The 72,089-nt window shown below is 39.9% G+C and overlaps 1 protein-coding gene and 1 pseudogene across 1 annotated transcript; one reads left to right on the top strand and one right to left on the bottom strand.

Annotated features, from left to right (window-relative positions):
- Positions 1–21,203: 21,203 nt before the first annotated feature.
- On the top strand, positions 21,204–66,730 carry LOC133778002 (pentatricopeptide repeat-containing protein At2g44880-like; annotated as a pseudogene).
- Positions 66,731–66,826: 96 nt separating this feature from the next.
- LOC133778003 (expansin-like B1) lies at positions 66,827–68,443 on the bottom strand. The gene is made up of 5 exons (XM_062217801.1): positions 68,237–68,443; positions 68,024–68,130; positions 67,691–67,872; positions 67,450–67,582; positions 66,827–67,246 (listed from the first exon to the last, which is right to left on the bottom strand). Exons 1-5 carry the CDS (start codon positions 68,379–68,381, stop codon positions 67,046–67,048), a joined length of 768 nt encoding a protein of 255 aa, XP_062073785.1. The 5' UTR covers positions 68,382–68,443; the 3' UTR covers positions 66,827–67,045.
- Positions 68,444–72,089: the final 3,646 nt, after the last annotated feature.

Below are 72,089 nucleotides of genomic sequence, written 5' to 3'. Positions count from 1 at the left end.
TACCTGACTCGGGGTAAGTCGAGGGGTATTTTGGGCGTTAGGCGTTTTATGGGGTCATTGGGTTATGGAAATAAATATTTGGAGATATATTTGGAGTTAGAATGTTTAGAAGGTAATATTGGGAAAATTTACCATTTTGCCCTCGGGGACGTTTTTGGTACCTCGAGCCTTTGAGATAACCTTAGAAACTTAAGTTAAATAAAAACAAAATTGGAGAAGTGTTTAGAAGCTAAGGAAACCGACCCTCTCTCTTCCTTTCTCTTTTAAAGTGTTTCTCTCTTTGGAAACTTGGAGCGTTTTGGTGGAAACTAACCAAGGATTAAGTATTGTGAGCTGGGATTTTGGGAGCTAGAAGCTTGGAGCTTAGGGAACTAATCCAGGGGTTCAACTCAGCTCAAGGTAAGCTCTTAACTTAGTGAATTTTATTGAATTGCTACTGGTATTTTAGAGGTTGCATGTGAGCTAAGATAAGAATTGTTTTTGACCATATGGGTGAGTTTTGGGGATAGTTTCTATTGGGTTTTGCTGCTAGGATTACTTTGGAAATGTTGTGATGATTGAGTGGTATTGTTAGGTTGATTTTGGGGTAAATTGGTTGGGTTTTTGTGGTAAAAATGGAGGATTTTTTTGGGTTCAAAGGGTCGGGCCGCGGCATTGTTCTTGCTGAGCCGCAGCCCTCTAGAACAGATTGGAGGCCAGGAAGAGGGGCGGGCCGCGGCGCGCCTTCCCTGTTCTGGGGTTCGAGGTCTCTGGTTGGGGGCAGGGCGCTTAGTGCATTTTTTGGGCTTTAAAGAGGTTTTAGGCTTGGGAATCCAAAAGTTAAGGCTCGGGATGGATTTTATCACCCGGATTGATAGAATTCAAGGTCCCGGCGACTAGAATTATGACCCAAAGTTATTGAATGGATTAGAACTTGATGGATGGATATTGTTGGTGCGTTGTGACTAGGGTTTCAATGAGGCTCGGACTAGGGACTGTGCTCGGGACATCGGTGCTTGGAAGGCTCGAGACACAGGTAAGAAAACTCCTGTACCTGTAGAGCTTGTGTTGCAGGACACGACCCTATATGATTGTGTTGCAGGGCACGACCCTATATGATTGTGTTACAGGGTGTAGCCCTTTGATTGAGTTTATACGTGTTTAAGTATCTGCTTAATTATGTTATGTGCGCATATATGTGAGTGAATGGCAAGAGCCAGGAATGGCGAGGGCCGGGAACGGCGAACGCCGAGAACAGCAAGGGGCTGGGAGCAGCGTTTAGCACGCGGAGTACGAGTTGTCAGGGTGAGACCCTAAAGAATACCTGGGATGTCCTCACGGTGTGGACCACGAACCCAGGGCCTGGTAAAGCACCTGGGACGGCATGGCCATGCATGTTTAGCCTAATGATGGCTTGATTATATGTTGAATGTGAAATATGCTTATGTTAACTGCTTGTGAGGGTTTTCTTGTTCGGCTTCGGCTCACGGGTGCTCTGTGGTGCAGGTAAGGGCAAGGGGAAAGTCGACCAACCATGAGTACGGGGAGCGTGAAGCGACGCGTACATGTTTGGCCTGCCTGGCTGCCACAACCAGGGGTATTTTTGGGAGATGATTGTACTAAACCTAAATTTTGTCGTTTAGCCGACTCTGGTTATATTTTTGAGTTGTAAATATTTCTAAACAGTATTTTGAGATCCCAAATGTTAAATTCTTTAAGATTTTCAGTAAATGGAATTATTTTCAAAGTATAAGACTCTGTTTATGGTTTTACTACACTTTTGTCTTAAAACCTCAATTAGCGAGTTAATTGCACATTTTAAAATCACTTAGTAACGACTCTAAGGTAGTAGGGCATTACAACTTGGTATTAGAGCGAGCCAAGGTTTATGGTTTCTAAAGATTGACCGAACATGTACGCTCGCTGTCAGTGACAAGTTCGACTCAGGGTTGGTTGGTAATGATTGACTTATATGCTTGAATATGTGCTTTACCAGTAAAGGTAGATGGTAGGGAGTTGTCTGTTGATCTGTTTGAGCTTGCGATGGATGACTTCGATATGATCCTAGGGATGGATTGGTTATCGAAGTATGGGGCAATGATTGATTACAAGCGCATGATGGTAACTTTTGAACCAGAAAGGGAGGTACCATTTGTATTTGTGGGGACAGTTAATGGAACGTGGGTACCTATGATTTTGGCAATGAAGGCTAGAGACCTGATGCAGGAAGGTTGCATAGGATTCCTAGCGAATGTTGTGGATACCTCCAAGGTTGTGTCGGTTGGATCGGGAGAGACCATATTAGTGTGTGAATTTCCAGATTTATTTCCGGCAGATCTGCCACGGTTGCCGCCGTAGAGGGAGATTGATTTTTTCATTGAGTTAGTGTCAGGGGCGGAGCCAGTATCTAGGACACCTTATAGAATGGCTCCATCTGAGCTGAAGGGGTTGAAGATTCTGATGTAGGAGTTATTGGATTTAGGGTTCATTAGACCGAGTTTCTCTCCATGGGGTGCTCCAGTGTTGTTCGTCAAGAAGAAGGATGGATCTCTTAGGATGTGTATTGACTACAGGGAGCTGAACAAGTTGACCATTAAGAACAAGTATCCACTGCCTAGGATCGACGATTTATTTGACCAGCTTCAGGGAAGAACAGTTTTTTCCAAAAATTGATCTCTAATCAAGTTACCACCAGTTAAGGATTAAAGAAGAGGACATACCAAAGATCGCTTTCCGAACGAGGTATGGACATTACAAATTCCTAGTCATGTCCTTTGGATTAACCAATGCCCCAGCAGCTTTTATGGATATGATGAATAGGGTTTTCAAGGACTATCTGGATAAATTTGTGATTGTGTTCATCGATGAAATTTTGGTGTATTGTCAATCAGAGACAGAGCATGAGCAGCATCTACGTTTGGTATTGCAGCGGTTAAGGGAGCATAGATTATATGCTAAGTTCAGCAAGTGCGAGTTCTGGTTACCACAAGTTACATTTCTGGGCCATATAGTCAATAAGGAGGGGATTCTTGTTGACCTAAGTAAGATTGAGGCAGTGAGAGATTAGCCTAGACCGAGCAACGTTCCTGAAGTGAGGAGTTTTCTAGGATTGGCAGGATATTATCAGCAGTTTGTTGAGGGGTTCTCCAGGATAGCTACGCCGTTGACAGAATTGACAAAGAAGAAGACTAAGTATGTTTGGATGGACAGATGTGAGAACAGTTTCAAGGAGTTGAAGCGGCGACTGATCACTGCACCAGTGTTAAGTTTGCCGACAGATAATGAGAAGTTTGTGGTTTATTGTGATGCTTCCAGACAGGGTTTAGGGTGTGTGCCGATGCAAGCTGGTAAGGTGATAGCCTACGCATCGAGACACCTAAAGGAGTATGAGCAGAGATATCCCACGCATGATCTGGTGTTGGCAGCAGTGGTATTCGCACTTAAGATTTGGAGACATTATCTATCTGGTGAGAAGTGCGAGATTTACACCGACCATAAGAGTTTGTAGTACTTCTTTACTCAGAAGGATCTGAATATGCGCCAGAGGCGGTGGCTAGAGTTGGTTAAGGATTATGATTGTGATATCCTATACCATCCCGGGAAGGCTAATGTGGTGGCTGATGCATTGAGTCAGAAAGGCCCAGGACAGTTGTTTAGTTCGAGACAGATATCTGATAAGCTAGCGGAGGAGATGACTAGAGCGGGTATAGAGCTGATGGTTGGCCGGTTAGCCAACATCACTCTTCAGTCTACGCTCCTTGAGAGGATCAAGGAGGTGCAGGGGAAGGATTCCCAATAGAGAGGTCACAGGTAGAACATCTTAGTCGGAGCGGCTAAGGACTTTTCTATCTCGGTGATGGGGTTACTAAAGTACAAGGGTTGGATCTGTGTTCCGATGGATTCTGATCTCCGGCGGGAGATCTTGGATGAATCGCATACCACTCCCTATTCCTTACATCCAGGTACAACGAAGATGTACCAAATCTGAGAGCTTTGTACTGGTGGTCGGGCATGAAAAGAGATGTGGTGGATTATGTGGCCAAGTGCTTAACTTGTCAGCAAGTCAAGGTTGAACATCAGAGGCCAGCAGGGCTGTTGCAGCCTCTAGGGATTCCAGAGTGGAAGTGGGAAGATATCACCATGGACTTCGTCGTTGGTTTGTCGAAGACCGTGGGACAACATGACTCGGTGTGGGTGATTGTGGATAGGTATACCAAGTCCGCCCACTTTTTACCTGTTAGGATGACTTATACTGTGGAGCAGTATGCCGAGTTATATGTGAAGGAAATTGTTTGACTTCATGGGGCTCCGAGGTCGATAGTATCCGACAGGGACCCCACCTTCACCTCTAAGTTTTGGGAGAGTCTCCAGAAGGCTATGGGCACGCAGTTACAGTTTAGTACCGCTTATCATCCTCAGACAGATGGATTGTCTGAGAGGATGATTCAGATATTGGAGGACATGTTATAAGCCTGTGTGCTAGATTTTGGGGGATCTTGGAGTAAGTATCTCCCTTTGATTGAGTTCTCGTACAATAACAGTTATCAAGCGACTATCGGAATGGCTCCGTATGAGATGCTTTATGGGAGGAAGTGCAGGTCACATATCCATTGGGATTAGACGGGTGAGAGGAGATACTTGGGCCTTGAGATGGTTCAGAGGACCAATTGGGCGATTGAGAAGATTAGAGCTCGAATGCTCGCCTCCCAGAGTCGCCAAAAGAGTTACTCGGACTTGAGACGCAGAAGCATAGAGTTTCAGGTCGGTGACCATGTGTTTCTTAGGGTTTCACCTTTGAGGGGAGTGAAACGGTTTGGTGTTGGGGGCAAGCTGAGCCCTAGGTTTTTTGGCCCCTTCGAGATTCTGGAGTGGGTTGGAGAGGTAGCTTACAGACTGGCGATGCCTCCAGCCTTATCAGGGGTTCATAATGTTTTTCACATATCCATGCTCCGGAAGTATGTATCAAATTCGACGCAAGTTCTGAGTTATGAGAATTTGGAGATGGACCAGGATTTGTCTTATAAGGAGAAGTCGGTTCAGATTCTTGACCGGAAGGATAAAGTCTTGCGGAGCAAGACCATCGCCTTGGTGAAAGTGCTATGGAGGAACAGCAAAGTTGAGGAGGTGACATGGGAACTTGAATCAGAGATGCAGGAGCGGTATCCCGAGTTGTTCAGGTAATTTCAAGGACAAAATTTATGTAAGGAGGGGATAGTTGTAGCATCCCAAATTTGCTAATTAGGCTTACGACCTCGATTAGTGTGCCTAGAGGGCAATAAGTGATTTAATATTATAACATGTGAATTTTTATGAGTATGTGATTAGAGATTGCATGTTTAGGTGAATTAAATATGCATGTGGGCCCCGTTTGGTTATTAGGGGCATGTTTGTAATTTTAGCCCGTTGAGGGCATAAATGTGATAATTGTAATAATTGTGATATACTTGTGATATATCTAAGTTGCACGATCCGAGACAGTCCTAGGGAGCGACTTAGCTAGAAAATCACAACAGGTTCGAATACCTGACTCGGGGCAAGTCGAGGGGTATTTCGGGCGTTAGGCATTTTATGGGGTCATTGGGTTATGGAAATAAATATTTGGAGATATTTTGGAATTAGAATGTTTAGGAGGGAATATTGGGAAAATTTACCATTTTGCCCTCGGGGACGTTTTTGGTACCCCGAGCCTTTGAGATAACCTTAGAAACTTAAGTTAAATAAAAACAAAATTGGAGAAGTGTTTAGAAGCTAAGGAAACTGACCCTCTCTCTTCCTCTCTCTCTCTTGAAGTTTTTCTCTCTTTGGAAACTTGGAGCATTTTGGTGGAAACTAACCAAGGATTAAGGATTGTGAGCTGGGATTTTGGAAGCTAGAAGCTTGGAGCTTAGGGAACTAATTCAGGGGTTCAACTCAGCTCAAGGTAAGCTCTTAACTTAGTGAATTTTATTGAATTGCTGCTGGTATTTTAGAGGTTGCATGTTAGCTAAGATAAGAATTGTTTTTGATCATATGGGTGAGTTTTGGGGTTAGTTTCTGTTGGGTTTTGCTGCTAGGATTACTCTGGAAATGTTGTGATGATTGAGTGGGATTGTTAGGTTGATTTTGGGGTAAATTGGTTGGGTTTTTGTGGTAAAAATGGAGGATTTTTCTGGGTTCGAAGGGTTGGGCCGCGGCATTGTTCTTACTGAGCTGCGACCCTCTAGAACAGATTGGAGGCCAGGAAGAAGGGCGGGCCGCGGCATGCCCTAGCTAGGGCCGCGATGCGCCTGCCCTGTTCTGGGGTACAAGGTCTCTGGTTGGGGGCGGGCTGCGGCATGGCCTAATGGGACTGCGGCGCTTAGTGCATTTTTGGGCTTTAAAGAGGTTTTAGCCTTGGGAATCCAAAAGTTAAGTCTCGGGATGGATTTTATCACCCGGATAGATAGAATTCAAGGTTCTGGAGACTAGAATTATGACCCAAAGTTATTGAATGGATTAGAACTTGATGGATGGATATTGTTGGTGCGTTGTGACTAGGGTTTCAACGAGGCTCGGACTAGGGGACTGTGCTCGGGACATCGGTGCTTGGGAGGCTCTGGACACAGGTAAGAAAACTGTTGTACCCGTAGAGCTTGTGTTGCAGGGCATGGCCTTATATGATTGTGTTGCAGGGCGTAGCCCTTTGATTGAGTTTATACGTGTTTAAGTATCTGCTTAATTATGTTATGTGCGCATATATGTGAGTGAATGGCAAGAGTCGGGAACAACGAAGGCTGGGAACGGCGAACGCCGAGAACGGCATGGGGCCGGGAGCAGCGTTTAGCACGCGGAGTGCGAGTTGCTAGGGCGAGACCCTAAAGGATACTTGGGATATCCTAATGGTGTGGACCGCGAACCCAAGGCCTGGTAAAGTGCCTAGGATGGCATGGTCGTACGTGTTTAGCCTGATGATGGCTTGATTATATGTTGAATGTGAAATATGCTTATGTTAACTGCTTGTGAGGGTTTTCTTGCTGGGCTTTAGCTCATGTGTGTTCTATGGTGCAGGTAAGGGCAAGGGGAAAGTCGACCAACCATGAGTACGGAGAGTATGAAGCGGCGCGTACATGTTTGGCCTGCCTGGCTGCCACGGCTAGGGGTATTTTTGGGAGATGATTGTACTAAACCTAGATTTTTTCGTTTAGCCGACTCTGGTTATATTTTTGAGTTGTAAATATTTCTAAACAGTATTTTGAGATCCCAAATGTTAAATTCTTTAAGATTTTCAGTAAATGGAATTATTTTCAAAGTATAAGACTCTGTTTATGGTTTTACTACACTTGTGTCTTGAAACCTCGATTAGCGAGTTAATTGCACGTTTTAAACTCACTTAGTAACGGCTCTAAGGTAGTAGGGCATTACAATTCTGGTGCAAGTTGGATATTAAGTGTGGGAGATAATCTCTCCACAGCAGGTTAAGTGTTTATGCTCAGAGAAGGAGCAGTTTCTTGGGGTTCCAAAAAACAAGCATGTATTTCACACTCAACCATGGAGGCCGAGTTTATAGCTCTAGTGAAAACCGGCAAAGAGGCCGAGTGGCTTAGGGATCTCATGTTGGATATCCCAATTTCCACAGATGAGGTATCGACGATCTCGATACATTATGATAGTCAAGCCACATTTTCTAGAGCCTATAATGGCATATATAATGGGAAGTCTAAGACATGAGTATGTGAGATAATTGATTCAAGATGGAATCATATCAATCTAATATGTTAAGACAAGTGAAAACTTGGTGGATCCATTTATAAAACCTCTTACAAAGAGGTTAGTAAGTTCCACTTCAAAAAGGATGGGACTGAAACTCCTAGAATAAATAAATTCACCAATGATGGCAACCCAACTCCAAACTTGTGAACATCAAGGGCAAGAGTTCAATGGGTAAGAACAAGTCATTGATAAGTGAATAGTTTCAACACTAACATAATCGTGAGTTCTATCCAAGGATGGTTAGTGTTGGTTGCTACCGATTGAGGGTTAAGCCTAGAGCTTTTAATGAAGTTCAGTTGTGTGCAACAAGCATCTCTAAAGGTAGCAAAGATGATGTAAGAACTTCACCTATGTGAACTTAGAGGTGGTGTCGCCTCTCATGGGAGTTGGAGTTTCTCCCCAGAAAGTTCATGAAATGGATGAGCACATGACCATGAGTGCTAAGCGAGAAAATTGGGAAATTGAATTGTCAAGTGGAGGTGTGTGAGGTTTTACCGGTATTATCACTAAGGAGTACTTGATTCAATCTTTAAGACAACAATGACTTCGATAAATCTTTGTAATACTTTCACTAAGGTAAAGTTCAAATCGAAAGATACTTTATTTTATGCACCAATACTATAAGAGCTAAGAAGAGAGGATTATATTTAACCAAGTGGGGGAATATTGAGATTGATTAAATATAATGGTTAAGTTGTTTACACAATGAGGTGAAAAATACTTAACGGTTGTCACTTAAGTTGAAGTGAGAATATGAGATTGTGTAGTAGGCATCTATAATTGACTCTTATAGGTCTAAAGTGATACAATGAAGTATCTAAGTATGCCCAAAAAGTTGAAGGCATTTGGGGACATTTTGGGGTCTTGCTCGGGACGTTATTACAGAGGCATCTGCATTGCGTCTTCTATGGGAGGCGATGCAACGCCGAAAAGTTCCTAGGAAACCCCCAGCAGGTGATGCATCGCTTGCTAGGTGTCGATGCATCACCTATAAGCAGGCGACAAATCGCATGTGCAGTCCATACAGGACTGTACAGTTACGTGACTTAGCTCCAAATGATGTGTTTAAAAGTTCTAATCATGTTGTTTGGACTTAATGATGGTGCCTACACTATAAATAAGGGTTATTAGAGTTGAAAAGCATTGATCACACTTTTCAACTATCTCTAACCTCTCTCTCTCTGGCTCTCAAAGATCATAAGTTTTCTCTAAGAAACTCAACAAGTATTACTTGAATTGTTGAGTTTTAAATGCTTGTTCATTCACAAATCTCATTCTATTTGGGTGAAGCTTTAAACAACAATTGGAAGGCTTGGAATAGAGATTTTGGAGCAATTCTAATTCGTGTATAAGCTTTAAATGTTCCCCGAATTGAAGATTCAATTACTCAAATCAAAGGTTGTATCTCTCTAAAACATAACTTTGCAATTGTGTTATACTATTGTGATTCACTTCTTTAATTATGTTCATTATTGTTAGTATTGATGATTAAATATTTCTAAATTCATGTTGTAATCATTTAATCACTTGATCTTTGATTATCAAGATTTGCATTCATACTTTGAATAAGGTTCTTGATTAGCATCTGGGGTTTGTAATATTGAACTTTTCTAATTATTCATTGTTGATTTAGAAAGTATAAAGCCATAAATTCTCATCAGCGAGCTCAAATTGGTGTGATGAAAAAGGTTGTTGGTGGAGTGGGAGATACATTTGACACGTGGCATCTCCGAATTGGCTTCGGCAAAAGGGACGGGGGACAGTTGGGACACGTGGCGAGTGCTGAAGGCTACTGCAGATAGTGGCAAGTGACAACAGCGACAAGTATCGCATGTGCAGTAGCTTCGGCAAAAAGTGTTGGGGCATGGCGGACAAGCTGCAGACACATGTCGGGCTCTGGAGGTTGCGGCAGAGGAGAGCGACAAATGTGTGGGACAAGTGTTGTGCACTAGAGACTCAGTCAGAAGTGGCAGGCAGCTTGGCTCAGCAAATCGAAAGCTACCACGTGGCAACTTGGCTTGTTGGGCTCCAAAATGGCTTAGGCCGCCTTCTCTCTAGGTTTGGGCTTTTCAATTAGGCTTGTCATATTTTCCTTTACACTTTCTCTTTTATTAATTTTTTTTCTAAATGTGAAAAGTTAACACAAAAATTAGATTAATTTAAATATTTCCACCTTAATTAATTTTGCATTTAACTCATGAAATAAATAACTTAATTCTAATTTATTAACCCAATTAATACCTATAATTATAAAATTTTCACGTGCTACTCAATGAGTCTTCATTCTTTTTCTACAATTCATCACATAATATTATAATGTTTTTCGATGATATTTGAAAAAAAAATATAAATAATTGGTATTAATTAAATTAAAAAATTATATAAAAAATAAAAATTAAGTTTAAAATCTAGAAATTCGACACCATGTGTGAAAATTCAACGCACTGTGTGAAAATTCAACGCACTGTGTGAAAATTCGACACCCTATCTGAAAATTTGACAAGTGGTCGAAAATATATGGTATGATGTCTGAAATTTAAATTACTTGTCTAAATTCAAACAAGTGGTCTAAAATTTAGACAGATGGTCAAAAATATACAAGACTAGTCTAAAATCTAGACAATTGGTCTAAAATATCAACCAATCTATCAAAAAGTTAGGCAAGGCGTCAAAATATTCAGGGTTTCTCTCTCCCTAAAATTGGTGGAACCCACTATTACTTTTTTAAGATTTTCAAGCTTTAAGCTCCAAAAAAAATACTCCAGAAATAAACCTAATTCCTTACTAATACTTTTAGTCTACTAAAATAATCACATTACACTTTTAATATATAAAAACAACATCAAATTTCATTTACAACTAAAACCTATATAAACTTAAGGGTTGATACTTTTATGAACCCTGTATTTTGTCCTATTACCTGTTTGGGTTCTGTATTTTGACAAATTACTTTTTAGACCTTGTGTGTTTGTAAAATGGTTCACATAAACCCCTAGACCCGATTTTGATGAATACAAAATTGAATATATAACAACACAATTTTTAATCAGAATGGTTGTGCTTTTGTTCTAATTTGTTAGTTTGGTATATTATTTGTGATTTTAGTTCAAAAAAATTTGATCAAAATTTGGTTTAGGTGTCTATGTGAATCATTTTACAAAATTCAGGGTCCAAAAAATAATTTATAAAAAATGCAGGGTCCAAAAAGGTATAAAACCATTTGAAATAGATGTTTGCAATCCTTGAGTGCTGGTGTTGTGCAATCCTTGAGTGTTGGGTGGCTGGTGGTGGTCGACGGTCGATAGCGGTCATCGCTGGCGGTGGCAGGCGAAATTGGTGTGGATGAGTGTGGTGGGCGGGTGAGAGGAACTGAGGAAGAAGATGATATTTTATGGATTTTGTTTTAATTGTTTGGCTCACTTGATTTCACGGGTAAAATGGGTATAATGCAAAGAATCCATTAATAAAAGAGGTCATTTAGCCAAAATATTTTTGAAACTAGGCTATTGTGCAAAATGCACCATAAAAAGATGTCATTATCACCAATTTATCTTTAAAAAATGTGTTTGAAAGGCTCCATTGAAAAAATGACCTACTTTTTTAGAGATATTATAGTAAATGACCTAAAAGAATGACATCAATAAGTTAATGTCCTTATTTTAAAAAATATAAAGAAATGACCATTTTACATTGTTGTGATTACCTAAATTGCTATTGTCATATAAGTCTCTCATTTGCATCTCATTAAAGTGATACTCATAACAAATGACATTTCCTTTTTTAGGATGATAATTAATAAGTTTCTTTTATTCTTAAGTTAGAGAAAAATAGTATTTTATTTTTAATTTTATTATATATTTATTTTTCCAATTTTCAATTTTCCATGAATTTAATATAGTGGTATATGTATATTAGTTTTGTTCAATTACTTTTTATTTTAAAGTTGTATTGAATTTTTTATGGGTTATTGGTATATTATTTTCCAACTAGTGTATATGTTTTTTACGGTATGGTATATCATTTTTTTTTCGATGATATTTAGTTTCTATCTTGTTATACATAATGGTAGTATATAATTTTATAGCATGGTATACCTTTTAATGGTAGTATATAATTTTTTTTAGCATAGTTTATACATTTTTTAGTAATAATTTTGTAAGTTTTGTTGGTATATTATTTTTCAACGCAATATATGTATTTTGTGGTATGATATATCACTATTTTTTTAGATAATATTTAGGTTCTATCATGTTATACGTAATTGTGATATATAATTTTGTTAGCATGATATATACATTTTAATTGTAGTATATAATTCTGTTATCATGGTATATATATTTGTTTAGTAACAATTTTTCAAGTGTTGTTGGTATATTATTTTCCACCTTAGTATATATTTTTTTTATGATATGGTATATCACTTTTTTGTAGATGATATTTAGTTTTTATTTTTTTTATATATATATAATGGTGATATATAATTTTATTAGCATTGTATATATAATTTAATAGTGATATATAATTTTGTTAGTATTATATATATATATTGTATAAAATTTTGTTATATATATTTGAGTAGTATTTTTTTTTTCCTTTTTTAAGTGTTGGTATATTGTTTTTCAACTCAGTATATATATATTTTTTTTTGGTATGATATATTATTTTTTTTAGATGATATTTATTTTATATCTTGTTATATATTATTTTATTAGTATAATATATTCATTTTAATTGTGGTATATAATTTTGTTAGCATGATATATATAATTTTTTAGTAATAATATACCAATTTTATTTTTGTTAAAAAAGATTTAAAGTGTGTAGTTTTATTATCATGGTATATTGATTTTTTTTTCTTATGATATATAAAATACTATAGTACATATGGTATATATATTTAATAGCATGATATATCTATTTGTTGTATTATGATATATCAAATTAATTTACAATGCTAGTAAACATATATATCATAGACTTAAAAAAACAAAATCAATTGATATGAAATAACAATAACAAAATTTGATGTATCATAGCATAAATAATACATATAATGTGTTAACAATAGTTTAAAAAATATATGTAATCTTTATATAATATTAATCATACAACTTTGACATACCAGTCCACAAAAAATATATACTCTAGTTGAAAAGTGATATACCAACAATCCATAAAAAACAAAAACAAAAATCAAAATATTTAGAGTGAACAATATCAATATAATTTGCTAAATGACATATTTGATAATATGTAATATTAAGAAGTTGGTTAGGTTATTTTAATACAAAATTGAAAGCATGTACATTTACTTACTTTCACACATTATTAAGGGTCATTTTGAATCAAACTCTTTTTTTTAAGTCATTTTATAATTTAACCTAGTTTTGATAATTTTTTGCAAAATATCATCTAGCAATTCAAAGTGTTGGTTTAAAATTTTAGATAGCTAGTCGAAAATTTTATACATAAGTTTTTTTTGTAAAAAAAAAAACATCAAAAGTATGTTGGAGTACAAAATAACTTAAAATACCAATTTTTTTTTTTTGAAAAATACAAAAAATAACTTTTCAATTTTCTATTTTTGTAACTTATTTTTTAAAAATTGTTCTATGCAAACATTGCTAAATATATTCACTTGTTTTCAAAGAATAAGGAGTGACATTCTTTTCAGATTATAGAAAAGTAAAAACGGTCTTTTTATATCAATGCCAACAGACTTTCTTTTTCTTGAGCATTTTCTGAGTTTGATTATTTTAAGTTTAATTTTACACTAAGCATCTACTATACACTAAGAGATACACGATAAATTTGCAAAAAGAAAAAATAAATAGGCATATATTCTTTGGATAATAATAATAATTTCACTAAAGAATTCAATCAATTTGTCTATATACCTTTTTCCCATCTTTTCTTTTCCCTCACAACCTGCCATGTCTCTAGAATCATCTTTAAACTGTTTTTGTATTTTGTTACTTCGTTTTATTAGTCAACTATCTAGGACCTTCTACATCGCAGCATCATTTAAAAAAATTTATTTATTTTGGATAAATCTTTTCGATAATTTTGCAAAATAGACAAAGAAGATTTGAGAGAGAATCAAAAGGGAGGCTATAGTTTCATTATATCGAAAAAGATGAAAATAAGAGTACAAAAGCAACAAAATATATAACCAAAATAATGAGAGGCTAAAAGACTAAACTACCATCACATAATAATAAAACTTATATTATTAACATCCCCCTCAAACTCACGATGCATTTGCGGGAAGCATCGAGAGGTTGCTAACTAAGAAACGAAAACGAGAAATAGTATGAGCCTTCGTAAACAAGTCGGCAATCTGCATAGCGGAAGTGACAAATGGTAAAGTGATGGTCTCATTCTGGTAGTGGTGACGAGAAAGATGACAATTTATCTCAATATGTTTCGTGCGCTCATAAAAAATGGAGTTGCGAGTAATCTGAATAGCACTAACATTGTCACAATGCATCGGAGTGGGATCTGAGAGAATAACACCCATATCAGCAAGTAACCAACGCAACTAAACAATTTCAGCGGTAGTGGAGGCCATGGCACAATATTCTGCTTCTGTAGATGATCGAGAGACAACAATCTATTTTTTACTCTTCCAAGAAATAAGAGAATCTCCCAAAAATATACAAAAACTAGTGGTAGATTTGCGACCAGTACAATCACCACCACAATCTGCATCTGAGTAGGCACGTAACTCTAAAGTAGACGTAGATGGAAAAGGAAGACTCTGAAATTGAGTTCCCCAAAGATATCGAAGAATACGAAGCATAGCTGCCCAATGAACGGTAGTGGGAGATGCAACAAACTGACTAACAATGTGAACTGCATAAGCGATGTCTGGCCTGGTGATAGTAAGGTACACTAAGCTACCAACCAGAGTGCGATATAGAGAGGGATCTGACAAGGAAACACCATCAGATGAAGAATACCTGGCATTAAGCTCAAGAGGGGTATCAACAGTGCGAGCATCAGAGAGACGAGCCTGATCGAGAATATCAGCAATGTACTTAGATTGAGAAAGAAGATAGCCACGAGGAGAGTAAGCTACTTTTATCCCTAAAAAGTACTGTAGGGAACCCAAATCTTTCATCTCAAATTCACAAGTCAAGTGCGTTTTCAACTCCGTTTTCCCATTCGTATCATCACCGGTGATAATCATATCATCAACATATAAAGAGAGTAAAGTACGGCCAGAAGAAGTACACCTAACAAAGAGAGCTAAATCATGTGCACTGGGGTGGAAGCCGAGAGAAGTAATCACGATGGAGAATTTTTCAAACCAGGCTCGGGGAGCTTGTTTAAGCCCATAAAGAGCCTTCTTCAATCTGCAAACTTCTCCTGAATTATGAGGAACACCTGGTGGAGGAACCATGTAAACTTCTTCTTGAAGAGTCCCGTTCAAGAAGGCGTTTTTAACGTCCATTTGAGAAATGGACCACTGTCGAGCAGACGCAACAGCAATGAGAGTACGAATAGTGGTATGTTTGGAAACTAGAGCGAAAGTTTCCTCATAATCCATCCCATACTCCTGAGCAAAGCCTTTAGCAACCAAACGAGCTTTGTACCGCTCTATTGACCCATCGGACTTAGTCTTGATCTTGTAAACCCAATGGGAACCAATAGCACGCTTCCCCACAGGAAAAGGAACAATATCCCAAGTACCTGTCTTGTACAACGCAGAGAGTTCTTCAGCCATTGCTTGCTGCCAAAGAGGGTCAAGAATAGCCTCTTTATAGGAAGAGGGCTCAGAGAGTTGGTGAATAAAAGTCAAAAAAGAAGAGAAAGAATAAGAATAAGTGGACTAGACAAAATCAGGTAACTGTGTGGACTTACGAATTCTTTGAGGGTAACGAGGAGGAGGAGCAGGATCCACAATCTCATTAGCATCTTGGGCAGTAGTAAGGACAGAAGGTACTTCGACAGGCTGAGAACCGACATCTGCAGAGTTAAGAGTATCAACAATACAATAATCAAATGGATCAATACGAGTGAGATCAGATTTGTGTAGATTGAGGGTGTCCAATGGAATAGAGTAGAAAGGTATATGCTCAAGAAACACAACATGACGAGAAACATAGAGTTTTTGACTAACAGGATCATAACATCGATATCCTTTTTTACCTTCACCATAACCAAGAAATACACAAAGAGCGGAACGAGAAGTAAGCTTACTACGTTCAACATGAGGACGGAGAACAAAACATGTGGAACCAAAGACTCTCAATGAAGAATAATCAGGAGCGTGACCATAAAGTTTTTCAAAGGGAGACAAACCTAAAGTGACAGATGACAGAATTCTATTGATTGAATGAACTGCAGTCAGAATGGCTTCCCCCAAGAACTCACTAGGAACATAAGCAGACAATAAGAGAGAATGAGCAGTTTCAACAATGTGTGTAACGACCCAAATTCGCTAATAAGGCTTAAGGGCCTTGATTAGTGTGCCTGGAGGGCATAATGGGAATTATGTGTGACTTTAATGAGTAAACTGCATGATTATGGTTTAAAGCATGTTATATGACTATTTGAATATTCGAGATGCATGACTATGTGTATTAGTATGCATGTAGGCCCTGATTAGGTTAGAAGGGTGTAATCGTAATTTTGGCCATTATGGGTATAACTGTATTGATATATGTGATAATTGTTGAGACCACATTATTATGTGGATATATCTGTGATCTGTGACTCGAGACGATCCTAGTGAGCAGATTAGCGAAAAAGTCATGGCGGGGATTTATACCCGACTCGGGGTGAGCCTAAGGGTATAAATGGGAATTTAGTGAGTATATTGGAGTCTATTTTGACATCGAGGAATATTATTGGTGATTAATTAGGTATTGGGAAGCAAGCGGAAAAATATTAGAGACACTCGAGGAGTTAGCGGGAATTGGGTAAAATGACTAAAATGCCCCTAAGTGGACTAAAGGGTTAGAATTAAAAGGGAGGGTATAATGGTCATTTGGCTTGCAGGAGTTAAGTACTCTGAGGCTTTATACTTAGTGGGAATTGTAGAAAAGGGTAGAAGGCTAAGGAAAGAAAGAAAAAGAAAAGAAGGGAAAAAGAAAAAGGAGGAAAACAGAGTTGTTTTCTCTAGGGTCGGTTTGTGGTTCTCTCACCACTTTTCTTGGGTTTTCTTGGAGCAAAGCTCAGAGGAGAGCTAGGTTAGGCTGAGCATCAAGGATCCTAAGCTAGACTTGAAGAACTGGTAGGGGTTTAGCAAGAACACACCATCACTTGAGGTAAGACTTTGTAGCTTCTTCAGTTTCTGGTTTTGGTTTTTGACCTATGGTGTATAAGCTGGACTTGATGGGAACTTTAGGAAATTCAGGCCTAAGGTTGAGGAATAGCAAGCTAAGGAGGTGTAGAGGTTGTCTTGAAATCAAATTCCCATTAAAGGTATGAAATTCTAAGCTTTTAACTTTGATGTTTTGACTGGTTTCTGCTGAGTTTTGATGTCTAGAAGTGGGTATGGTGAATTTTGAGATTAGGGATGCATGTGCTTGAGTTTTGGGTATTTGGGGTGCTTGGGATGAGTGGAGTGTGTTAATAAGGTTGTTTTTGAGTTTGGTGAAGGTTTGGAGAAGTTTTGGTTGAGTTTGGTTCGAGGAAATCGCAGGAAGTAAAACTGAGGTGGTGCCTGTCTGTGACTAGCGCTACAGCGCTAGCCTTTGGGCGCTAGGCCAAGCTTTCTGGGGGAATTTGGTTCTGCTTGTAGCGCTGTAGTGCCCTCCTAAGAGCGCTGTAGCACTGCCCTGTTTCCAGAAAGGGATTTTAGGGTTGTTTTCAAGGGTTTTTGACCAAGGGGTCGGGGTTTGATTCCACCACCTTGTTTGGTGGAACTAGGTCTTCTCGGGGGCTCGGGATTGGTCCCGAGGCTAGGTTTTGGACTTGAGGTTTGGTGATGACTTTGACCTATGGTTTTGTTTAGGTGAGCGCTAGGGTTCGAGAGGGATCGTGCTCAAGGAGTCAAGTGATCAAAGCTAGCGAATTGAAAGGAAAGAAAATTGCACCCGGTTATATGTTGTGATGGGACTAAGTGCTCCCAATATTTGTATTATGTCAATGATGGTATCATGCCATGGGACATGTGATAGCGACCTAAGGGTGCCGTACACAATATTTGCGCACAGGGCGCGGCTTGGCCACTGGTAGCCGAGGACAACTTAATATTCACTGAGCTCGGTTTAAGTGGGTCGGAGTCAGTGGGATAACGGAGGGTGCGGCCTGAGGGTGCTAACCCTAGTTATCATATGTGATTTGGTGTATGCTATAAATTGATATGTTTAGTATGTTGAATACTTGACTATTCTGAATGTTGATATGATTAAGGATATGTGATGCAATATGAGAAATTGATTTGTCTGTTGATTGCTTATGCTCTGTTGTTGTGTTTTCTTGTTGGGCCTTGGCTCACGGGTGCTACGTGGTGCAGGTAAAGGCAAAGGCAAGTTGGACCAATCCTGAGATGGAGAGCTGCGGGGTTGAATGTACATAGCCAGATGTTCGATCGCCATGGTCGAGGAGTGGATCAGGACAAGGATTACCTAACTGTCTGTTTTGCCTTAATATGGCTTGATATTGTATTTAAACCTTATGTCTTTTGTAAACTGTCTTTAATCTTAATATTTTTGGGATCCCGTGTAAACCAGAAACATCTCTTTATGAAAAATGTGACTTTTGAGACCAAAACATTTTAACCCTAGTTCCTTTATAGTTTCAAAAGCATGTTTTTAATTAAAAGACTTGATTAGCAAGTCTAGCACTTTATAAACGCACAGTGTAACGGTCTTGGCTATCCAGGGCGTTACAATGTGTCTATGTTTTCTTTCGGCAACCCCATTTTGCTCTGGTGTATCGGTACAAGAGGTTTGATGTAAGGTACCATCTAAAGCAAGCAATTCAGATAAACGATTGGAGGTATATTCACCACCCAGATCACATCGAAAACATTTGATAAACGCATTATGTTGAGTTTTAACAAAAGCACGAAACATATGATAAATCGCGAGGAAATCATAACGATCTTTCATAAGATAGACCCAACAAAAACGAGTATAATCATCAATAAAAGAGACATAGTAACGTGATCCACCTTTTGTTGGAACGGGTGATGGCCCCCACACATCAGAGTGAATCAAATCAAAAGGTGCAAGAGAAACAGAAACACTCTTATAAAAAGGTAAAGCAGAAAATTTTGCCAATTTGCAACCACAACAATCTGAAATATCATGGGTTTGTAACTTTCCTAATGCTCCTGTGGAAGCTAAGTACTTTAAACGTGAACCAGATACATGTCCAAGACGAGAATGCCATAAATAAAAACTAGACGAAGACGAACTTAAACGAAATGAAAACAAATCGACACTAGAAGTTGCAACATCAGGAACTCTCAGCTCATCTAAAATGTAAAGCCCCCCCACGGCCTGTCCCAATCAGCTTCTTGGAATGAGGATCCTGCACATAACAACAAGAATTAGAGAAAATAACTGAGAAACCAGAGTCACATAATTGACCAACAGAGACAAGATTCAAAGTAAGATTTGGAATATGATATACATCAGAGAATGACATTTTTGGAGTGCAAATCGAGCCAATCCCTGCTAATGGCATGGGAGTGCCATCAGCGGTCATGAAAAATACAGAGGGTGCTGATTTAATGGACAAGAAGGAATTGGAATTAGGTGACATATGATATGAAGCTCCAGAATCAAGGACCCATATAGAGGAAGATATACCTAGTGTACTACTAGAAGGCAAGCCTATGTGTGAGGAGGCTGACATGGCGTGTGGCTGCGAGGCAATGAACTTCTGAAACTGCTCTGTGAGTGTAGCAATCGAGGTACTAGGAGTGCTTCCAGAATCTGCAGGTGGAACAATAGCTGCCATGTTCGAAGACATAGAGTGAAGAGGTCGATGAGGTTGGTTGCCAGATTTCCAGTGAGGAGACTAATTCGGTGATTGCGCCCTGTTCAGCAGTTTGGGACATTGAGCCTTCCAATGTCCCTTTTGCTTGCAAAAACTGCATTCGTCGTAGCCAACCTTGGCTTGAGTCTTATGTTGATTGTTGGAGGCTGGCCGATGAGGAACTGCAAAGACAGAGGGATTCGGAGAAGGAAGAATCCCCTTTTCCGCCCCCCCCCCCCCTTTATCAACACGAGACTTCAAGCGAATCTCTTCTGCTAACAACTCATTAGCCACCGAATCAACCGACGGAATAGGACTGTGATGCGGGATTGTTCCACGAAGACCTTCAAACTCATCTCGAAGAGCCATCAAAAACTGAACCAGACGTTGTGCGTCTCTCTGAGCAATGTGAGGGGCAAATGCCCGTAACTCCATTGATTCAGTCAAAGCAAGCTGATCCCACAGATTAGACATAGCAGAATAAAATTCCTGAACGTTCATGCTATTCTGTTGAAGGGCCCGAATGTCAATCTCCAACTGATACTGTTTTGCGAAATTAGACTATGTATAAAGCCTTTCCAAGTGCTCCCAAACTTCCTTCGTCGTCTCATATTTTATCAATTGGATACCGATTGATTGTTGAACCGAGTTGTTGATCCAAGTGATGATTTTCGAATTGTTGGAATCTCAAAGATCCAACTGTTCTGCAAAGCTCTCATCCTTATCGTCCTTCGATTTCGTGGAAGTTCCAGAAACATAACCCCACATACGTTTCCCTTTCAGAAAAAATTTCATAACATAATGCCAATACGAATAATTCTGCCCATTCAATTGCACATTGATGGACTGAAGCGAATCATCTTTTGCGCCAGCCATGACGAACAATCGAAATCCAAATAGACAAAACAAAGTGCGAAATCCCATGATAATTTTAATCACCGAGATTGTAATCCTAGCGCAACCAAATCGATGGTACTCAAGAACATTGCTCTAATACCATGATAATTTTGCAAAATAGACAAAGGAGATTTGAGAGAGAATCAAAAGGGAGACTAGGTTTTCATTATATCGAAAAATATGAAAATAATAGTACAAGAGCAACAAAATATATAGCCAAAATAATGAGAGGCTAAAAGACTAAACTACCCTCACATAATAATAAAACTTATATTATTAACACTTTTTATGAAATAAAAATTTCTAGTCATGTACATAACTTAATGATATACCGTTCCAATTTTAAATTTCCCTCTCCCAAATTATAAAAAATAAAATAAGAATTTCTCAAGAGTTTTGCTCTGTAGTTTAACAATAAGAATTTATGATTTGTTTAATTATTATTATTATTATTATTATTATTTAAAGTAAGGGTAAAAACACAAGATTAAAGAAAGAAAACGTAGACAATCTGATTATTACATGATGAAAATCCTGGAGCCAAAAGAAAAATCAATATTAAACTTTGAAGCAAGCTTAATTAGCAAGACAATATTTTGAAACTTAATATTCAATTTTTTTCACATATTTTATAGTTTTTTTTTTAAATAAAAAAGAAAATGGTGGGGAAGTGTGTTGTTACCAATCACTATACTTTTCCTATATTGGTGAAGGCTTGCGCAGGAATTGGGTCTGTGAGAGAAGGGGAAAAAGCTCATTCCCAGATTCTGAAATTTGGGCTTGATTCTGATTTGTTTGTTCGCAACTCGTTGATTCATATGTACTCTTTTCATGGTAGAGTTGGGGATGCTCGTGTGATGAAGGGCCTGAGTTAGATTTGGTAAGCTGGAATTCCATGATTTATGGCTATGTGAAGAACGGTGGTCTCAGTGTTGCACGTAATCTATTTGCTGTAATGCCTGAACGAGATGTTTTTAGTTGGAATTCTATGATTAGGGGTTATGTGGAAATTGGAGATGTTGAAGCTGCAAGACAGTGGTTTGACATTATGCCAGATAAAGATGTCGTTTCTTGGAACTGTATGATTGATGGGTATGCAAGGCTGGGGAATGTTGCTGCTGCTTTTGACATTTTCAGATGGATGCCTTTGCAAAATATGGTTTCGTGGAATATAATCTTGGCTCTATATGTTCGCAGTAAGGATTATAATGAGTGCTTGAGATTGTTTGATAATATGATAGAAGTAGGAGAGGCAAAACCAAATGGAGCTACTCTAATGAGTGTCCTTACCGCCTCTGCAAACTTGGGAAGGCTATAAAGGAAAGTGGGTTCATTCATATATTGAATGTAACAAGATTAAGCCAGATGTGTTACTTTCTACTGCACTGTTGACTATGTATGCAAAATGTGGGGATATGGGCATGGCTAGGAAAGTCTTTGATTTGATGCATGAGAGGAGTGTTGTGTCCTGGAATTCCATGATCATGGGGTATGGTATGCATAGGAATGGAAAAAAAGCCCCAGAAATATTTTTAGAGATGGAAAAGAAAGGCCATTTGCCAAAGGGAAATTTCACTATTTATGCATAATAGTGTATCTAATTACTAAATAATACCAACACTATTAACTTTTGAGATCCTGGCCATGGCGAAAGGAGCGAAGGCAGCCGGAAAAGCTAAATCGAAAGCGAAATCTAAGAAAAATGGTCCTTCATCTTCTGATAGGATCATCAAGACACGCTCTATGGATGCGGTACTGGGTGTGAAAGAGCTGGAAATTGATGAGGAAGCTGATGCCGAGAAGCAGTGGGTTGAGAAAATCTTTTCCCCTAAAGAAACGGAGGAGATTTTCAGAAGACGCAGTGAGATACGCCAGGAATTTTCGGACTGGTTATCTCTATCGAATCGTGTGGCCCAAGATGTGAGCACGGGGGCAAAGACTTCTCCTCCAGTCCTTCGATCTAACATCATTTAGAACTTGGATTCTCGGTTTGCTGGGTCGATTAAAGAGAAGAATGAAATAGAGGGGAAACAAGAACAGAGCCCTAGATCTAAAGTGAAGATTGATTTTGATGACATTGCGGAGGAAGTGATCTATTGGCAACCTTCTATTGTTTACTTTGTTATGGGAGTCAATCCGCCTCTTCATGTTCTTGATGGCTTTGCAAGAAGGATGTGGAAAGAAGCTGTAGTTAAAGTGGGAATGATTGCTCGTGGATTTTTCATTATACGATTTCAGAACATGGAACAACGAGACAAAGCTCTACAAGGTGGATATGTGTTTTTCGATCGGAAACTAATGGTCATGAAGCCATGGAATCCGATTGACGATTTCACCAAAGATGACATTACTAGTGTTCCAACTTGGATATAATTAAAGGGATTGGATATCAAGTATTGGGGGGAGAAATCCTTGTTCAAGATTGTTGGGAAAATTGGCACACCTTTGCAAGTCGACAATGTCACAAAGCATCGGGACAGACTGATGTATCCTAGAGTTCTAATTGAGGTTAGTCTTGCTCAAAAATTCCCTGTTACGGTTTCATTTACAGATGAATTTGATCATGATATTGAGTTAGAGGTGAAGTATGAATGGTTGTCGTTAGTTTGTTACAATTGTTCGGGTTTGGGACATGAGACCAAAAATTGTAGGAAGAAAATGGAAGGGAAGGACACAGTGAAACAACAATGGATTCCCAAGGAACATGTGAATGAGGTGGAGAAGATGGCACCTACAATGGATGAGGAAGGCTTTCAAAAAGTTGAAAAGAGGAAAAAAGTTATAATTGATGATGTACCTGCTGCTACAGAAGTGGCCAATCGGTTTGATGTGTTGGAAAACCAGGAGAAAGAGGTTCTTAACAATTGTACTAGAGAGGGGGGAGATCCCTCTACTTCCAATGGATAGGATCCTTTGTTGGAACGTTAGAGGGATTAATAGCCAACAAAAGCATCAAGAAATCAAGCATTTGATTTTCTCTAAAAAAGTTGGGCTAGTTAGTCTCCTCGAAACGAAAATAAAGAATAAAAACATGGGTTCTTTATACTCTAGTTTATTTCAGAATTGGTGTTTTACGAATAATAATCCTTGGCTAGATAAAGGGAGAATAGTAGTAGCATGGCAACCAAGTTTATTTGACTTAGATATCAGAATATGTTCTGCTCAAATGATCCATTGTATTGCTCATTCTAATCAAAGCAAGGACAGGTTTAGTCTTACAATTGTGTATGGTTTTAATGAAGATAGTAAAAGAGTGCAGCTGTGGGAAGATTTGAAAGATATTTCAGCACAAGTGCAGGGACCGTGGCTACTCGTGGGAGACTACAATGATATCCTGCTCTCAAATGAAAGAGTTGGAAGGAGAAGTACCAAAGCTCCTACCCAAGAATTTAGAGATTGTGTGGATCATTGTCAACTAGAAGACTTAAAACATTCTGGGGCCTTCTTTACCTGGAATAATAAACAACAGCCGGAAGACAGAGTTTTTTCTAAGATTGATCATGCCTTGGTCAATTCTGCTTAGGTTGATTCTTTCCATCATTCTGAGGTGGTTTTCTTACCTGAAGGTAATTTTGACCATAGTCCCATCTTAGTGTCTTTACACCAAGATGTGGTTTGTGGGAAAAAACCTTTTAGGTACTTTAGTATGTGGAAAGATGCTGTGAATTTTGATGAAAAAATTGCTAAAAGCTGGCAGGAAGGAGTTGTAGGGACTGATATGTTCAAACTGACAGTGAAGTTAAAGCGGCTGAAACAGGTGCTTAAGAGTATCAATAAGGAAGGTTTCAATGACCTTCAAAAGAAAGAAATGCTAGCTAAAGAAGTCTTACTGGAATTGCAGGGCAAAGTCAATACCGATCCACTTAACGGTAAACTTCTACTCGAGGAACAAGCAGCCAGGGAGAAGTATACTAAAATTTACAAGGCCTATTCTCTTTTTTTAGCTCAAAAAGCTAAAACCTCTTGGGCTAAAAATGGAGATGACAACACAGCTATATTTCATGCTTCTTTGAGGGCAAGGAGGACCCATAATCAAGTCTTTTCTATTGAATATGAACAGGGTAACTGGTGTGATACACCAGAAAGTGTTCAAAATGCTTTTTTGCAATACTTTCAGCAGCTGTTAGGCTCTACAATGTCTCAAAGATCTCAGGTGAATCAAAGCATTATTGATCTTGGCTCAAAGATCTCGGACATGCACTTAAATCTTCTCCAAGCAGATTTCACAGCTCAAGAAGTAAAAGAGGCAATATTTTCTATTCCAGGTATGAAGTCTCCAGGTCCTGATGGCTTTGGTAGCAGCTTTTATCAAGACAACTGGAATCTGGTAGGTGCTAAAGTTGAAGCTGCAGTACTTTCTTTCTTGAATTCAGGGAAACTTCTCAAAGAAATCAATGCTACTACTATCACAATTATTCCAAAGAGTAGTTGCCCTCGAAGTGTAAGTGATTTTCGCCCTATTTCCTGCTGCAATGTTATCTATAAAGCTGCATCAAAAATGATTTGTTCGAGATTGCGGAGAATTCTCCCTGATTTAATTGCTGAAAATCAAGGGGGGTTTGTTCATGGTAGATATATTGCCCACAACATCATGGTGTGTCAAGATTTGGTGAGATTTTATGGGCGGAAAAATTGTAAACTTAGCTTCATGATCAAAATTGACCTAAGGAAAGCATATGATACAATCGATTGGAGCTTCATTGAAGAGATGTTCAAGGCCTTTGGTTTTCCTCAAAGGTTCACTGATTTGGTTATGACTTGCATACGAACTCCCAAATTTTCTTTACTCCTTAATGGATCTCTTCATGGATTCTTTGCAGCAAGGAGAGGTCTTCGACAAGGGGATCCTATCTCCCCCTTGTTGTTTGTTCTTGGTATGGAGTACCTGACTCGGATCTTGACCAAGGTAGGGACTTGGCCAGGTTTCAAATATCATGATAGATGTGCAACGCTGAAGTTGAATCACTTGTGCTTTGCAGACGACCTCTTTCTTTTCTGTAATGGAGACTACATTTCAATCCTTTTGATGTTAAGAGGTTTGAAATTATTCTCTAATACTTCAGGTCTATTTCCCAATGTGTTGACGCCGTTTTTCGTCAACAGTGAAAGAAGAGCACGTAAACAATAATCAGTAATGGCCAATAAAAATATGATAATAAAAACACGATCTTCTACGTGGTTCAGCAGTTAAATCTGCCTAGTCCACGAGTCTTTGTTATTAAACTCAAGATGATCTCTGAAAATTCTTCAAGGATGAATTCTTCAGAGTTTTCTCTCAAGATCACAAAAATTCGGTCATTTACAATGGTGCATGACCTCTCTATTTATAGAGAAGATTTCAGAATACTATCCCACATATTTCGGGTAGTTACTCTTTATATGCAAATAAATTAAATGGCATTAAATGCCTGTAATCTGATATAAAAGGAAACGTCCCCTGAAGACCAGGGGGCCTATAACTGATCAAATAATATCCCTTGATTGTAGGGGATTTACAGTAATAAATGTAGACCGCGTCTCTTATAGATGACTCATTAGGATATTCCAAGTTATTATCCTATATCACCAAGGCCCTATTCCCCCAGGTTTCCTATTGGCTTTCGAACTATAACATCTCCCGAGGCCACATGACTTCGAGCTCGTACGCGCGTCAGGCTCGGAGCCTCTGATCCGAGGTCATCCCAGAGAATAGATGCACCTCGGGGCCTACCCTTCGAGCTCGTGAGGATTTCGAGGCTACCATCTTCGAAGTCGTCTCTGCTTCGCAGGCTCGTTGTTTAGATTTCGAACATATTCCAGACTTTACGAGTTCATTCATTATGAATCCAGCTTTCGAGGTCACAATCCTCATGGCTCGAAATCTGGGTATAACATCTTGCCCCCTCAAAAGTATTTGTTCGAATCATATGAGAAGGAAACTTTTGAACTACCTTCTTCGGGAACCATACCGTCACATACTTGAGAATGGACACATGTCAGTTGGGTGTTGCTTATTCAGGGTACTCGAGTACCTTGGAAATCTGCCCACGATCATTCGTCTGCCACCCTTATGGTACCATCATATCAGTAATCCCTATCCGTTGGATCTTGCAAGGATTTTATTCAACGCCCCAGATTAATCCCCTTTTACCGTCTATATATAAGACCTCATTCTTCGTCTTCCTTCTATTTTTCCTTCATCAAAGGAAAGAACAAAAACAAAACCAGAAAACTCTCCCTGGGAACTTCTTGCTTGTGCATGTTTTCTCAGCCGAAGAAACAGAGGACCGTCAGTCTGTTCGAGACCGTAAGCTCATACCTGCAGCCTCTCCTTCAATCAACGATTTCTCTGCAATCGCCATTATTATGTAAGTATATGATATTTATATATATATATTTATCAGTTTCCAGCTTTGCTGTTTTTGTTCCTGGGAATGCACTAGTTTATTTCGCAGTTTGATATTCTAGGATGCTTCGACCAATAGGTATTTAGATTTAGGTTTTCCCATTACTGGTTCTAAATCCATTTTATATGTAGAACAAACCCAAACATGATCTCTTTTTTTTTTTCTGGGTTTGCAAAATTTAAAAGACGTATCTTGCACACCAAGATATTTGGGTGCAAAATCTTGGTTTTAAAGAATGCACGATACCCAATGTTACCTTTTCTGAATAACCGCCACCTTTTTTCCCTGATATTTCGGGATTTTCAAAAAGTTATGTCCACTCTCCTCCTTTTTCCCGTAGAATACACGTTCTGACTCTTTAATAGGGTCTTAATATCGAGCTCGTTTTGTTCTTAAACTCCGAGCTTGTCCTGTCAAGCTCGTAATTCTTGGACTCTTGCATGCATGGCCCTCACCATTTTTTCTTTCTCGCTAGATGTCACAGAATATGGAAAGACGGTGGGGGTCGTTGCTGGCAATCCCTTACTCGTCCAAAACCCCGAGCTCGGAGTCGCTGTTTGCTCGGAATCAACGTCGAATTCGCGAGTATGACCTCGCGCGCGAACAGGAGGATATTCGAGCTCATTTTCGTCGCCAAATTGACGAGGTCATAGAGAAGAAAAGGAGGATCCTTCGAGAGGCTATTTATCCAGAATCCAACTCAGGGCCCAGGCCGATCCCACTCGACCCTAAATTGACAGTGACCGTTGCGTACAGCCCAGGAGAGCTCCAATTTTCACTCATGGGGGAGCCTTCTACCTCGCAACCGAGGAGAGAAATCTTCGAGGCCGAGCACTATTGGAGCTCGGTTACCTTGATAAATCAGATAACTGATATTCTAGCCTTCCATGGCCTCAGGTTGTCAAGCTCCTTGAGATGTTGAGCTCCGACCGCTAGCGAACGTAGCTGCTATGCCCCAGGGACTGAAAACCCTGACAACAGGCTGAGGTACGCGGCATGGAGTCAGGAACACATGAAGGCAGGAGCGCTATTTCCTTTGAAGCTTTTTTCAAGGACTTCACAGATTTTGTTGGGTTGGCTCCGTTCTAGCTCAACACCAATTCTTACAAGGTTCTGTCTGCCCTGAGGTCGCTATACCACGAGCTGAAGTGGGAAGGACCTTCGGCGCAGGAGATTTTATATCTCTTCTGTCTGAAAAGTAATCCCTCCCAAGCTCGGGGAGGAGATGGCTTTTACTACCTTTCGAGCTATCCCAAAGAGAAAAAGGTGTTTGAGGATCTCCCTAATCATCCACCTGATTTCAAAAAAGCCTTCTTCTGGACAGATGGCCTGTCCCCGTCTCGATGCTACTCATTAAGGTGGATTCGTAAGTATTCCAACCTTCTTTATCTCTGTGCTTGGGCTCTTATTTGTAGGTTCGTACTTAGTTGCAATGTGTCTTATTTTCCAGCCAATTTTCACCGCCCTATACCCGACGACGCCATGAAGGAGCATAGAGAGACTCTGCTCCAACTCCCTTATGGCCGGAGGTCTCTCTCGTACCTCTTACATGAGAGTAAGCTCCGAGCTTGCAGGCTTTTGGGAGATGGCCAGTCCACCTCAGACTGTTCCAATAACAAGTATGATCATTGGGAGCAGGTGCCTTTGCCCACAAACATCCTCCCTCCGAGGAGAGTGGTGAGGCCTCCACCTCCAGCTCGCCGAAGGAGTCCGCCATCGGGGAACGAGGCTAATGATGAAGCCTCGAGCTCAGACTCGGATAAAGAAGGTAAAGTCAGACTCGAGAATGTGGTCCCCCACCTTATTAAAACATAAACCCAATAGGTTAGTTTTATGTCCGAATGATAGAGACCACTTCTATATATGGACTTGGGTAGATGACCGAGTTCATAGGTTTGATAGTTGGCTCGGGAAGTATGACACCATGTACAGTCTGAACGAGGTGTGGGACGGGATAGCCGTCCAATATGGGACCAATGATTATAGGGACCTTTCGAGGTTGACGTCCACCTATAGGGAAGGTACTCCCCCCGCCTCTTCTGAAGATGGGGGAATCTCATGGTCCCCGAGCTCGAGCTCGGGAGAGAGTTCCAGTTAGGTTTCTTCTATCATTGCTTTGTATATCTGTGCGATGCTGAATCACTTTATATACTATTCCTTCTTTTTGTTATGATTCACCTTGTGTCGTGACTTGTGCAGACAAGATGGATTCTGACCTTGACAACATCATCGAAAGTGGTGGTGCCAAGAGGAGCAAGCGTCCCAGGGCGGGGTCGCGAAAGGTGGATCGGCCCACCAAAGTCCCCAGGAGGTCCGAAAAAACCCCTCCTGCTCCACCTATTACGAGCTCCGTCGCGGCGACAACTTCCCAGGTTGGTGCTCCCACAGCGGCGCCGACCTCGCAGGTTAGTGCCTCTGCAGTGGCGCTGACCTCGCAGGTTGGTGCCTCCACTATGGCCGAGCCTCAGCTTCCTGTAGCGGTCCAGCCATCCCTTGGTCTAGCTCCTAGAAAGCCTTCTACTTCTCGAACTCAGAAGCTGTCAGTTTCTACTCATGTCGATGAGTATGTAATTGACAACGCGGCTGGATCCCATGGGTCTATGTTGTGCTCAGATGTCATGTCCCGCGTCGGCCAGAGCTTCAGCAGTCTTGAAGCTCCTCAATGGCAATACCTGAATAACGCTCGAGATTGCACTGCCCTCTATGAGAAGGGTATCGAGCTCGCTGTCGCGGTAAGTTTTCTTCTACTTCTTAGTTATATTTACACAGTCCTGACATTAATGACGGTTTTTTTTTTCTTTTGTCAGTCTCTTGCCTTCACTGCCCAGCTCAACTATAGGTTGAATAACGAGATCCACTCGAGCAAGTCTTATGCTCAGGAGGCAAAGGATCTTCAACTCAAGGCGAGTGACGACCTGAAGGCAGCAAACGACAAGCTTGAGGCAGGAGCCGAGGAGCTTAAGGCCAAAGCGTCCAAGCTTGAGAGGCTGAATACTAGGCTCGCGGGGCTCAAGAAAGAGAATGCCAGGCTCGCGGAGCTTGAGAAGGAGAATGCTCGGCTCCAAGAGGCTAACAAAAAGCTCAAAGAAGATCAAGCTGCTACCTTTGACATAATTGAGGGCGAGAAGGCTCGTCTCCTTGCTGAATATAAGGAGAAGAAGGACCAGGCGGTTGACTCAGCCATGTACAGAATGTGGGCCAACAACGAAGACCTGGACACCAGCTTCTTAGGTCCTCTTGAGGTGAAGCTTCTAGATAAGTGGAATGCTCGGCTCGAGGCGGAAGAGGCTGCTCGGGAGGCCGCCTCCGAAGGTGCTCAAGAGGATAGTCATGCTATTCGTCCTGAAGGGTCCAGTGCTGCTGATGCTGAGAAGGCCAAGGAGACTCCTCCTTCTTGAATCTGATCTCGGGGAAATCTTATCTTGGGGCTGCGTCCCCTTATTTTGTAATTACTTTAATTTATGCCCACAGGGCTGATACAATTTCTTTTTATATTGACTTATATATGCTTTACATTTCTTGGCTCGAAATATTTTGCACATTTTATATTGATGAATCATTTATGTTTATTTATTCATACAAACATAGTTTGGATTTAGGCTCAAGACTCTATGCATTCATGCATCGCTTGCTCGAATTATCCGCTTCCGATCTCGTTATTCATCAAGGTCGGATATTATTTTAACCATGAACCCGAAAGTACTTGTATGGTATGTAATGTGAATGATTTAGTTATATCTTATTGCTTAGTTACTTTTTCTTGTCCTCGGTTATTACTCCAAGGTTAAGAATTCAAAACTATTTTCCTTTAAGATATTCCAGCCTCGATCTCGACTTATCTCGAAGTAGGTTTAGGTTCCTACTTATCGTCGATTAGTTTTGGCTGGTTTGCTCCAAACCTGTTAAGTTTGCACATCTGGTTAAATCCAAACGTTATTATCTTTCGATAATTTGGTTGTCCAAACTATCTAAGCTCGCGTATCTGGTTACATCCAAATACTTTTATGTTTTTTATAATTCGGTTATGTCCAAACTATCTAAGCTCGCATATCTGGTTACATCCAAATACTTTTATGATAATTTGGTTATGTCCAAACTATCTAAGCTCGCGTATCTGGTTATATCCAAATACTTTATGTTTTTCGTGCATGTTATTTTATTTTTTAAGCTGATGGTATATATACCCATAATGCCCCCTTAATATCCTATGAGTGTGACCATAGGTTATTAAATTAAGAGAGATTGCAAAAATAAAAAGAGATAACATATTGAACGAAATAGAACTTTATTTGATGAAATTCAAAAGCAGACAAATTAATACAGACAGAAAATCATGGTTACAGGCAACACTTTTCCTATACTATTGGTAGTAAGGTCTTAGGTGTTCACCATTCCATGCTCGTGGTACCAGGCTCCCATCCAATCTTGCTAGCTTGTAATCTCCGGGCCGAATGACTGACTCTATCTGGTATGGTCCTTCCCAATTCGGCCCGAGCACACCAGCTGCCGGATCTCGTGTTGCTAAAAATACGCGTCTCAACACCAGATCTCCCATTCCGAACTTTCGATCTCGAACCCTCTTGTTGAAATATCTGGTAGCTCGTTGCTGGTAGGCAACGTTTCTCAGCTGAGCTTCTTCTTTCTTTTCTTCAATCAAGTCTAAGGTTTCCTCGAGCTGAGTGTGGTTTGAATTTTGGTCGTAAATCTGAGTTCAGATTGTTGGGATTTCGACCTCAATAGGCAACATTGCCTCGCAACCGTACGCTAAAGAGAACGGGGTATGCCCCGTTGATGTTCGAGTTGTGGTTCTATATCCCCATAGGACTTGGGGCAATTCTTCGGGCCATCGTCCCTTCGCCTCCTCCAACTTTTTCTTTAGAGAACTCTTGAGAGTTTTGTTCACAGCCTCGACCTGGCCATTCGCCTGAGGATGAGCTACTGACGAGAAACCCTTTATTATGTCGTTCTTTTCACAAAAGTTGGTGAATAAGTCGCAATCGAACTGGGTCCCATTGTCGGATACAATCTTCCTCGGTACCCCATATCGGCATACGATGTTTTTTACCACGAAATCAAGGATCTTTTTTGAAGTTATTGTTGCCAATGGTTCAGCCTCCGTCCACTTCGTGAAGTAATCCACGGCGACTACAGCATATTTTACTCCGCCTTTGCCAGTGGGGAGGGAGCCTATGAGGTCGATTCCCCATACCGTGAAAGGCCATGGGGAATTCAACATGGTCAGCTCGGATGGTGGAGCTCGGGGAATCGTGGCGAATCTCTGGCATTTGTCGCATTTCTTCACGTAATCGAAGGAATCCATTTTAATAGTAGGCCAGAAATATCCTTGGCGTATGATCTTCTTGGATAGGCTATGCCCCCCGGTGTGATCTCCGCAGAACCCTTCATGAATTTCTTCAATGTTCTTCTTAGCTTCGGGTGGAGTTACGCACCGAAGTAATGGCATGGAATATCCCCTTCTATATAGCTTTCCGTCCAAAATAGTGTAATGGGGAAGTTGATACATTAACTTTCGAGCCTGGTTCCGATCTTTTGGAAGGACTCCGTTCTCGAGATATTCAACTATTGGGGTCATCCAAGTAGGCTCTGTTTCGATCATACACACATCTTCCTCCTCTGGCTCGTTAATGCTAGGTGCCGATAGGTGTTCTATGGGCACAACGTTCAGTTCTTCATTTTCGGCGGATGTGGCGAGCTGAGCTAAGGCATCTGCATTTGAGTTCCGCTCTCGGGGGACCTGTTCGATTGTATAAAATTCGAAACACTCCAATGCGGATTTTGCCTTCTCCAAATAAGCTGCCATTCTCGTGCCATGAGCCTGGTATTCTCCTAGGATTTGGTTAACAACGAGATGGGAATTTCTGTGGCAATGTATTGCTTTAGCTTTGAGCTCCTTGGCTATACGAAGCCCCGCCAGCAAAGCCTCGTATTCGGCTTCATTATTCGACGCCTTGAAGTTGAATCTCAAGGCAGAATGAAATCTGCTTCCTCCGGGGGTAATCAAAATGATTCCTGCCCCCGATCCATTTTCATTAGATGAGCCATCGACGTATAGTTTCCACAGCTCGTGGGCCAGGGTTATGACTTCGTCGTTGGTCATACCAGTACATTCCACTATAAAGTCCGCCAACGCCTGTGCCTTAATGGTCGTCCTCGGGTGGTAGGTGATCTCGAACTGTCCGAGCTCAACAGCCCATTTAAGAAGTCGACCTGAAGCTTCTGGTTTAGACAAGACTTGCCTAAGTGGTTGATCAGTCAACACATGGATGGGATGTGCTTGGAAGTAGGGGCGGAGTTTACGAGACGAATGAATTAGACTAAGCGCCAGCTTCTCCATCAGGGGGTATCTTGACTCTGCCCCCAGTAATCTTTTACTGATGTAGTAAACGGGTCTTTGTACCTTATCTTCTTCTCGAACGAGTACTACGCTTATTGCGTGTTCGGTGGTGGAAAGGTATAGGTACAGTATTTCTCCCGTTTCAGGTTTGAATAAGATAGGGGGTTCGGCGAGGTGCTTTTTAAGTTCCTGGAATGCCAGCTCGCACTCCTCTGTCCATTCAAATTTCTTTCCTCCTCTCAAAAGGTTGAAAAACGGGAGACAACGGTCCGTAGATTTCGAAATAAACCTACTTAGGGTCGCCATCCTGCCGGTCAAACTTTGGACATCCTTGTGTCTTCGAGGTGAAGGCATGTCAATCAGGGCCTTGATCTTGTTGGGGTTAGCTTCTATTCCACGAGAGTTTACGATAAAGCCCAAGAATTTTACTGATGATACCCCGAAAGTGCACTTCTGAGGATTCAGTTTCATGTTATACTTTCGGAGCACGCCAAAGCACTCTTCAAGGTCATCAACATGGTTATCGTTAAGTTGAGACTTGACAAGCATGTCGTCAACATAAACCTCCATGTTGTTGCCTATATGTTTTGAAAACATCATGTTCACGAGCCGCTGGTATGTGGCCCCAGCATTTTTGAGCCCGAATGGCATGACATTGTAACAGTATAGACCCTTATCCATTATGAAGCTCGTATGTTCTTGGTCGGGGGCATGCATGGGAATCTGGTTATATCCAGAATAGGCATCCATGAAGGACATCAGGCCATGCCCCGCCGTGGCATCCACGAGCTGGTCAATCCTTGGTAACGGAAAACAGTCTTTCGGGCAAGCTTTGTTGAGGTCTGAATATTCAATACAGGTCCGCCACGTCCCATTGGGTTTTGGGACCAACACCGGATTGGCTACCCATTCAGGGTAAAAGGCATCCCTAATGAATCGGTTTGCCTTCAACCTGTCAACCTCCTCCTTTAGTGCCTTCTTTCTATCTTCGTCCAGCTGTCTTCGCTTTTGTTGCTTCGGAGGGAAGCTTTTGTCTATATTCAGTGCGTGGCTTGCTATATTCGGACTTATTCCCACCATTTCCGAGTGCGACCACGCGAAGACATCTTGGTTCTTCTTCAAAAAGCAAATTAGTTGCTATTTCGTCTCATCTTGGAGGTGTTTTCCAACCTTCACCTTTTTCGAGGGATCGGCTTCCTCGAGCTGAATTTCTTCGAGCTCTTCTAAGGGTTCGAGGTCAGCTTTCTCCTCAACCCTTGGATCGATCTCTTCATCAACTTCTAAGACTGTCCCATCTTTATCTTGAATAATGACGAGTGTTTATGCGCTCGTCTGTTTCTTTCCTCTCAGGGAAATGCTATAGCATTCCCTCCCAGCCAATTGATCTCCCTTTAATGTTCCGACGCCGCTAGGGGTCGGGAACTTAAGGGCCAGATTCCTTACTGATGAGACTGCCCCCAGCCCGACCAGGGCGGGTCTCCCGAGCAGCACATTGTAGGCTGATGGTAGATCTATTACCACGAACTCCATCATCTTGGTTGCCGAGACTGGATAGTCTCCCAAGATTACGGGGAGCTCGATGGATCCCATGCAGGCGGTCCCTTCTCCTGAAAAGCCATATAAAGTAGTTCCACACGCTTTCAGGTCGCGAAGGGAGAGTCCCATCTTCTCAAGGGTTGCTTTATAGAGAATGTTGACTGAGCTCCCATTTTCTACGAGAACTCGGTGGACCCTTTTATTGGCCAGCTGGAGAGTGATGACCAGCGGATCATGGTGAGGAAACTGGACATGGGACGCGTCTTCCTCAGTGAAGGTTATTGGTTGTGTTTCAATCCTCTGGCTTTTTGGAGCCCTAGGTTCGGGTTCATAGGGAGACCCATCCCCAGTTTTCAGCTCGTTAACGTATCTCTTTTGGGCATTCCTGCCCATTCCTGCGGGATGAGGCCCTCCCGAGATGGTTATTACATCCTCTCCATCTATCGGCGGGGGCCTTTCCTCTTCCCGAGCTCGAGAATTATTGTTTTGTGTGGGTGGAGGCGCGGCTACTTTCTGGTTCACGGCCACCTGACTAGTACTCTGGTTCTTGACATATTGTCTGAAGTAACCTCTCGAGATCGATCCTTCGATCTCGTCTTTCAGTTGTCGACATTCATCGGTAGTATGTCCAGTGTCTCTATGAAATCGGCAATACTTACTGGAGTCCCTCTTGGACTTTTGATTTCTCATCAGGTCCGGACGCCTAAAGGGGACCTGGTTTTCATTGGCTAGGTATATGTTCTCCCGAGACTCGTTGAGCTCGGTGTACACTCTATACACGGAGAAATATCTCTCCCCTTTCTTTTTCTTTCCTCCCTCGGCTTCGGGGTTACTCCCTTCGTTCTTTTTCCTCTTGGAGGGGTTTTCCACAATAGGCTTTGCAGCTGCTGGATCCTTCGAGGTTGAGGCATAGTTGACGTTTATCGTTGTAGTTTCGGGCTAGGAAGTCACATTAAGTGTCGACCTCACTTCCTCTACATTGACAAACCTCTGCGCCCGTTTGTTAAACTCGGTTATGGACCTCGCCGGTTTTCTTTGCATATCATCCCAGAGGGCACTCCCTGGCATTATTCCGACTTGGACAGCCATTAGGTGTCCACTATCATCTACGTTCCGAGCTCGGGAAACTTCCAAATTAAACCTTGTTAGGTAACTTTTTAACGTTTCGCCCGGTTGTTGCCGAACGTTAGTTAGGGTTGATGCCTCTGGTCTAACCCCCATCATGGCTCTGAACTGCTTCTTAAAGTCTTTAGACAGCTGCTCCCAAGAAGTTATTGAGTGTCTCTTATATTTTTCGAACCAGCTTTTGGCTGGTCTCGTCAATGATGCTGGAAACAACATGCATCTGAGCTCGTAACCCACGTTGCTGGCTCTCATTATGGTGTTGAACGTACTCAGATGACTGTACGGGTCGGTCTTTCCTTCAAACCTTGGGACGTGGGGGATCCGAAACCCTTGGGGAAATGGAGTGTTGGAAATATGGGGAGCAAACGGCTCGAGCTCCTCGTCAGAGTCTTCATATCGATCGTGCTCTTGCTCATTTTTCAAAAGCCTAAAGGCCTTTTCAAGCTGATCAATTCTTTCTTGGACTAGGTCCGCGAGAGGTACTATCTGGAATCGGTTGTCATCGATCACAATTCCAGGCTCGCGCCTCCTTAAGGGATCTTTACGCCTATTCAAGCGATCCCTCAGGTCCGGATTTATCGGGTCAACATTACCCCGACTCTGATTCAGGTGTTCTCGCAGGTCGGGGCGATTTCTGCGGCTTCCAGTATTCTTACGACCTCGGTCATGCTTGCTGACCGACCTGGTATCTCCAGAGTCGTCGCTGGTAAAACTTGTCGCATAGTTATTTCGAGATGGATTTCTTCCATGCCGCCTCGTCTCCACTGTGCGAGACCTGGATGTTTGACTTCTTTCTGATGGGGCGCCTCTCCGCTCCTGGAAAGCTTCCCCGTTTCCTTGTCTCCCTCCCACACGCCTTTCGCCCTGATCTCGAACTGGTTGAGCATTCCTGCGAGGGGGCGAAGGATATCTTATTGGTGATGGAGGGAACCGTATGGATGACAGTGGCTGCCACCCATTTCGCAGCCTAGACGGTCCGGAGTTTGCCCGAGATGGGTTGGTTGCATTTGGTGCGCTCCCAGGGATTTGAGTCCAAGCCTCTGCAGGGGCTCGGTTGTTCTCAGTTCCCGCAGGTACTTCCATAGGTGGATTAATCGGGGCCCTAGCCCGAGTACTTCTCTAGGGCCTAGGGGGAGCGGATGGCTCTGCTGGTGCCGGAGGTTGAGCCGGCCTTCTCGTGGCAGCATCTTTCCGTGGGCGCCCATGGGGTCTACGGGGAGGAACGTGTACGTCCCTTGGAGGAGGGGCTTGGTTTTCACGCGGAGGTGGGGGCTGAGCCACCTGTGCCTCTGCGGCTATCCTTGCCAACTCCTCATTCCGTTTGTTGGCCTCTGCCAACTGCTGTTTTAGTTGTCAGTTCTCAAGTTCCACAATGGGAACATACCGCTCAGGATTGTAATACATATCCTCATCCCTTGGTGGAGCAGGTGGTCCCCGAGAATCGGAAGATCCACTTATTTCTTCGACATCTGGGTTTTCCATTAGTTGTTTCCCAGGACGTCTTGGGTAATTCTCTTCAGGAGCGTTCTGATTATTAGTGGCCATGACTTACTCAGGGATGAATGCTTAATCCTCTCAATGAAAGCACCAAACTGTTGACGCTGTTTTTCGTCAACAGTGAAAGAAGAGCACGTAAACAATAATCAGTAATGGCCAATAAAAATATGATAATACAAACACGATCTTTTACGTGGTTCAACAGTTAAATCTGCCTAGTCCACGAGTCTTTGTTATTAAACTCAAGATGATCTCTGAAAATTCTTCAAGGATGAATTCTTCAGAGTTTTCTCTCAAGATCACAAAAATTCAGTCCTTTACAATGGTGCATGACCTCTCTATTTATAGAGAAGATTTCAGAATACTATCCCACATATTTCGGGTAGTTACTCTTTATATGAAAATAAATTAAATGGCATTAAATGCCTGTAATCCGATATAAAAGGAAACGTCCCCTGAAGACCAGGGGGTGTATGACTGATCAAATAATATCCCTTGATTGTAGGGGATTTACAGTAATAAATGTAGACCGCGTCTCTTATAGATGACTCATTAGGATATTCCAAGTTATTATCCTATATCACCAAGGCCCTATTCCCCCAGGTTTCCTATTGGCTTTCGAACTATAACATCTCCCGAGGCCACATTACTTCGAGCTCGTACGCGCGTCAGGCTCGAAGCCCCTGATCCGAGGTCATCCCAGAGAACAGATGCACCTCGGGGCCTACCCTTCGAGCTCGTGAGGATTTCGAGGCTACCATATTCGAAGTCGTCTCTGCTTCGCAGGCTCGTTGTTTAGATTTCGAACATATTCCAGACTTTATGAGTTCATTCATTATGAATCCAGCTTTCGAGGTCACAATCCTCATGGCTCGAAATCTGGGTATAACACAATGCTTCTAAGACTGCGGTCTACTGCCATGGCATGCCTGCAACATAAGTGGAACGGGTTCTTGATGTATCTGGCTATACTCGTAGCTACCTTCCCTTCAGGTATCTCGGTATCCCAATTTGTTCTAAGAAAATTTCTGCTGCTGAATGTAAAAGTATTCTAGAGAAAATGACAAGCAGGATTCCGCTATGGAGTACCAGGAACCTCTCTTACATGGGGAGAGTTACATTGATTAACTCAGTATTAATTTCAATACATTCTTACTAGGCACAGATCATGATTCTACCCAAAAAAATTGCTTAGAGATGTTGAAGCAATCTGTAGAGCCTTCCTTTGGAAAGGAACCTCGGATACTCATGGTCATGTCTTAATTGCTTGGGAAAATATTTGTTTATCAAAAGCTGCAGGTGGCTTAGGCTTTAGAAGAATTCATGATTGGAATGAGGCTGCCATAGGGAAATATGTTTGGGCTATTGCCAAGAAAAAAGATAACCTATTTGTCAAATGGATAAATAGTGTTTACTTAGTGAACAGAAACTGGTGGGATTATGTTTGTCCTATGGATTGCAGCTGGTATTGGAAGCATATAGTTGCTGTGAAAGAAAGATTCAAAGCCAAAATTTCGCTTGGATCTTTTTTATCTCAGAACTATAGCATCAAAAATGGTTTAGAGTTGATGGTTGTTCCTGAAATTAAAGTGCCTTGGAGCAAGTTTGTTTGGGATAGACTTATTACTCCTAAACATAGATTCATTATGTGGTTAGTCATGTGGGAGAGATTACATACAAAGAATCGAATTGTTAAATACAATCCGACTCTTGATCCGGCCTGTCTGCTTTGTGGGGAAGCAAATGAAAACATCGAGCATCTCTTCTTCAAGTGTATATATAGCAGGAAATGTCTAACTGCCATTAAAAGTTGGCTCAGCTGGAATGCACAGTCAACTAACCTGGTTAGTCTGCTGAAATGGATTTCTCATGCCAAGTTCTCGAGAATACACAAGAGCATGTTGATGTCCATCCTTGCCGCTACTGTCTATAATATTTGGAGGGTAAGGAATGATGTTCTGTGGAACCAGAAGCTTTGGCACATCAAGCACACAGTGAGTAAGATTCAAAATGAGTGTAAATTGCGATTAATTAGTGTTTTACCTTGTAAAGCTTCAAGTAAAGATATAGAGTTTCTTTATAGCTTATAGCTGAATGTTATACAGGGGATTGTTTTGTATAGGAGCTAAGTGTTGTTCTTGGCCGATCCTGTTGGTTTTCTGAGCCAAGTTGGTTTCCTTATTTGTTGGGAATTCTTGGTGTATTTGTACATGATAGTTTGAGCAATACAATGATCTTATTCATCAAAAAAAACACTATTAACTTTTTCAAATTCGTGCTAAACCTTCACCAAGTACCAAAAATACCCCTCTCATTTTTTCCCACCCAAAAATTTTCCCCCACAAACTCTCTCACTCTCTCTATCTCTCTGTTGCTTTCAAACCCCGAAAACTCAAACCGAAAGCCGAACCCCCAAAACCAAAATCCACCCAGAATCGATCTCACCCTCAATCTTTCTCTTCTCTGACATCGGCCACCGTCACAACCCACGAAGCTCGAAAACCCACGGTAGCCACGAAGCTTGAAACCCACGAACCCGTTGAACTTGTCGAACCCGTTGAAGCCATCAATCGAACCCATCAATTTTAAGGTAAATTCTTGAACCCTCATGATGATTATTGTTGTTTTGATCCCTTTGAATCTGGTGGTGTGGAATGGGTATGGCAGTTCTTAGGGCTAGGTTTTTCTCTAGTTTTTTCAATGGGGCTCAATGGGTTTGATGCAACCTCGATATGAACTCGATGGGATGAAACATTAGCCTAACATTCGGTTATATTAGAGCTCGACAGAGATCGATAGAAGTTTGAGATAAGCTCGATAGGTGACAAAGATGAATTCTCGATGGGGTATGGTTAGGCTCGATAAGCTCGATAGTTGCTCGATATTAAGCTCGATGGGTAAGTGGTTAGGCTCAATAGGAGGCTCGATAGGGTCTACGGTTAAGAGCTCGAGATAAGCTCGACAGGAAACTAATTGGTTAGGCTCGATAAGCTCAATAGTTTCTCGATATAAGCTCGATTGTTCTTATTAAGGCAAATTATAATTTGTTATATAAGTTAGCTCGATATGAGCTCGATAGTGATTCGATACTAGTACTCGATAAGCTCGATAAAAACTCGATAGAACTCGACAGAAGCTCGATAACCCTGTTTATTACAGGTGCTTGATGAATTTTTTCCAGATTATGTTTGACATTTTGTTTTCTTACCAATTTTTTTTCATGTGTTGTTGCATATGCCTAAGTTGCTTGTTCTGTTTAGTGATCACTTTCCTGGTCGAGTCACATATCGGGGCAGTAACACTTTAAATCACATTAAGACTAAGTTTGTGGACCTCGGGCTAATCAAAAGAGCTAAGGAATCCCCTTTCAAGCAATTCTTTTTGGCTTCGGAGTTTAATTGCTCTAGAGTTTTGGTGCATCAACTGCTTTTGAGGAAAATTTCTATTAAAAACAAAGATGAGGTGCATTTCTTCTTGGGCTCGAAATCTTGTAGATTCAGCATGGGAGAGTTTTCCCTAGTGACGGGGTAGAATTTCATTGCCTTCTCGTCACCAGAAGAGTTGGAAGAGCGTAATCTCAGCGACCGCTTGATAAAGTAGTATTTCAATGATGCTGAGAAAGTTAAGCTTTCACAGGTGGACCATGTTTTCAAGACTTGTATTGTTGTGGAAAATGTGTACAAGCTTGGTCTATGTTTGTTGGTTGGGGGGCTTTGAATGTCATAGAGGGCAAGTTGCATATATGGCGAGATATTCTGAAGATGGTTGAGGACGTAGACTACTTCTTTAGCTATCCATGGGGGAAATACTCTTATGGGAGGTTATTGCAGTCTTGTAAGAAGGACATGGTGAAGCAAAAGGCCAACTATGACAACAATTAGGATGCCAAGATGCAGCAAGAGTCCAAGTACAGTATGTATGGTTATGCCCCGACCTTACAGTATTGTTCATATGAGGCTATCCAGTAGCTTGCAACGGAGTTTGTTGTGAGCTTGGGAAACATGGTCCCGAGGATGCTTAGTTGGTCGCATCGGAAGAACAAGGATTTCACCAAGTCTGTCCTCTCACTAATGTTATCGAAGAAGAATGTAAGTTATATCTGATTGACTTCAAACAATTATTTTTTTATCTATATGCTTATCTTTTATTATTATTTGAATTATACAAATGTTTTATGTTGTTTGCAATTGATCGTCCTTCCGATGTTGAAGCTTCGACTAGCAGAAAAGGACTATTATTTATCGTTGACAGAGGGAGATCTTCCTCTTTATCCCAGGCTTGGCTAGGATCCCGGGGAGGCTGATGAGGAGGAGGATGCGACTTTTGAGAAAGTTGTCGAGATAGTTCCTCAGGCAGCCGAGGCAGCGAAGATATTTGATGATGTTGTCCTGGAGGAGGAGGAGGAGGTTGCAGGTCCCACCCCTCCTATTTCCTCGGCTACAGCCCCAGCCTCAGCCCCTGTGCTCGCTGAGTTGATCGAGCGGTTGGACAGAGTCAAGGGTCGACAGGAGACCCTCCTGATGAACCAGTCAATGATCCTGGACAGCCTCAGTTAGATCCTGACGATTATTAAGGAGAGACCAATGGGCTCCAAGGAAGATTCAGACTCAGAGTCAGAGTCACTGGATATTCCTCTGGACTATGTTGATGATCCAACCACGCCTCCCACCATCATTGTTACACCTGATGCTGCGACTTCGGGAGTCGTTATTGTCAACCCTGAGGATATTGCTGGGGTTCAGTTTCAGAGGACTAGACGCCAAAGACGCAAGCCAGATTGGTTTGAGGACTACATGAATCCCACGAGTAAAAGACCTCGCACTGATGCAGCTGCACCAGAAGAGGAGGCTACACAGGTGTTGGACCCTCTCAAGAAGCCAGATCGCAAACAGTATAGGACAGTGTCTAAGTGCCTGCTTAGAGACATCCCCAACAAGACCCCGATGGATGTAAATACTGGGAATCACGGTCCAGCATGGTTTCTGACATGGAAGACCCCCCAATTGTGGCTCAATGATGGGGTAAGCCATTTATACCTAATGTTAAGAAATTATGATTTGTTTTCAATTTTACAAGTTATGTTTTAATTGACTCGATGAGAGCTCGATAAGAGCTCAATGGGAGCTTGATGGGGGGTTACATTGAGATTAGCTTGATAGTAGATCGATGGAGGTGTTGCGGGATTGTTGTTTACTGTTTGAGATTAGCTCGATAGGAGCTCGTTAGTAGATCGATGGGGGTGTTGTAGGGCTGTTGTTTACTGTCTGAGATTAGCTCGATAGTAGATCGATATGGGTGTTAAACTAGGGCTGTTGTTTACCGTTTGAGATTAGCTTGATGGGAACTCGATGGAGCTCGATATGGGTGTTAAACTAGGGTTGTTGTTTACTGTTTAAGATTAGCTCGATGGGAACTCGATGGAGCTCGATAGTAGATCGATGGGGGTGTTGTAGGGTTATTGTTTACTGTCTGAGAATAGCTCGAAATGAGCTCGATGGGGCTCGATATGGACTCGATGAGCTCGATGTTTAATTTGATATAAGTTCGATAGTGCTCTATTATAACTCAATTTATTCGTTTATGCACTATTTTTTAGCCATTATAATGGTCTTTGCTAACTTTTTTATACTGTACTATCTTTGTAGCATATTGATGCGGCACAACACATGCTTTGTATGCGTCGCAAGTATTTTCCCAACACATATCGCTAGAATGTTGTTGTGATGAACATTTATTTCTCACAAGTGATACCTGCCCGATATGATCAGTACAAGAAAATTACTGAAAAAACAAAGTACACGTGGGATTCTAACGTTATGTCCATGTTAATAGGCATCGAGCAATAGTTTCTGGCATCTTGGGGAGGAGTTGAGGATGTATATTTGATGGACCCAAAACGGGTATGTTTTAAAAATTTATAACTCGCAAGCGCACGAATCGTATATGAAATATAGTGTTCGTGTAAGCACAAGATTGAACCCAAAGGAGTTGTCTAAAATAAAAAAGAAAACTATTTTCAACCAAAATTAGTAAATTCTAACCTAGCTCCAAAGATCGATGAGAATTTGTGACAAGAAAATCAAATAAGAGACAATAATGAAGAAATTAAAGAAAATATATAAAAATAAATTAATAGTAGAAATCAAGATGGTAAAAGAGATTATTAAGGTATTAGAATCCACAAAATATAAGTTCAATAATATTTATAAGTACATTGATTCCCAAGTTTCATTAGTAGTAGAAATTAATCAACTATCACTTATTCAAATTAGATATTCTATTTAAGCACAAATTGTCATAGAATTGTAGGATTTATCTTCACTTTTAAAATTATAATTTTAAAGTATTTAATGTAAATCAATCTAATGAAATAACAAATAAATCAATGAATATTATTTATGTGGCAAAACATAATATTTTTGTTCTAAGCATTTGATGTGCACAATTTAATGACACACATTCATCAAAGAATATTATAGTTTTGCACTAATGAAGAACAAAGTGTAAATATTTTCTAATAATAAAAAATACAAGACATTTAAGATGAAAGAAAATATTTGAAGAAGAACATCCATAAACTTTATTGCACAAAATGGGAAATCAACACACAACATAAATACTATCTAGTTACATATTGTTTCATCATCACCTTAATAATCTGAAAAAGATTAGAAACTCATAACTAGAATAGAAATTACAAACCAAAAAATTATGAACATAAATAGGAAAATTTGGAGGAGGAACCTCCAAATTTTTCCTCTAAAAATGCATAGAAAAAATGACCAAAAAGAAGAAAAAGATGAAGAGAGTGGAGTGGTCTTCCAAGTGTAGAAATTTTGTAGTGTAACCTCTCCTAAAGTAAGCACACCTAATTGGTCTTGAAAATTCCCTATTTATAGTCAAAATGAGAGTATTAAAATAATCAATTTAAATTAATTAAATTGATGAAATTAATAATAATATGGAAAATAGGGGTAAATGCTAGGGTCTAATGATGATTTTGGGATAAAATTTGTGAAAAAGTTTAGGTAAAAATATGGCATTTTTAAACAAAAGGACAAAGTGACAATTTGTGGGCTCAAGGAAGGAGGAGGTGGCTGGGCTTGTTTGGTGTGGCAGGCGTGCAGCATCCCAAATTTTCTAATAAGGCTTAGGGCCTTGATTAGTGTGCATGGAGGGCAATAAGTGATTTATTATCATTATATGCGAATTTGATGAGTATGTGATTAGAAATGCATGTTTAGGTGAATTAAATATGCATGTGGGCCTCGTCTGGTTATTAGGGGCGTGTTTGTAATTTTAGCCCGTTGAGGGCATAAATGTGACAAATGTGGTAAATGTGATATACTTGTGATATATCTATGTAGCACAATCCGAGACAGTCCTTGGGAACTGTCAGCCAGAAAGTCACAACGGGGTTGAGAATCCAACTCGGGGCGAGTCGAGGGGTAATTCGGGTATTAGATGTTTTATGGGGTTATCGGGTTATGGAAATAAATATTTTGAGATGTATTTGAGGTTAGAATGTTTAGGAGGGAATATTCGGGAAAATTACCATTTTGCCCTTGGGGATGTTTTCGGTACCCTGAGCCCTTGAGGTAACCTTAGAGACTAAGTTAAATAAAATAAACTAAGGATATGTTCAGAGTTTTTAGGGGAACCGACCCAAACTCTTTCTCTTCACTCTCTCTTGTTTTCTCTCAAACTTGCCAAGGGAATTTTGAGGGGAAAGCTTTGGATTTGAGGCTGCAAATTGAAGAAATCAAAGCAAGGAGCAAGGTTAAAGATAGCAGAGAGTCAAATTGTTCTTGAGGTAAAGATCTAAGCTTGAATTCTATTTAATTTTCCTCTGTTTTGCTAAATTTTGAGAGGTTAGAGTTTAGATAATTAAACTTGAGTTATAGTAGGATTTTGGTTGGTTTTTCTGGGCTTATGTGCTGCTTAAAGTGTATTAGGGTGATTATGGGATTCAATTCTATTGTTGGGTGTGTTTTGGATGATTCCAGAGGAGTTAGCTCGAAAAGTTTGCATGGAAATTCTGGGTTTCGGGCTTGCGCCGCAGCCCTGTTCTTCAACGCCGCGGCCTGCTTGTGTTTTAAGTTAGTGGCCTTCGAGGAAATTTCCCAGGCGCCGCAGCGCAAGGTTTGGGCGCCGCGGCCCTAGGCTGGCAGATGCAAGGCAAGTTTGCCTCTGTTTTGGGGCGCGTCGCGGCACTTAAGGAGGGCTGGGCCGCGGCCCAAATGTGGATTTTTGGCAAAATGAGGGTTTTTAGCTCGGGAACTTGAACGTTAAGGCTCGGGAAGGTTCCTACTACCCGGTTTGGTATAAACCAAGGTCCTGAAGGTTAGAATTATATCTCAAAGTTATTTAATGGATTAGAATGTGGTGGTTGATTATTATTCATGCGTTGTGACTAGGATTTCTTCAAGGCTCAGGTTAAAGGATTGTGCTCGTGATCGCGGTGCTTGGGAAGCTCGGGACACAGGTAAGAAAACTGATGTTCCCACAGAGCTTGTATGCAGGGCAGGGCCCTATATGATTGTGTTGCAGGGCGTAGCCCTTTGATTGAGTTTATTCATGTTTGGTATTTTCTTTATTATGCTATGTATGCATATGTGTGAATGTTCGGCAAGAGCCAGGAACAGCGCAGGCTGAGGTCGGCAAGGCCAGGAACGGCGCGGGCCGAGGTCGGCAAGGCCGGGAACAACAAGGGGCCGAGAATGGCGTTAAGCGCGTGGAGTGCAAGGCCGAGTGCGGCAAGGGGCCGGGAGCAGCATTTAGCACGTGGAGTGCGAGTTGCCAGGGCGAGACCTAAAGGATACCTGGGGCGACATGGCCGTATGTGTATAGCCTATTAATGGCTTGTTTATATGCTAAGTGTTTCGTATGCATATGTTATCTGCTTGTGAGGGTTTTCTTGCTGGGCTTCGGCTCACAGGTGCTCTGTGGTGCAGGTAAGGGCAAGGGAAAAGTCGACCAACCATGAGTATGGAGAACGTGAAGCGGCGCGTACATGTTTGGCCTGCCTGGCTACCACGGCCAGGGGTATTTTGGGAGATGATTGTACTGAACCTAGATTTTTTCGTTTAGCCGACTCTGATTATATTTTTGAGTTGTAAATATTTCTAAACAATATTTTGGGATCCCAAATGTTAAACGTTTTATGATTTTTAGCAAATAGAATTATTTTCAAAGTTTATGACTCTGATTATGGTTTATTCACACTTTTTCCTTAAAACCTCAATTAGCGAGTTAAATGCACGTTTTAAACTTACTTGGTAACGACTCTAAGGAAGTAAGGCGTTACAACTTGGTATCAGAGCGAGTCAAGGTTTATGTTTTCTGGAGATTGACCGAACATGTATGCTAGTTGTCAGTGACAAGCTCGACTCAGGGTTGGTTGGTAATAATTGACCTAAATTCTTGAATATGTGTTTAAATGCCCTGTTTGCCTGTTTATTTCTTATAGAGCATGACGAATAAGTTAACTTATGCATGATGCTAGGGCATGGCCTGTTGTATGTTATATGCTATCTGTATGTTATGTGGATTACTATTTGTGGTTGGTTGATGTGATTGGGAGGTGGTTTTGGATGTTGTTATCATGCCTGATGAGCGGCACCGTTAATTGCAGGCATATTTGTTGAGATGCCTCGACAATCATCTAAACTCCACGGCAGTAGGGCCGAGGATGACAACCAGGGTCAGGACCCTCCACCTGCCCCACAAAAGTGGCAACAGATGTTTGCCGAAATGGAAGCAAGACTGCAACGAACAAAGGAATAACTTCGACAGTTGAGATAGCAGGCCCCTCCACAGGTCACTGGGTTGCCAGCTCAGCAGGTTATGAGAGGTTCAGGAAACAGCATCCTCCCACCTTTGAGGGTGGATTAGACCCACTGCGGGCAGAGCAATGGATGAATATGATTTCCTCAATTCTAGATTTTATGAGGGTTGAGGGGAATGAAAGGGTAGCTTGTGCTAGCTACATGTTTAGAGAGGATGCCCGCATCTGGTGGGATGTAGTGGTTCAAAGAAGGAATGTGACCATTATGACTTGGGAAGAGTTCAGGAACATATTCAACGAGAAATATTACAGTGTTGCAGTCCGAGCTGCAAAGGTTGATGAGTTCATCAACCTGACTCAGAATCGGTTAACCGTGACTGAGTATGCTTTGAGGTTTGACCGATTGGCGAAGTTTGCGCCAGATTTAGTGCCGACTCATGCGGCAAAAAGAGACAGATTTATACGGGGATTGAACGTTATGATCGCCCGTGATGTAAATATCACCTTGGATCCAGAGACTACTACCTACGCTCAGGTTTTGGATAAGGCCCTTACAGCTAAGGGGGTCGAGGACCAGATTTGGAAAGAGAGCACTGTTAGGCGCAACGCCAGGAGGACAGTGCCTCCTTTTATTGGATCTAGTCGGGGGAGTGGCTCCAATGAGCAGAAGAGGAAGGCCCCATATTCCTTTGTTCCTCCCAGTTCTGATAGGAGGGCACGGGGTGTTTCTAGTGGCCGTCAGGGCGGAAGTGACAACTGGAGGAGTTTTCCATTGTGTCCACGGTTTAGATGATGACACCAGGGTGAATGCATGATTAGGGCCTGATTTATCTGTGGGAGTGCCAATCATCTGAAGAAGGACTGCCCACAAGCCAGGAAAGAGGAGCTGAAGCAGGGTGACAGTCTCGCTCCTGCCAGGGTGTTCACTTTGACTCAGACTGAGGCGGAGGCTAGCCCCTCGGTTGTGACAGGTCAGATTTCTAGTGCTGGATCTTCTTATACTGCATTGTTTGATTCGGGAGCTACTCATTCCTTTGTGTCTACTAGAGTGATAGATCAGCTGTGTAGACCTAGTGTTTTGTATGCTAGGGGTTTTCAGACTTTGTTGCCAACTGGGGAACTGGTAGTCTCTAGGAGATGGATTAGAGCTTTACCAGTAGAGGTAGATGGTAGGGAGTTGTATGTTGATCTGATTAAGCTGGTGATGGATGACTTCGATATAATCCAAGGGATGGATTGGCTATCAAAGTATGGGGCGACGATTGACTGCAAGCGCAGGATGGTGACTTTTGAACCAGAAGGGGAGGTACCCTTTGTATTTGTGGGGATATCTAGTGGACAGCGGGTACCTATGATTTCAGCATTGAGGGCTAGGGACCTGATGTAGGAGGGTTGCATAGGATTCCTAGCGAATGTTGTGGATGCCTCTAGGGTTGTGTCGGTTGGACCGGGTGAGACCAGATTGGTATGTGAGTTTCCAGATTTATTTCCAGCAGATCTACCAGGGTTTTCGCCGCAGCAGGAGATTAACTTTGTTATAGAGTTGGCTCCAGGGGCGAAGCCGGTATCTAGGACACCTTACAGAATGGCTCTGGCAGAGTTAAAGGAGTTGAAGATTCAGTTACAACACTTATTGGATTTAGGGTTCATCAGACCGAGTTTCTCGCCATGGGGTGCTCCAGTGCTGTTTGTCAAGAAGAATGATGGATCTCTTAGGATGTGTATTGACTACAGGAAGCTGAAGAAGTTGACCATTAAGAATAAGCATCCACTGCCCAGGATCGACGATTTATTTGACCAGCTACAGGGAAGGACAGTGTTTTCCAAGATTGATCTCCGGTCAGGTTACCACCAGTTAAGAATCAAAGAAGAGGACATACCAAAGACCGCTTTCCGCACAAGGTATGGACACTATGAATTCCTAGTTATGTCTTTTGGATTAACCCATGCCCCAGCAGATTTTATGGATATGATGAACAGGGTTTTCAAGGACTATATGGATAAGTTTGTGATTGTGTTCATCGACGACATTTTGGTTTACTCTCAGTCAGAGTTGGAGCATGAGCAGCATCTGCGTCTGGTATTGCAGCGGTTAAGGGAGCATAGGTTATATGCTAAGTTCAGCAAGTGCGAGTTCTGGCTACCACAAGTTACATTTCTGGGCCATATCGTTAGCAAGGAGGGGATTCTGGTTGACCCAAGCAAGATTGAGGCAGTGAGAGACTGGCCTAAACCAAGCAATGTTCCCGAAGTGAGGAGTTTTCTGGGATTGGCAGGATATTATCGGGGGTTTGTTGAGGGGTTCTCCAGGATAGCTACGCCGTTGACAGAATTGACAAAGAAGAAGATGAAGTATGCTTGGACAAACAGATGTGAGAATAGTTTTAAAGAGTTAAAGCAGCGATTGATCACAGCGCCAGTGTTGAGTCTGCCGACAGATAATGAGAAGTTTGTGGTTTATTGTGATGCTTCCAGACAGGGTTTGGGGTGTGTGCTGATGCAAGCTGGTAAGGTGATAGCCTATGCATCGAAATAATTGAAAGAATATGAGCAGAGATATCCCATGCATGACCTGGAGTTGGCAGCAGTGGTATTCGCAGTTAAGATTTGGAGACATTATCTATATGGTGAGAAGTGTGAGATATACACCGAAGTGTTTGAAGTACTTCTTTACTCAGAAGGATCTGAATATGCGCCAGAGACGGTAGCTAGAGTTGGTTAAGGATTATGATTGTGATATCCTATACCATCCTGGGAAGGCTAATGTAGTGGCTGATGCATTGAGTCGGAAAGGCCCAGGACAGTTGTTCAGTTCGAGACAGATATCCGATAAGCTAGCTGAGGAGATGACTAGAGCGGGTATAGAGTTGGTGGTTGGCCAGTTAGCCAACATCACTCTTCAGTCTACACTCCGCGAGAGGATCAAGGAGGCACAGGGGGAAGATTCCCAGTTGAGAGGTCACAGAGAGAACGTCTTAGTCGGAGCGGCTAAGGACTTTTCTATTTCAGAGATGGGGTTGCTGAAGTACAAGGGTCAGATTTGTGTTCCGATGGATTCTGATATCCGACGAGAGATTTTAGATGAATCACATACCACTCCCTATTCCTTGCATCTGGGTACGACGAAAATGTACCAAGATCTGAGAGCTTTGTATTGGTGGTCGGGCATGAAAAGGGACGTGGTGGATTATGTGGCCAAGTGCTTAACTTGTCAGCAGGTTAAGGCTGAACATCAGAGGCCAGCAGGATTGCTGCAGCCTCTGGGGATTCCAGAATGGAAGTGGGAAGATATCACCATGGTCTTCGTGGTTGGTTTGCCGAAGACCGCGGGTCAGCATGACTCGGTGTGGATGATTATGGATAAGTATACCAAGTCCGCCCACTTTTTACCTGTCAGGACGACTTATACTGAGGAGCAGTATGCCGAGTTATATGTGAAGGAAATTTTTCGACTTCATGGGGCTCCGAGGTCGATATTATCCAACAGGGACCCCACCTTCACCTCCAAGTTTTGGGAGAGCCTGCAGAAGGCTATGGGCACGCAGTTACGGTTTAGTACCGCTTATCATCCTTAGACAGATGGACAGTCTGAGAGGATGATTCAAATATTGGAGGACATGCTACGAGCGTGTGTGTTATATTTTGGGGGATCTTGGAGTAAGTATCTCCCTTTGATAGAGTTCTCGTACAACAATAGTTATCAAGCGACTATCGGAGTGGCTCCGTATGAGATGCTATATGAGAGGAAGTGCGGGTCACCTATCCATTGGGACGAGGCGGGTGAGAGAAGTTATTTGGGTCCTGAGATGGTTCAGAGGACCAATGAGGCAATTGAGAAGATTAGAGCGCAAATACTCGCCTCCCAGAGTCGCCAGAAGAGTTATTCAGACCTGAAACGTAGGACCATGTGTTTCTTAGGGTTTCACCTTTGAGGGGTGTGAAACGGTTTGGGGTTCGGGGAAAGCTGAGCCCTAGATTTGTGAGCCTCTTTGAGATTCTGGAGCGGGTTGGAGAGATAGCTTACATATTGGCAATGCCTCCAGCCTTATCAGGGGTTCATGACGTGTTTCACATGTCCATGCTCCAGAAGTATGTGTCTGATTAAACATATGTTCTAAGTTATGAGAATTTGGAGCTGGATCAGGATTTGTCTTATGAGGAGAAGCCAGTTCAGATTCTTGATTGGAAGGATAAAGTCTTGCGGAGCAAGACCATCGCCTTGTTGAAAGTGTTGTGGAGGAACATCAAGGTTGAGGAGGCGACATGGGAACTTGAAACAGAGATGCGGGAGCAGTATCCCGAGTTGTTCAGGTAATTTCGAGGACCAAATTTCTGTAAGGAGGGGATAGTTGTAGCGTCCCAAATTTGCTAATAAGGCTTAGGGCCTTGATTAGTGTGCGTGGAGGGCAATAAGTGATTTATTATCATTATATGCGAATTTGATGAGTATGTGATTAGAAATGCATGTTTAGGTGAATTAAATATGCATGTAGGCCTCGTCTGGTTATTAGGGGCGTGTTTGTAATTTTAGCCCGTTGAGGGCATAAATGTGACAAATGTGGTAAATGTGATATATCTGTGTAGCACGATCCGAGACAGCCCTTGGGAACTGTCAGCCAGAAAGTCACAACGGGGTTGAGAATCTGACTCGGGGCGAGTCGAGGGGTAATTCGTGTATTAGATCTTTTATGGGGTTATCGGGTTATGGAAATAAATATTTGGAGATATATTTGAGGTTAGAATGTTTAGGAGGGAATATTGGGGAAAATTACCATTTTTCCCTCGGGGACGTTTTCGGTACCCCGAGCCCTTGAGGTAACCTTAGAGACTAAGTTAAATAAAATAAACTAAGGATTTGTTCAGAGTTTTTAGAGGAACCGACCCAAACTCTTTCTCTTCTCTCTCTCTTGTTTTCTCTAAAACTTTCCAAGGGAATTTTGAGGGGAAAGCTTTGGATTTGAGGCTGCAAATTGAAGAAATCAAAGCAAGGAGCAAGGTTAAAGATAGCAAAGAGTCGAATTGTTCTTGAGGTAAAGATCTAAGCTTGAATTCTATTTAATTTTCCTCTGTTTTGCTAAAGTTTGAGAGGTTAGAGTTTAAATAATTAAACTTGAGTTATAGTAGGATTTTGGTTGGTTTTTCTGGGCTTATGTGCTGCTTAAAGTGTATTAGGGTATTTATGGGATCTAATTATGTTGTTGGGGTGTGTTTTGAATGATTCCAAGGGAGTTGGCTCGAAAATTTTGCATGGAAATTCTGGGTTTCGGGCTTTCGTCGCGACCCTGTTCTTCAGCGCCGCGGCCTGCTTGCGTTTATAGGTTAGTGGCCTTCGAGGAAATTTCCCAGGCGCCGCAGCGCAAGGTTTGGGCACCGCGGCCCTAGGCTGGCAGATGCAAGGCAAGTTTGCCTCTGTTTTGGGGCGCGCCGCGGCGCTTAAGGAGGGCTGTGCCGCGGCCCAAATGTGGATTTTTGGAAAAATGAGGGTTTTTAGCTCGGGAACTTCAACGTTAAGGCTCAGGAGGGTTCTTACTACCCGGTTTGGTAGAAACCAAGGTCCCAAAGGTTAGAATTATATCTCGAAGTTATTTAATGGATTAGAATGTGGTGGCTGATTATTATTCATGCGTTGTGACTAGGATATCTTCAAGGCTCAGGTTAGAGGACTGTGCTCGTGATCGCGGTGCTTGGGAAGCTCGGGACACAGGTAAGAAAACTGTTGTTCCCACAGAGCTTGTATGCAGGGCAGGGCCCTATATGATTGTGTTGCAGGGCGTAGCCCTTTGATTGAGTTTATTCATGTTTGGTATTTGCTTTATTATGATATGTATGCATATGTGTGAGTGTTTGGCAAGAGCCGGGAACGGCGCAGGCCAAGGTCAGCAAGGCCGGGAACGGCAAGGAGCCGAGAACGGAGTTAAGCGCGTGGAGTGCAAGGCCGAGTGCGGCAAGGGGCCGGGAGCAACGATTAGCACGCGGAGTGAGAGTTGCCAGAGCAAGACCCTAAAGGATACCTAGGATATCCTTACGGTGTGGACCGTGAACCCAGGGCCTGGTAAAGCGCCTGGGACGGCATGGCTGTATGTGTATAGCCTATTAATGGCCTGTTTATATGCTAAGTGTTTGGTATGCATATGTTATCTGCTTGTGAGGGTTTTCTTGCTGGGCTTCGGCTCACGGGTGCTCTGTGGTGCAGGTAAGGGCAAGGGAAAAGTCGACCAACCATGAGTACGGAGAGCGTGAAGCGGCGCGTACATGTTTGGCCTGCCTGGCTGCCACGGCCAGGGGTATTTTGGGAGATGATTATACTGAACCTAGATTTTGTCGTTTAGCCGACTCTGATTATATTTTTGAGTTGTAAATATTTCTAAACAGTATTTTGGGATCCCAAATGTTAAACGTTTTATGATTTTCAGTAAATAGAATTATTTTCGAAGTTTATGACTCTGATTATGGTTTATTCACACTTTTGCCTTAAAACCTCGATTAGCGAGTTAAATGCACGTTTTAAACTCACTTTGTAACGGCTCTAAGGAAGTAGGGCGTTACAAGGCGGCTGGACCAGGTTTGGTCTGGCGTGGGCCAAAGCTGCAGGCGGATGGCTGGGAAGCTCGCTGGGCTGAGTGGCTAGAGCCAGAGGCAGACGGGCCCAAGGATGAGTTGGCAGGCGTGGGGGAGCACGGGCTGGGCTTCGGTTGGGCCGAAGGAAGAGCTGGCAGGCGTGGGCCTTCTAGCAGCTGAGGAGCTTCAGCTGGGGTAGCTGGAAGCTTGGGCTGGGCCTGTGCTATTCTATTTTCCTTTCTTTTTTAGCTTTCTTTCTATCCTTGTTTTTCAAACAAAAATACACCAAATTCCCTAACAAAATAAACATAAAATAAATCATAATAAAATATTTCACTATAAAATAGACCAAGTTAATTCTTTGAAAATATTAATTATAACTTAATTTATATTTAACATTTAAATTCAACAAAAGTATTTTTTTTTTTTACTTCTAACTAAACTCAATAGTTCAATTAATTAAACTACAACATTTTACAATAATATAACTATAAAAATACACAAAAATCTATCAAATTCAAATAAACCTAAAAAAAATCAAAATTACTTAAAAATTTAATAAATTAATTAAAAACTCAATAACTAAGCGACAATTAGCATATAAAATATGGTAAAATAACACTATTTTGTAGAGTTATCACACCCCCAAACTTAATATTTTGCTAGTTCTTGAGTAAAAGAAAAATTAAAAACACACCCATTTTTTTTTAATTGGTGATATCAAATTTTTTCATCAAAAATTACATAATAAAAATAGTTCAAAGAAAATCACAACTAAAAGTAAAGCTTATGTAATTAATTGAAAAGTTAAAATTGTTTTCAAAATAGATATTTAACATACAAGCCCAAAAACTATCATCAAATCATCATGTGAACATTAGACAAACTTATGTAAACAAAAATAGATTAAATCTCAAGAAACACGTTTTTCTTTTATATATAAATCTCATAAGTCTACTTTTCTTATCTCCCTCCATTTTTTCAATGTGACTTTTTATTTATTTTTTTAGAATAGAAAAGTGTCATCTAATGAAAGAAAAATAAATAATAATAATAATAAATCTATAATTAAACAAAACTATCTCAAAAAATTAAAAACAAAGCTTAAGATTTATTTATACTTTTCTAAGAACTAAGAACAATTTCAATCATATGTTTTATCATCAGAAAATGAAAATCACCAATATTTTTTTTTTCAAACAAAACAAAGATTTTGTTTTTTTTTTTAATTTTACAACAAATGAAAAACATGCATAAACACCAAGAAAACGCATACACACTACCCCCAAACTTAAATGAAACATTGTCCTCAATGAGTAATAAAATGGAAAAAGTTAATAACTACTCCCTTGGATGAATGCTTCTTTGATTTGGCTCCTTTGTTTTCTTCTCTTCTTTTTGGCAAGAAGTTTCCTTTGAGCTTTTGAAAAACATGAAACAAAAACACACAACAAAAGTGAAATATAAAATTAAACATAAAAAGTATGGGTTGTGTCCCACAAAGCGCTTTAGTTTATAGTCTTTAGCTCGACTATAATTTTTTTTTCAACCTACACCCAATCGATAGTGTAAAATTTCATTAGTAGGGTGAGTTATGACTTTGATGCAAATGCCATTAATAATGATTGATAACATCACACCTACAAGAAAATTAGAAATATGCAATTTTAATGGAATATCAATAAAATAAGAAAATTGCATATCTATATTAGACTCCTTTTCATTTTGAGTAAATATACAAATTTGTTCAATTATGGGCTCTTGAGATATAATTATATATTTTTCATTTTCTTCATGAGCCTCAAGAATTAATTCATCCAACTCTTTTGTTTCATTAGGAGGTTGGATGCATATTACAAGTTCTTCAACAACTTCATTCTCTTTTTCACTTTCAATTTGACTATTTGGATTGGGAATGGGTTGGTTGGGATAAACTTGTTTTTCCGACTCTATAACAGTTGCAAGTTGTCCTACTATTGTCTCAATTTTTGAGATTGACTGAGACTGGGCTTGTAAGATTTGGTAGGTTGATTGCATGAACTGTTGTAGGGTATCCTTTAAAGATGGACTCGTTTCTTGTTGAATGGGAAATGATAGGTCGGATTGGGCATGACTTTGATTATGCACGTTGAATTCATGCCCTAGATTTATTGGAGACTGGGTATGACTCCATGAAAAATTTGGATCATGGGCAGGAGTAAAGGGGATATCAAAGGATTCACGCATATCATTAGAATCTATAATTTAAATTTGATTGTGCATAATAGTTGTACTTGGAATTCCAACTATAATTAAAATGATTCATATGGTAAAAACTAAATGACAAACTAAATGATATTATTTTTTTTAAATGATAATTAAGGTAAAAAGAAAAATTAAATAAAATTAAGAGAACAAAAACAATGTTAAGATATTAAAAAAAAATTAGGGGGCACAAGTGCCATCAACTAATAACAATAGAGATAATTGCGGCATAAGTACCTAATGTTTGAGTTTTGTACGCGACATAGACCCAATGTTTATTTTTAGTGGCAATAGTACCCAAAGTCAGTAAAAGTGTAATTCTGTCAGTCTCATACGTTAGATCTTTAATGAGCTGATTAGGCAGACACGTGTCACGTTTTTATTGGTCCAAATCATAATTATTTTCAAAATATTATTGAGCTGGACCAATGACGGAGTGACACGTGTTGGTCCAGTCATCACGAAATGGAGACCTAACGGAGGAGGCCGACAAATTACACTTTTACTGACTTTGGGTACTATTGCCACTAAAAATAAACAATGGGTCTATGCCGCGTAGAAAACCCAAACATTGGGTACTTATGCAGCAAATATCCCATAACTATATAATAAAATAAAAAGTTAGAAGACACAAATGTCATCAACTATCACAAAATAACAATAATAATAACACAAAAGCTAGGAGGCACAAGTGCCATCAACTATAAAATTAAAAAGATAGATAGGAGGCACAAGTGTCGTCAACTATAAAAAAATCAAAAGATAGAAAGGAGGCCCAAGTACCGTTAACTAAAAAAATAATAAATATAAATATATAAGCATGTTTTTTTATGGGTGGTAGAACCATCCTAAATTTTCTTTTTATCTTTTTTTTTTTAGTTTTTATAGTTTTACATATATATTTTTGTATATAATATTTTTTTAAGTGCCAAAATTAAAATAACTAGTAGAAGAATTCACTAACCTTGAGATAAACTTGATAGACCCAAAACGGGTATATTTTAAAATTTTATAACTCGCAAGCGCACAAATCATATATGAAATATAGTGTTCGTGTAAGCACGAGATCGAACCCAAAGGAGTTGTCTAAAATAAAAAAGAAAACTATTTTAAACCAAAATTAGTAAATTCTAACCTAGCTCCAAAGATTGATGAGAATTTGTGACAAGAAAATCAAATAAGAGACAATAATGAAGAAATTAAAGACAATATATAAAAATAAATTAATAGTAGAAATCAAGATGGTAAAAGAAGATTATTAAGGTATTAGAATCCACAAAATATAAGTTCAATAATATTTATAAGTAAATTGATTCCCAAGTTTCATTAATAGTAGAAATTAATCAACTATCACTTATTCAAATTAGATATTTTATTTAAGCACAAATTATCATGGAATTGTAGGAATTATCTTCCCTTTTAAAATTATAATTTTAAATCATTTAATGTAAATCAATCTAATGAAATAACAAATAAATCAATGAATATTATTTATGAGGCAAAACATAATATTTTTGTTCTAAGCATTTGATGTGCATAATTTAATGACACACCTTCATCAAAGAATATTATGATTTTGCACTAATGAAGAACAAAGTATAAATATTTTCTAACAATAAAAAATACAAGATATTTAAGATGAAAGAAAATATTTGAAGAAGAAAATTCATAAACTTGCACAAAATGGGAAATCAACAAACAACATAAATACTATCTAGTTACATATTGTTTCATTATCACCTTAATAATCTTAAAAAGATTAGAAGCTCATAACTAGAATAGAAATTACAAACCAAAAAATTGCAAACATAAATAGGAAAATTTGGAGGAGGAACCCCCAAATTTTTCCTCTAAAAACTCATAGAAAAAATGACAAAAAAGAAGAAAAAAATGAAGAGAGTAGAGTGGTCTTCCAAGTGTAGAAATTTTGTAGTGTAACCTCTCCTAAAATAAGCACACCTAAATGGTCTTGAAAATTTCCTATTTATAGCCAAAATGAGAGTATTAAAATAATCAATTTAAATTGATTAAATTAATTAAATTAATAATAATATGGAAAATAGGGGTAAATTTTAGGGTGTAATGATGATTTTGGGGTAAAATTTGTGGAAAAATTTGGGTAAAAATATGACATTTTTAAACAAAGGGACAAGGTGACAATTTGTGGGCTCAAGGAAGGAAGAGCTGGCAGGCGTGGGCCTTCTGGCAGCTGAGGAGCTTCGGCTGGGGCAGCTGGAAGCTTGGGTTGGGCCTGGGCTTCTGAAGGAGTAGGCCTAGCTTTTCAGAAATGCTATTCTTTTTTCCTTTCTTTTTTAGTTTTCTATCCTTGTTTTTCAAACAAAAATACACTAAATTCCCTAACGAAATAAACATAAAATAAATCATAATAAAATATTTTCACTATAAATTAGACCAAGTTAATTCTTTGAAAATATTAATTATAACTTAATTTATATTTAACATTTAAGTTCAACAAAAGTGTATTTTTTGTTTACTTCTAACTAAATTCAATTAATTAAACTACAACATTTTACAATAATATAACTATAAAAATACACAAAAATCTATAAAATTAAAATAAACCTAAAAAAATCAAAATTACTTAAAAACTTAATAAAATAATTAAAAACTCAAGAACTAAGCAACAATTAGCATATAAAATATGGTAAAATAACATTATTTTGTAGAGTTGTCAATATTAGTGCCAGAGCTATGAACAACAACATTGGTTTTTCATTGAGGCTTCTATTTCTAGTTGGACTCTTACTGTTTATGATTCAAACATCTCGGTGATTAGTGACGCAAATATGGAGGAAATTATGAATCCATGGTGTTTTTTGCTTTCTTCTCTGTTGATGCAGAGTAAACTGTTCACTGATAGCTTGATGTTTAAGATTACTGCAGCAGGAAAGAGGCCGCATCAGTTCACATGGCATCGCAAACAGAAACACGAGCTCACTCAGTCAAAGAGAAGGTAACAAACATCATCTTCATACTATATTTGTTTCTAAGTAAAATTATAGTATTGTACACTTAATGTTTATATTTTTTTTAAAGTGGGGATTGTGGTGTATATGTTGTCAAGCATATTGAGCATCTCATGGTCGGCCTTCCATTAGAAACCATCTGCGATGAAAATATAGAGGTGTTCAGGAACAAGTGGACCACAGACCTGTGGTATCAAAATTTGTTACATTGATGATTGTATATATACATGGCCTTTACATGTGTAGTTTTTTGTTTTTGGGTTCGGTTGTTCACATTTTTTTGCATTTTTCATATGGCTGTAATCGAGTTATATCGAACATTATCAAACTAATATCGAGCTATATCGAATTAATATCGAGATTTAATCGAGTAATATCATTTTCATATTCATTATCTAGCTGTTATCGAACTAATTTCAAGCTATATCGAACCATTATCGAACTACGATCGAGCTATATCGAACTATTATCGAACTAATATCGAGCTAAGATTTGAAGTCAGTTTAGAAGCTAAGTTAACAACCATATTATCGAGTTCATATTGAGCTACTATTGAGTTAACATCGAGTATGTCGAGCTACAATCGAGCTCATCGAGTTTACATCGAGCTTAACATAACTTTTGAGAAAAATAACAAAAAAAAGAAAGGAAAACAAGCTAGGTTATTAATACAACAAGTCCAAATGGGAAAAAAAAAATTATAGTTTGGCTTTGCATGTAGCCCTGTTGTGGCCAAGACCACCACACATATTACACTTGCGCTCTTTGCGAATGATTTCGTCATTCGATGGAGTGCGGTTTGTCTTCCTTCTTCCCACATTTTTCTTCTTCGGCCGACCAACTGGTTGTTTCTCAACAGGAACCCCAACTTGCATTTTCTCTATGTTCTCGGGAACTTCCCAATCGTCCTCGTTGCCAGTTGGGTAAATTTTTTCTTTGTAAGACTCCATCCACATCTCAGTAGTGTAATATGGGGAACACAGTGAGTAAATGTTGACGCCGCGCAGGATGGCTGCAGCCACACCATGAACACAAGGTAACCCATTATTTGAAACATGCCACAGGAGCATGATTTGGTCATCAAATTCACCTCACCATCACCTTCTGGGTCTACCACATGAAATTTGAACTTTCCACGAGGATGGACTTTCAAGTACCTTGCATCATCCGCAATGCCAGAGACATCTTTTTCATATATTGTTGTTAATTTGGATGTGCACTTATCTACCTCCTCACGATGCACAACAAACCATGATTGAATTGTGAAACGAATGAATTCCACAAAAGTAGTGACTGGGAAGGTTCTTGTGTCTCTGACTTTGTTGTTGAATCTTTCAGTGTAGTTGCTTGTCATTACATTATATCAATTCCCAGGAAAGTAAGCACGAGTCACTTTTCGAAGCCAATACCCTCGAGATATTGAGCTATGGCAGAATCCATTTGCTTTATAGTGTTGAAGAACCTGTGAAACTTTGACTTCTGAAATTCATATGCCGCATTCCACATCTCCTTGTGACAGTAATCAGTCTTGAACTTAGCGATTACATTCATACTTATGTGATGGTAGCATGCACCATGGTAGGCATCAGGGAAGACCAACTCAAGAGCATGTATAATGCTAGCATGCCTGTCTGATACAAAAGCCAGATTATCAACTCCAATGACTTCCTTCAATTTCATCATGAAATACGTCCAAGAATTATGATTCTCACTGTCAACAATCGCGAACGCAATTGGATAAATGTGGTTATTCGCATCCAATGCAATAGCACACAAAATGCGGCCACCATACCTTGACTTCAAGAAAGTGTGGTCCACACATATAGTAAGACGACATGATGTAAATCCCCTTCTACAAACTCCAAGTGAGAAGAAATAGTAAAGAAAGCGACCGTCCTCTGTGACAAAATCAGTTATTGTACCTGGATTCTCTTGCTACAACATATACAAGTAAGAAGGTAACTTGGAGTACGATTCTTCAGGTGTCCCCCTGACATAACTGTAACGCCCTCCTAATCCAGGACCGTTACACTGTGTACTTAAAATTTTGTCAAACCTGCTAATCAGGTCATTTGTCTTAAAACGTGTAACTAAGGTTAGTGACAAGGGTTAAGGTTAAAAATTTTGGTCAAAGAACCATGGACTTTTATTCCAAAAGTTTTATAAAACATGAGATCCCAAAAATATTACAACACAACTGTTTAAAAGGGTAAATACATAACAAAAGTTACATCAGTCGGCCTAAGCGGCAAAATAAGGATATAACCCTAGTTCCTCTGAGATAACCCTGGTCGTGATGGTCGAACAGCCGCATATGTACACGCCGCCACCGAAGCTCTCCAACTCATGGCTGGTCAAGCTTTACCTTTCCCTTACCTGCATCACAAAGCACCCGTGAGCCGAGGCTCAGCAAGAAAACAGAACGTACAACAATAGAGAATATAACTTTAAATAACCATTCAACAATAATCAACAACATTACTTCATAACCAATGTCATTTAGTTCAAATACACGATCATTGGATCGACCTGGGTCGTTGCCCTATTCAGTTGGCTTTCATGCCAACTCTTGGGCCTATGGCCTAGCTATGTGACCATAGAGTCACCTGGGGCTTTGCCCTTAGCTCTGTCTCACTAGCCATAGAGCTAGCCCAACCCCTGTGGTTCATCTTCGAATAAAGGGGCCGCATGCCCTAATTATAGAATTCATGTAACGAATATAAGCACTTAAGCATTTATCAACAAGCATTTAGAACAATAGCCTAACATAATCAATCCTGGGGCCCAAGCCCTAATCATATTAATATACAACAGACGGGCCAAGCCCTTATCACATACAACACATTCTGGGTGCAGTTTTCTTACCTTAAGTCCAAGCAAGCACAAACAAGAACGACCCTTGAGCACGATCCTGGTTCCGAGCCCTTTAGCGATACCCTAAGTCACAACCATAAAATAGGATTCTATTAATATCGAGTGATCAAAGGCTTCCGGACCAAGTCCTAGCCTCCAGAACCTCGGGTTCCACCAAACGGGGTAGTGGAAACAATCCCGAGCCCCTAAGGTTAAGTTCCCACGCTCAAAACCTTCTAGGGGTCCAAAAACCCCTTAAGAGTCGCAGCCCTATGCCCCCATGCCGCAGCCCACCTCCAACCAGAGGGCCAGCCTCCCCAACCAGCAGACTCGCGATGCGGCCCAGCCATAATGGCGCCGCAGCCCGCCCTTCTCCTTAGCTCCCATCTGTTCTAGAGGGTTGGGGCTCACCAAGAACAGAGTCGCGGCTCGACCCCTTCGAACCCAGAATATCCCCCATTTCAACAACCAAATCTCAGCCAATTCAACCCAAAATCAATCCAACAGCACAATTTGACTATCACAGTAGTTCTAAAATGTTCCCAGCAACAAAACCCAACAAAAGCTAACTTAAAACCTCATCAAAACTCCAATTCAATCTTTAACTTCAAAGACTCAAGAACACTAAAACTCAGCCAATAACTACAGAATTTAATGGCTAAAATCATAATTCAAAGCTTACCTCAATTTCTGTTTGAATTCACAAGCTAATACTGAGCTAATCTTCAAGTCTAGAGCTCCAATTTGTGACTTCTAGCCCAACAATCCCACTTAGCTTCCAAAGATTTTCCCTTGGAGAAGTGTCTAGAGGAAACAAGAGTGAGAGAGAGAAGAAAGGGTCGATTTAGGCAGAGTTCTCTGTTTTTGTCTTTTGTTTCTTACTTAAGTCACTTACGTTAATCCCAAGGCTCGGGGTACCAAAAACGTCCCCGAGGGAAAAATGGTAAATTTCCCCAACATTCCCTCCTAGACTCTCTAACTCCAAATATATCTCAAATTATTTATTTTCATAACCTGATAACCCGATTAATTATCCAATACCCCTTGACTCACCCCGAGCCGAGTATTGGGTCCCATTGTGACTTTCCTGCTAACTTGCTCCCTAGGATTGCCTCATGTCGAGTAACCCAAATAAACTCACATAATAATGTGGTCTCTCACATATATTACATATATGCATATAAATACACATTTAAGCCTGCAACGGGCCAAATTACCAAATCGCCCTTCTAATAAGAAGCGGGCCCTAATGCATATTTAATATCCCTAAATATGGGCATTTAATCATATTATTACATAATTCACATATTAACAATTAATATAGAATTAAACACGTAATTTCATATATTGCCATCCTGGCCCCCTAATCAAGGCCCTAAGCCTTATTAGGTAATTTTGGGACGTTACAATAACCGAGTGACTTCTCTCTACATCTCCAAGCCTTCATATAATTCATATCGATTCCAAAATTATTCTTCATATCCTCATTTATGATGCTTGCCGGGTAGCTAGTGCCATCAGTAGCATATTTGTTCTTGATAAGGTGCCCAATGACCCAAAGTGCTGCTTGACGATGGTCTTTCAGTCGCAACTCTAGTGAGCAAGTATGTACACTATTATAAACAGTGATCTCAAACATCTTCGATCACGCTAATTTTTCCCCCTTATTCTCCAACCACAATCAGGATTCTTGCAGGTGATATACAACACATTAGTATATGACTTCTTACCCATAAACTCTAAATTATTCTTCATTGTGAAGAGAGCCGCTTTGGTTTTCAATTCAATCTTGTTCTCAAAAGTCTTCCCAAGGTGTAGTTCTCCCAATGGTACACCGGATGAGGGTGTTTCAGATCGACTAAAAGCCATGATATCTTCTTTTGTAAATGTGGGAGCACTCCATCTTCTGTGATCTTCTGTTGAACATATCGGAACGTTCCCTGTATTGTTATATTCTGTTCCACTAGGACGACTAGAGCTGGTGCCAGGTGTTCAACGTCCTTGACTTGGTGGGTTCACCCGTGCAATAGGACGTACTGGCTGTTCTTGTTCTTGTTCGACTTGCAAATCATCAGACATGTCAATCGGCACTTCTGCACTATAATATGCCTCTGAATCGTATTCTGAGTCCTAATTATGTTCAGCTACTGGATCATCATTCACATAGGGATTGTGCTCATACTGGTTGTCCCTCAGGTCACCAATAGGACCTCCTAAAGTACTGGATGCTCCCTCAGGTCTGGGAGTGGAATATGGATCTGCAATGACAATTTTCTTAACAGGAGTGACACACAAGACTAATCTTTCTTTAGATGTTACTCCTAAGAATGCACGGACACCAAGATCACTTTCAACATGAACGAGTGTAAATGGTTGGTCATCGCATGTGTAAAGAACCTCCAATTTCCCATACATCTGTTTACCAACTTTAAGTTCCTTGTGCAATATGTCAAAAAGTTGCAAGTACGTTACAGTATCCTCCATCGGTATCACCATGCATTAAGGTCCTTGAAAATCCACTTATTCCCTTGTAATTCTCAAACACCATTGTAGGATACAAAAACGTAGACAATGGAACCTGTGTTGGAAAACAAAAACATTGAAATTGGTAAAAAAATTGTCAACTTTTCACAAAATCATGAAAAAAGAATATTATCGAGCTTCAATCGAACTCTAACGAGTTACCATCGAGCCCTCATTGATATCTTATCGAGTTCTTATCAAGCTAAAAGTTCTTAAACTGAACATAAAACCTAACCAAAACCTACATCTAACCCCTATCGAGCTCTTATCAAGCACATATCGATAAAACAACTACACCAAATATTCCATGGTCTAATCGAACCCTTATCGATTTTCCATCGAGCACAATCGAGCAACAAAGCCTAAAACTGTTGAGCTATAATCGAACTATATCGAGCAGCATCGAGTCCATAAAAGAACCTTCTTCTACATACTATCGAGCCCCTATCGAACCGTTATCGAGCTCCTATCGTGCAAAAAAGTTGCAGAAAACCTATAAAAACCCAGATTGCGAATTCTCTCTAAAAAACCAAAAAAAAAAAACACACCAATATAGGCTTAGATCTGTTCGAAATAGCCAAAAAAAATGTAAATAAACAATACCCAACACATAAAATGAACAATCTTCTTACTCATGATTTTTCTCCTCCAAAAACCCTCAAAATGGATGTTGCCTTTGATATTGGCGACTTCACATAGACAATGGAGAGGACTAACAACGATTTCGACAAGAAAATCATACAAATCTGTGGGTTTTAGAGAGGATTTCGTGAGAATGAAAGAGAGAGAGGGACAGAGAGAAAGAGAAGATATAGGAAACTAAGGTTTTAGGATTCTTGATATAATGGGAGAGTTATTTTGGGTATGAGAGGAATTTTTACAATCAAATTGAAAAGATTAATAGTGCTAGAATTTTTTGGTAATATTGGACACTATTAAGTATGAATAGTGAAATTTCCCTTACCCAATGATGCAACTTTTATTTGTATTTTGTCAACATGTACACACTCGGGAATGGTTTTGGAAGGTTGGTGGTATTTTGATCTTATGCAACGAGTTTACAATATTGATCTTCTTGCCCCAGCTGGTTTGGTGAAAGATTCAGAAGAACTTATGAAAAAGATGCCAATGGAGGCAGGACCAGCCTTACGGGAGATTGTAGAACCCAGTCAAATTCAAAACTTGGGGAGATTGTAGCCAAGCGGCTAATTGAGTTGGAACCAACAGATATTGGACCCTATGTGATGTTGTCAAATATATATGCATCAGAAGGGAAATGGGCTGATGTTGAATATGTTAGGAAAATGATAGCAGAAAATAGTTTAGAAAAGAAAGAAGGGAGAAGCACAGTCCACATTGAAGAAGTTGGATCTGAATCTTCTCTGGAAAATGATTCACTTCATAGAAGAAGCATGATGTCTCAATGTTGAGTGAAATGGGTGCTCAGATGAAATTTTCTCGTAGCAATGCTCATGAGTTAGAGAGTCTAAATACTTAATCAAGAGAAAATGCTCTATGATATTTCTTTGTGGGCTAGCCTTCAAGTATAATATGGATGTATACAGAACTTTTGGTGATAGAAAATATTGAGTAGGCTAGACCATATAAAGGAAGTCAGTGTTGGTAGGAGAAAATAATAAAATATATATGCATTCGAGACAGAAAATTTGGATGCATATCCAGCAGAGTGATGGCAAAACAAATAAACCAGTATCAGTTTATTAAGAAAACTTCGTGGCCATGTACATAAAACATGTGTTGTTTTTTAAACTTTGTAGCTCATTTTTGCTACTGGCATTTTTATCTGCATTTCCCTGACCAAGTCGATCTACTGTGAAAAAAATAATTTATCATTGTATTTGGCTCAGCTTGTCGGGTACCTTTGCTGTATATTAACGACAGTTAATATAACTATGAATTTTCTCTTTATTGCTTTAAGGAGTTCTAGTTTTCGAATTGTTGAATTGATTGCTCTGTTAGATTGCCATATAGGCTTAGTGGTACTTTATGCGCTATTGATGTTGAGCCTTTAAACCGGCTTCATTTTCAAGATTGCACTAAATTTCTCCTTTTAAGAGTCAGTTTTTCTTGACATTGTCATATGCAGCTCTTATATGCTTCTTCTGCATCTATGTAGTTGAGAAAATTTGGGCTAAGATGCCACTGGTTTTCTTGAATAACCCTTTTTTTTTTTTTTTTGCTTAGCTTCTCTGACATGCTGTAGATTCCCTCCATTTTGATGCTATATATGATACACTGCTGCTACCTTTTTACCCTTTATTTTCCCCTGCTGTAAACAACACTGTTGTACTTAATCTGCAACTTCCATTGGTACAGTTCCCATTTTTCACAATCTAGAATATTAAGAGCTAAAATTACAGAACTATACTTGTACCAAAGAGCATATGAAAAAAAAAGAGAAGAAAAGTAATCACATTTAGAAGGATAGCTTGATTTTTTTTATTAATTTATCACAAAAAGATTACATTCATGACTTTACTGACTCTTTTTATAGCATAACACCTTTGCAAACGAAGAAATTTAATTAAAAAAATGAAGCACACTATTACAACTACTAATGGCGCAAATCAGGGACTTATTCTATGTTACTTGCTGAATACATAATAATAAAAAAATTGTTGCAGATGATTTACAGGTTCACTTGAACTCCTGTATCATATGTTTCTCCAGCTTTCCATTCCTCTGGTATGCTATTCACAGGGACAACCCAAGACTCATCTTCATCATCACTGAATAGCATCCTTATTTGCAGAGCTCCACTTGGCGGTGAGTTTGTTGTCCATACTGATCCTTGACTCCTATCCAATACTTTGCAGACAAAATTTTGAGTCTGCACAAAATATCAACTCAGTGTTCTTCAGTTGAAGTTAAGTTCATATGATGCAGATGACGAAAAGATATGATATCTGTATATTCAAGTTTATCTAACTAGAAGTTATGGGACAAGGACATGAGAGGAGATATGGATTTGTCGACAACTGCTTGATAAAAATAATCTTTTTTTAAGTTATTGGCAAGGAAGTGAAATATTACCTCACAAAGCTGCACAGCAGTGATATCTTTCTTCCCTTGTTGATAGTATATGACAAAAGCAAAATAGTGAGGGTAATTGCTGTTCTCATCTATTTTAATTGTGATATTTTTGTTGGGGTAGCTGCAAGAAACACTGTTTATAGACAAAGACAGAGAAAGAACACCATTAGTTTAGTTTCATAAAAGAGAGGGAAGAGAAGGGAAGGGAAGTATATGTTTTGAACAATTAACAAGCTCTTACCGTCTGTATTCGATATCAACCACACCAAGGGATATCAAAGATGAAGCTGCATCAGTAGTTTGAGCCATCCGACGAAAGGCTCTACTGCTCATAATGAAGTCTGTTCGATCACCTGAGCCATGGTCTGTTACAACTACGGTAACTCCTTTGTCTGAGCAATAGTTAGTGTTACTGCATCTCACCTGTCAAAGAAGATCAAAATGATTAAGTTCATCTATATTTCCTTGTTAAAATGAATATTGTAAATCTAGGTGCATATCGCTATATTTGCATGACTTAGTAGCGCTTTAAAGTTTTTATTACTTTTGATTTGATGTTTGGATTCAGACTCACCTCATAGCAAGCACCACAGCCAACTCCATCTCTATAGAGATCAGATACTGCTGAGACAAGTCCATCGTTGATGGTTGCTCCAAACGAACCATATCCGCATCTACCAGCTGTTGATTTAAACAGAACAAAGAAAAACAAGTGTTAAGTAAGCATGCATGTTTACTGGTATCAGCAAAAAAACAATATATGCTACTATATTTTAAAATGTCTTACTGTCAGTTCCATTCTCATCAGAATTGGGATAGTAGGATGCCCGGGATTGAGTGAAACAGTCGCTACACGTAGAAGCTTTTGCCTTAGCATGCATTATTAATAGAATTGCAAAAACGAAAGAGAGAGAGATAAGAGAGGTTGCCATTGTATAAAACAAATGAAACAAAAGCAAAGGAATGTATGAAGGAGAAGTTGGTATGCATGGAACTACAAGGATGTCACTATTTATAGAGATATAAAGGGACTAATTTTGTTGTTAATCAAACTTATACCAACTTTGACTTTTGCTAATAGTCCTTTTGAGTGAGTATGGAAAGCTGACGATTGTGTTCATCGGCTAGATCATTGACCTGCTTGATTTGCTATACCTTCCCTAGTTGAATAATTTAATATTTACAACTTTGACAAAAAGTATTCAAACTATATATTAGTGTGAACTTTTGGCAGCTAATCGAATCAAGTTTCATATTAAGTTAATGACACCAATTCTATATTTTTTCTGACTTCATTCACTGCACTGATAATCATTGTACAATATTGGAAGTTGCTATCTTTTCTTATGTGACAAGCATATTGTTGTGGATAAGCTGGTATAAAATGAAATGAGATTTCCTTCTCAAGACTTGGTCTCGTTTATAACTTTCCAGTTATTTGACCATGACAGGCCAATTATCCTCACTTGCCTAACGGAGAGTTAAATCAAAGATTGAATTTGAATTGCTTGAGTTGGAAATGAAAAGGGAAATTAGGTGCTTATGCACTAAAGAGAAACCTATTATGTTTGGCTTCTCCTCATTTTTCTTTTGGTCATGATTACTTGGGCTGTGATTTTTTATGTTGGAAAGTGCAAAGGAAGCACCCCCATGCAAATTGCAATGCACCATATCATATTTGGTTCAACAAAAGAATTCAATATCAAGACAAGCTCATTCTTGGTTTTCTGCCAAAAAACTTCTAACCATAAATTGCATATTTTCAAAGTAAAATAAAAGATTTAACACAGAGAGTAAGGAAAATATGTTCAAAGCAAAATTAGTCTCATCATAATTGACATAATGCAAGTTTTTGCCTTAAACTTGTATTCTAAATATGCCCGAGCACTCACAATAAATGATGTAATATAGAGATAGCTCCAAAATATAAAGGAAAAGGGTTAAAAATAAACCCCATTAGATGTTATACTCAATATTTTTTTTTACCTCATGCTAAATTCTTTTCTCCATATTTAGAGACTACTATTCCATATTTGGAGGCAACTATTCATCCTTCAAATATTTTTTTAATTATATCTCTCTCCTCTCTTGTTTTTTATTCTCTGGTCTTTTTTTATAATAAAAATAAATAAAATATATTAAAAAGTATAATATTTAAATGGCCTAGATAAAATATAGATAAGGTCATATATAGTATTATGTAAAAAAAAATAGAGTTTTGACAGTGTATTTTGAAAAATAAAGTAAAGAAGTTGATGGGAGTACTCTTAGAATGTCAAAGCAATGAATTGCCATATTTGATTTCAAAGTAAATTAAAGAATTAACTGACAGAACAAAGGCCATTTTCTCCAAACAAATGTCTTGTTATAGCACTATTTTACTCGATTACAATGTATTAACGTAATTAGTTTACACTTCAGTCACGTTTGACAATAATTTATTTTTATGTCAATCTTAAAACTTGTACTTTGTAGTTCAATATTCTGTGTCATAATCTTGAATATAATCAATTAACACGTTTCTTTGGCGTGAAAAATTCAACTAAACTGACTTGAATTTCTAACCAGGCTTTTGAGAAAATAGGAGGAGGTAGCAATAATAAGAGGAAATTATATTTTATATGGGATTTTCTATAGATTGTGCAAAAATATGGTTTTTTTTCAAAAAATGTTAATCTATGGTTTTTTTAAGAATTTTCACTTTTATGGTTTATTTTCCCATATTTTTGTATAAAAGTTGATTTATATCATAGTTTTACTCTTAATCAAGTTTTATTAAATTGGAAGGGTATGTTTGTAATTTGATTATTATTTTTTTTAGCTTATTTTTTTTATATTATTTTTATATAACTAATTTTATATTAATTTTTCTTTGGTTGTTTTGCAATTTCTTTTTCTTTTTCTTTTTATTTTTCTTTTTTCTTTTTGTAATATGAATTGTGTTTATTATTATTTTTTATTTATTATAAACATTTTTTTCTTTTTTTTTAGATTGTATGTTTCTTTTTTCAAATCCTGGGTAAGGTAATCAGTTACTTGATTGATCTTTGACAGTTATGTAAAAAAAATTCTAGAGCTAGGTTAAATAACATGTACTAGGAGGGATAACCAGTTACCCTGAGAGGAGTAATCTTCTGTCATAAGAGGGGTAACCAGTTACTATAAGAGGGTCACAAGTTACTCATCAAATATGAAATAAATAACAAATTTGAAGGAAAAAGAGGAAGAACACTTCACTAAAAAAGGAAGAAGAAGTAACTATGATTTTAATAACATAGGTAACCAGTTGTCATAAAGAACCCAGAAATATACAGACACATCAGAACGTGAAGGTAATCAGTTACCCCCAGAAATATACACACAAAGAACGGGAAAGTAACTAGTTACCCCTAGAAATATACACACAAAGAACGGGAAGGTAACTAGTTACCCCCAGAAATATACACACAAAGAACGGGAAGGTAACCAGTTACCCCCATAAATATACACACATAAAGAACGGGAAGGTAACCAGTTACCACAGACCTGAAGATAGAAAAAAAATCAGATCCACCCCCTTTCTCTCTCCCCCCATCTTCTTCTCTTCCCTAACTAAGAACCCTAGTCGCCGCCTGCCTTTCCACCACCTGGGTTCATGTCTAGGCCACCTCCATGCATCACCTTCGACCATGAACCCCCTTCCTCCCTCGCCTCCGACCACCACCAAATCCCCTCATCCCCTTCATGTGAGCCCCATCGTTTTAAATCTGGGGGCACATCGACACCACGGCTAGAGCTGGAGGTGGTTCGTTGTGGAGATGGTGGTGTCGCGCCTGGGCCCACGTTCAGATGGGGCTCTCGAACGAAGCTGGGGTCTCGAACTGTTGGGGTCTCGAATGGTTGGAGTTGGGCTGGGTTTCACAGAGGTGCGCACCTAAGGTGAATCGCAGGTGGTGAGGGTGGGTGGCGGGAGATGGTGAGGTAGGCGAGTGCAAGACAAGGGAGGTGGCGGCTAGTGCAAAAGGAAAGAGGAGAGAGATGGGAGAAAGAGAACCGTGCGGCTGGGTTTGGAGAGAGAAAGGGTTTGTGTGGCTAGAGTTTGAGAGAAAGAATAATGGAATACTAATTTATAATAGTACTCCTGTTTGGCTAATGTGTTTTGGTTTTAAAATTAGCTTCCATATTTTAGTTAGCTAGTAATTATATTTCTCATACTTTTATTTTTTTTTTTTAATAAATTTTTCCATACAAATTAAAAAAAGTATAATTCTCATATTTTTTGTACCCGTTTACATTTTTTTTGAATTCTCCAATAATAATGGTGGTCTATGTTATACAGGAAATCAATGAACCACATCAGCCATGACATGGAATCCATTTGGGGATTGTGGGCCTGGCCCATGACTGCTGCTAATATGATTGGTTAAGACATAAGAGATAGGAATGACATGAAGGGTTTCACTCACCAAGAAACGAAGGGCATTATGTATTATAACCGGCGCAAGTTCTTTTCGGACACAAAGATGCATGTTGCTATTTGAGTGGGGGACCTCCACAGTAACATTTGATATTTATTAAAAAAAAACATTATTTTTGCAATTCGGTCTATACTAGTAACATTTTATATATTCCCACTCCTATGCTAAATAATTTCAGACATT

This window comes from Humulus lupulus, chromosome 5 (genome assembly GCF_963169125.1).
Source record: "Humulus lupulus chromosome 5, drHumLupu1.1, whole genome shotgun sequence".
Classification (NCBI taxonomy): Eukaryota; Viridiplantae; Streptophyta; class Magnoliopsida; order Rosales; family Cannabaceae; genus Humulus; species Humulus lupulus.
The sequence above is the reverse complement of the archived record's forward strand: the minus strand, read 5'-3'. Positions and strand labels throughout refer to the sequence as shown.

Coding starts and splice junctions, on each gene's coding strand:
- LOC133778003 (XM_062217801.1), bottom strand. CDS start 68,381: ATGGCAACCTCTCTTATCTCTCTCTCTTTCGTTTTTGCAATTCTATTA. Junction 67,873..68,023: donor GCTGTGGTGCTTGCTATGAG/GTGAGTCTGAAT, acceptor CTTCTTTGACAG/GTGAGATGCAGTAACACTAA. Junction 67,247..67,449: donor CTGCTGTGCAGCTTTGTGAG/GTAATATTTCAC, acceptor TATTTTGTGCAG/ACTCAAAATTTTGTCTGCAA.